Here is a 72,089-nt window from a genome sequence, read left to right as displayed (position 1 = left end):
TAAATAATTTAGAAATTCACTTATTACCTTGTTACAGCTTGTAAGGACGCATATGGTCAATGTAGGCATAATGGTGAAAGAATGCCATACTATCATTTGGACCAACTGTATAAAAATTGTTTGTGTACAGTCACGGGGATAACCACCAGGTATCAATGCACAGGTCTGTATTCATTTCTTGTAATCACAAGCATGATACTTGATAATGATAATATGACAACAAAAAAATATGTTTGGCCACACTTAAAAATATTTTGGTTTGCCCAAACCCTACCCAAAGGTTGAGACAGTGGGTAGGTAGGTAGGCATTTTCTTTTTTTTTTTTCAAAAAAAGAAATTGAAGTATCAGATGTTTATCAGTCTTCATGCCTATTTGATTAAAAACAAACTTCTTCAAATCAGGACAATAAAAGAATTTGAGTAGGCAGCTTTTTTCTGGGTAGGTAGCGTTTGGGCAAACAAACCTATTATTTATTATGGCCTAGTTTCTTTTCCAATTGATTAGTTACATGGTGTGTTAGTGACCTAAACCGATGTATACATTATCTGAAAAATTCGCACGGGATGAAAGCAAAGTATTAGCATACTGTGTAATGAATTTATCTTTCTGACTATCTTAACATGTGTTATTTCGACTAGTGACCTATCAAACGGATACATTATTCATTTGTAAGAACCTACCACCATTGGTCTATACAAAACAAATGGCAACAATAACAACGTGTTAGCTTTAACTGTTTCATATAGACTTTTTTTTATTTTTTTTTCATATAGATTTATTTCAATCGTTCATCATCATTTTTTTCATCTGTTAAACCTTTCAGATATTTTCTCAATACAATATTGTTTTACAAAGGCACGCAATACCAAGTCTATCTGCGTATTGAAATAATTCACGCCTACTAACCCTGTCAATCGAATTCAAAACCGATCGCTCATCGCTCCCGTTTTCTGATAAACTGATATATGTTCAACTGAATATCAAATAACACGTGGCATTACAGTATTTAAATATAAGTATTCAGAGATAAAGATCAAAGTCAATTTAAGTAAATGAATTCGTGCTTAATTTGAGATATTGAGATAAGACGTGGCACGGTACTTGTCTATCCCAAATTCATGTATTTGGTTTTCATGTTACATTTGTTATTCTCGTGGTGTTTTGTCTGATGATTGGTCTGTTTCTGTGTGTGTTGCGTTTCGATGTTGTGTCGTTGTTCTCCTCTTATATTTAATGCGTTTCGCTCGGTTTTGGTTTGTTACCCCGATTTTGTTTTTTGTCCATGGATTTATGAGTTTTGAACAGCGGTATACTACTGTTGCCTTTATTTAACCGACACTATAAGCTGCAATAATCAACGTACAGACTGAGTGAATATCTAAAGAATTGTGACAACTTAGCCATTTCATCACATTTTATTTCATTTGTTCTATATATTCATATATGAATACTGTGAAGGAGACTTTCTGTAGGTATCATACGAAATTCTTACAAACAAAACATGATAGTAACTTGATAACAGTGTTAATGCAGCACAGCATTGTAAATGGATGCCCTATTTGTAATTTCTTATTCAGATTCCTGAGTTTGATGAAAAACTACTTGTAAGACGAGTCTGTTTGACTCTTTATTTTTTACCTTTTACTGAATAAAACTTTTTACATGCCTTCTGTTCTTTGTCAACTTACACTGGTTTATGTTTTCGGGTTATAATATGAAAAAAAAGAAGTTCAAAGAATACCGTAAATTTAGAAATTTTGACGTCGGGATATTTTGGGGTTTTCACTCAAAAGACGTGTGTTTTATTTTGGTGTGTGTAATTTTGGTGCTTCGCCCAATTAATGTGTTTAATTTTGGAACAACACATGTGTGCGATCTCATTCGTCTTTGCCCTCATTTACCCGATTATAAATATTAACAAAATATCAATGTCCTACACAAACATGACAAACCAGAAACACAACTAAGATAAATAAATGAAGGAATTTGATACGAATGCAATTGCAAATAATTCGGTATCTCGGGGATTGAACGCGTTAAGAAAAATGATTTTAAATAGATTATTATTTTTTTTTACAAAATTCATATGTAATAAATTTTAATTAATATCTCTATCTCTAATTACCAATAACGGTGTCTTATCAGCAATTGCCGGTCATATTAATGACATATATGAATACAAATTCATATTGTGTTTTCTTAACAATTTTAGAAAATTGACTATTCAATAAAATATATAAAGTGTTGTTATCAGATTATACCCGATATTTATTTCCAGATTTGGCTTAGTCCAAATAAATACTACGTCTTGAAAGGCTATTATAATTTTCTTTGACGCCTTACTTCGACGTCATAATGCTGAAGCCGCCATTTTCGGTTGGACTTTGAGAGCATATTTTGCTCTCAACTTTGAGACCCAATTTAGCCATTAAATTTTCTAGAAAGCTAAAAATATTGCATGTATAAAAATTCTTACCTTTTATGTGTTTGTTCGTGCAAAATATTTCTAATTAATCCCTACAGAAATAATGATACAAGTAACAATTCCATCCGAGGTGGGAACATGTCGACTGCATTTTTTAAAACGTTTATCTGATTTCTTTTTAGGAGATTATAAAATAATTTTTACACCAAAATCGGTAAATTTGACAGACCCAAATTTCCGGAACCTTCGTTTTACATTATCCGGAAATTCAGGTCCGTCAAAATGTACTAAGTTTGGTTCAAAAATATATTTTATACTCCTAAAATGAAGCATCTTGAGGAGAAATCAGCTAAACGTTTTAATAAAGCAGTAAATTCCCTCTCAAAGTCCAACTGAAAATATGAGTTTGACGTTATGACGTCGAAGTAAGGCGTCAAAGAAAAAAAAATATAATAGCCTTTCAAGACGTCATAATTATTTAGACTAAATTTGGCTATGCATAGAATTATAGAAAATATATATAAGACATGATAACATAAGATATTTCCCCGAACAATTAACATTGCGATATCGTCGTACAGGTCCTCGTTTCGGCTTTTCAATATCTAGTGTTTGCTTTATTTTAGTGTGTTTAATTTTAGCACTTTCATATGAGGCACCAAATAAACCAAAGTAAAACTACAACTATGTCATTTTTTTCATTTCACTTTTAGGTAATTCTAACGTTGTACCAGTGCCTATACAATGTAAGGGATGCAAAGTGAACGGTGTGTGTCATAACCAAGGTTCAAGATGGGAAGATGACTGCAATACGTACGAATGTCAACGAATTGGCAACTATTGGACGATGGCAAAGGCTGTTAGCAGAAGTGAGCAAATTTGAATGTTCTTTCTCGTTAAAATATATTAAAGAGATGTGGTATAATTCCTAATGAGAACACTAACAAAATAATTACAATAAAGCAAAGTAAAGCACTTATAGGTACATAGTAACCGTATTACCTTCAGCAATAGGCAAAATCCATACTGTAATTAGATATAGGAAGATGTTGTGTGAGTGTGTAATGTCAGATATAGAATACATATAAAATATTTCAAAAATATACAGTAGCCTACTTAATGACAGCTCAATAAATAAAACAAAAAATATGACAACCACTAAACTACAGATTGAAAACGAGCGTATCAATGTTGGATAGGGACAGACATGTAGCCTATTAACCACACACAGAGTTGATGCACGCGTGTTTTGTATATATGCTAATTAATCATAATTATTATCATACAGACAAAGATATATATAGAACATTTGAAAGAGAAGCGAAAGACCTCATACAGATTTGTATACAAGTCAAAAACCAACTGTCAATGTCATGACAAGACAACAGATACATAACAGTACATAAAACACAAAATAGAAAACTAAACACTTAGCAAAACGAACCCCTCCAAAAGTCGGGGTGATCTCATGTGCCATGTTAAGCAACCTAAGATGTTCTGCAAGTGGCAAGAAAGTAAGCATAGTCACCTTATATGTTATGTTCAGGATTTAGAAAAAAAACATTTCTTGTTTTAAAAGATTCAGTACTGAAAGCATTTATATCTTAAAGGTAATCTTTACTACATTTGTATTTCAGAATGTAAGGATGCATATGGTAACTGCAGAAACCATAATGAATACATGACTGCATCGTACAATGGGCTGATATTTGACCGTTGTCTTTGTCAGATCAATGGACTTGATGCAAGTTATCACTGTAATTACTCTGTCGGAAAATAAATAGTTTGAATGCAGAGTAACAGTTGAATTGTTATCAATGGTGGTTACTCTTTACTTATGTTTAATTGTAAAGATCAAAGTAATTGTATTTGATAACCTATATATTACAACACACGTAACATAAGTATATAATGCCAATGTTTCTGACAATGTACGATTTCAATTATGCATGAAATTGGTTAATTTATTATTCAATAACAATGTCTAATACAATTTAATATAAATAAATTTGTAGTTTCTTTTATATAAAGTCATGTCCAAATTTCAAAAAAACTATTCAACATTCAGTACTACAACATGCTCATATAAACATGTAGCTTGTTTATTATATGTTTAACCAAATTAACCAAAAAGTCGTTCAACAATGAGAAAAACTCATATCGTATGGTCTGCTATCTATGGTTCCGACATGAAAATATATAAAACAATTCAATTAGAAAACTAGCGGCCTAATTGTATAACAAAACAATTTACGAAAAACTACTACAAAATGTTTGAAAACATGAACCATATATTTGGCTACATTTTCTGCTCAAGATATATTTTACCTTTATATTAATCGAACTAAACGATCTCAGCTCTTTAAATACTAGTACATGATTAATAGTATCATTATATCGTGTTTTTTTAATCTTGCGTTTTTGTTCTTTATATGAATTTATTTAGTCTTTTTAAATTATTTCTTTAATTTTTTGTTCATTGCATTTTTTTGAAAAAGAAAGCCGCTTTTTGAACACACGATTTGAATCAAATTTTGATTAAAAAAATAGTTTCCAAATTCCAAATAAAATATTTAATGTAGGTTTTACTATAATACAGGTTACTATCTACCATGTGACTATCCAAATACCTCAGAACGTTACTTTGTAGAGCTTTTTTGTTTCGCTGTGTTTAAAATTTAAAGTTAATTCTTGAATAGGGTGACCACTAATGGAGCAGGAATTACCTACCGATCATAATTAGATCATGAGTTTTTGATGTACATTTGTAGTTGCTTTGTCTTCGACGCAGTGTTTATGAACTGTTGTTTGCCTCATTTCTGTCTCTTACATATTTTAAATATGGTTTTATCTGTGTTTTTTCGACTTAACGTTTTTACAGTGTCTCTGTATCTTCTCTTTTAAGTTATGTAGCTACATCTAGTATTTGTATGTCTTGGCTTTTGAATTTTACAATGATTTTTTGAAAGTGAAACTTTACAGAAAAATTCGGTACACAGTGCCTATAACATAAATAAACGCCAAGCTGTTCAGAAGGTGTGATTCAGGTAGGACGGCAACAAACAGCCAGTCTGAATCTTATCATGCAGATAAACGACTCAAAGAAAGACAACGAGTCAAAAACATTTTGAATATACCTTGATTGCATAGCACATACCGACCTCCGAAATGTATTCAAACACCGCGTTTTTAATTACTGGTAAGATTTAGTCGTGTAGTATTGAACTGGTATTAACTTAGGACAGAAAAAGAAAAAATAGTAAGCATAATTGTATTTTTTCTGTCTGTTTTCTTTCATTCTAATATAAGGAACTGTTGAAATATAATGTACATTACTTTCTTTTCCTAGTGGGAATTGTAGACATTTTAAAAGCTTTGTCATGAAAATGAGTGCATAGGGGGAAACAATCCATAAATTTCAAAATTTACTACTGAAAAAGCACTTTCTATAAAACCTCTTTTAATCTGACCTTCTCGACAATTGAACGATTTCTGTAGTGTTATTGTCTTACAGGGTCTTTAAATAAATTAGATAAATTTCGTGTCTTCCTAGATCTGATACCCTTTCTCCATGGAAAGAGATTAGCCCAATGTGATTTATACCACTGACTGGTATAAAGAGAATTCTATAATTAATGGGATACATTCGAATAAAGTCCTTTATGTATTGTAATAGATTGAATTGTTTTCTTTGACACATTTAGCTTAAGCTCATATTATTTATCTTAATATGTGCATGCTAAAATGCAATTGATTACAATGGTCGGAACTGATGTGAAAAGATTAACGTTTGTCTTCCAAAATGCCCAGAAATAAATAAAATTAAATAATCATTGAACCCTTAACTACAGTATACACATGTCCACATATTTCTCAGAAAAGCCCATTATCCTCAATTTGGTCTCATAAATGTGCGACTACCAAATTTATCTGGCATAAAATAATTCATTGCTGTAACCTAATCCGATTAAAACATTTGATATGGTATTTCCATGCATGACAAATGGTCATATTTGATTTAATCTGAAGTTTATAGGGTTTTGGCATAGCCTGATTGACGTAATAGTTCCATTGCAAAGTTTTGTGTCTTCTTTATGCATAATTAATTTAAGGATTGGTTTTAAGTTCGTTGATAATGATTGAACCATAATAAATAAGCTGCAAGCTCATACCAAATGAATTGGGAAATGTATATCCCATATGCAGTTGAAGTTGGTGCATTGCTGCTAATGTGAGGAAAATTGATCATTTCAAAATTAAAATCGTCTCGTTTGTCATAGATAACCGCTTGTGTCAAATTTGAAGAATAAGTCTGAAAATTAGGCAGAGGAAACAGTGGCTGTGGCTTTTTTAAATTTCTAGTTCTGGAGGATATATAAATGAAACCCAATCAGAAAAGTTTGGATTGATTATCATTGCTTATGGAAAGAAAATCATCAATACATATGGATGTGAAATTAAATGATCTGGGTACTCTGATCTTCTTGTTTTTAACAAGTATCTGAAGGAACTCTAACTTACATGAAAATAAAAAGAGCCTGAGGTCGGCAAGGATAGGCGCGCACAATTCGTCTAAAATGTGATTTTCACTTTGCTGATGTCGCTTGACTAATACATGTTAACAAAAATCAGTCCTGCCGTACAATATTATAGGCCTGCATGATATCTCTGAAATTTTATCAGCACGTTAGCTAACTAACAGTTTTCTAGTCGTTCTTAGATTTGCCATACACTTTTTAACCCTTCATCATGCTTTGTCAATAAAAATTGTGAACGTATAAATTAAAATAATTATATTGCGTCTTTTTTCATATTTTTTCCCTTGTTTATTAGTACTATCAAGATATAAAGAGTAGGCTTGCGAATGGTCAAAACTAGCCGGAAGATTTCTTTTAATGAGGCTTTTCAAAACATATTTTATTATACGCTGCAGACAAAGTTTTTCCGTGTCTATAAAAGACACAAAATCACTTTGTTTTTACAATATCTCTCAAACGAGCTGCTTTGGGTGTCTTTTATGTACTTTTGCAAATAAATTTGTTTCACATAGCTTTAAAATTTTGAAAAATACGAACGCCACCAAAGACAGATGGTTAACTCAGGTTAATTCGGGTGCTCCGGAGTAGTGAGCAGTTTCTACTCAACATATGATAACATATTGCACCCGTGGTGTTCATCATGTAAAAACAAGTGTTACCCATTCATTAATAAAACTTTAAATTTTTTTTTTTTTTTATCTCATTCCGAATTGTAGCGTGTAAATGATTTTGTCTGTATAATTGTTTAAATCAACATTCGGACAATGTATAAGAGGGATTAACAACGCTACATTGGAACTTTAATGAAAAATGATTATTACATTGTAAATGCTTCATGATTATTTCCATTAGTATACAAATATCAAAATGCAGACTTCAAGTTCACTTGAACGATAACACCACACACGCTAAAAGTTAAAAAAAAATATCCATGAAAGTTTGGAATTTCATTTTATCAAGTAATTATTATTAGTTTTACTTGATAAAATGAAATTCCAAACCGTTTTGATTCTTTTGGATCGGTGCACTTAGTATGAAGGTGTTTAGTCCATGAATAAACAGTTAATCAGTTTGAGGACACGATAGTTTAGTGATAAATGATTTTTGTGTTTTTACACATAACAAAATCATCCTGTACGTATTTGGATAAAAAGTAAAGCAATACTGATTTAATTGATGCTCAATACAAAGTCACAATAAGTCAGTACATGTATGCATAGTTTCTAATATCCCTAAATGAGACAGCTATCAAACGAACAAAAACAACAAGAAATCATCAATATGGAAACGTAAGCTAAAGAACACATTTAATAAAAGCCTGCTATATTGTATCTCTTTTGTTTCCAATTTCTGTTTGTTGCGGTAGCCGTTTTTTTAAACGAAGGTACTTTCTTGTTTCATCACAACTAGTTTTTATACTTTCAACATTTTTTTCCCCATATTTTATTTAATAAACCCTTTTGGATCACCTGTAGTTTTTATTAAAATTAAATTCAGTCAGTTATGTTATATTTCTAAAAATTTACCGTTAAGTTGCTGTTGTATTGGCTGATGCTCAGTTTAATCACTGAACCCTTAATTAATAACTTGACTATATGTCAACAGATGGCAATTATACGAAAAACTGGCATCCAACATATTTTGCCATGAAACATTCACCCAAAAATATCGAGTAAATAACACAAAGCTTTACATTTCCGATCAAATCCGATTGAAATAAACGCAATCGTAATTGATTTTCATTTTGAGGAGCTTGGTATCAATTAAGAACGGAACCGTCTAAATAAACATGACATTTGAAAGTGAAACAGACGATAAATCAACACTTAAAAGAAACATATGACACGATTTGTTCTCATCAAATGCAAACAAGAAGAAATATACAATTAGTGAAGAGGTAAATTAAAAGTCAGATACACATGTATCAGGAAATCTAGGATGTTAATTTAGCATGAAATAAAATTGTTAAGCACGTACGTTGCATCATTCATCAACATTCTTTTCCATCATTTCATTTTGGTTAGATGATGCTTTATAATTATATTGGTTTTTTTTTCAACTTTACGAAATAAAAATAAGAACTGCACCTTTATGTTAACTAGAACTTCTCATCTCAGCTAATATAGTTCTAGGTTTTCTCAATTGTCAGCACTAATAAACTATTGTCGACGCTTAATTGTCATACGATTTTATTACCAAACTTTTAAAAATGACTATGCGGTATGGGTTTTGCTCATTGCCGAAGGTTGAACGGTTATTTAGTATAATTGTTTACCTCTATATCATTTGGTTTCTGGTAGCTATATGGAATTGTTTCACTAGGAATTATACCTCGTCTTCTTCTTTAAAAATAGATTTAATCATACCATTTTCTCTGTATCACGTGCATTACTATGACAATTAACATTTCACTTTGTCGCTAGTTTTCTTACAAGTCTGTTTTTCGGCACTTCACATATTCTAATCTAGTATGATTATGCAATTATCTTATCTTGGTGTGCTGTTGTGAAATCTAGTACAATGTATATGTGTATGCATGCTCTGTTATCTGTTGTTTCCGTGCGTCGTGTTGGTTGTTGGCTGTCCAGTAGTTTTTTTTTGACAAATTGTTCTGTCCGAAAAGATTGTGGCTTCCACAAATTAACTTTATTTCTAACTATGGTAAATTGTGTTTTTTCTATGAACGAAGGTATCATCGTGATCATTGCTTGATCTATATTAATTATTGACAAATTATTATAAAGAGCCTCAGGATTGTAAAGGCTGAACAACTTCATTGAGTCCATAAGTCTATATTCCGCCATAATTCGTCATATATTTATATTTGAATGTCGCATTTCATTTAAATAATTAGTAAATATGTAGTTTTTCAATATTCAAATATCGTAAATCCACTGAAAGTATGCCAGAGATATAGAAGGTGGCGTGGGGTGAGGTAGAGATCGCCCCGAAAAAGTTTAACCCTGCCGCATTTTTGTGTAGGTGCAAGTAGAAGTTCGCCACCGAGTGCGGGATTCTATCGCTGTGTTGAAACCCATTGGCGGCTTTCGGTTGTTTTTTTTTATTGTTTTGTCGGGTGGTTGTCTCTTTGACACATGCCCCATTTCCATTCTCAATTTTAAATTAAAATAAATAAAAAAAAAAAACCCATGGAAACTCCAAAGCGAGACCGAACGGGCTTTCAGTAATCATTGTACATGTAAAGCAGTCGGTATAATGTTAATATGCGCGCACAAAACGCAGCAATTGATGATAATTAGTATCGCACCTTAGGAAAGTAAATGACGATTTGATTTTTTTAATACCGTTATTATGGACATTGCGCAAATATATGTTCGTGTTTCAATATCTTTATTCTCATAACCATTGCAGATAAATAAATACAGAGAGTGTGCAAAATATGTACAGGAATATGCTTAAGGAATGACTGTAATATTTTTTCTGTCTATGAAGAAATAACAAAAAAAATGTGGTGCACAGTGAATAACGCGCGTAGCGGGTTATTTAACAGTGAGCACCACATTTTTTTTATGTTACTTTGAATAGACTGAAAAAATATTATTATTTAAAGTTATTTCTTATAATTTAATTTCTAAATTCCAATGAAACCGGTGTAAATCATGAAAAAACGTTGATGACGTCATGGTCATATGAAAAATTGTGTCTATGATATGATAAACAAAGACGTCAGCCAATCAGAAGACGTGTTACATCCAAAACTAAATTATAAACATTTATATACAATTTATATAATGTTTTCAAAATCGTATACATTTTACCCACGTATTTGCCTACAGTGTAAAAACACACTTTATAAACTTCCATAATCTTCTTACCTCTGACTTTTTGTTTAATTTGCTCATCAAATTTTCAAACTATATGGCATTGCCAAGGGCCTAATAGCATTTTTCAAGGTATAATTTTCTACTGTCTTTCAAAAATGGACATTCTAGCAGATAATGAAATGCATCTCTTATGTTACCAAGATTATAAAGATGACATAAATCAAAGTGTCATCAATTCAGCAAACGATCTACTAGTACATTCTATGCTAGTGGCATCAAGCCTCATTACCGTATATCTGCACTATAAAGACAAAAATAATAAAAGTTATAATGGAAGTTAGTAAATTTGTACTTTTATCTATTATATATAAATAATCCATCAAAACAATCCGAACCCATTATCGATCGATATGACTATAAAGCATGCCCTCTTTACTTGCTGTTCTTGTTTTTTTTCCCAGTTTGACAGCAAACAATTTTCAAAGCTAAAGAAATATATCAAAAATCAAAAGTGGTTTGAACATTATTTTAAAACTATACACATCTCTTTTATATTGTGAAATTCAATAATGGAATCAGATTCTGATTTAACTTTTTCTGATTATGCAGCGGAACGAATCTGATACGACTATTTGTAGAGTATTAAAATCGAAATATATCATTTTGTGTTTCATTTATTAGATTAAAATATTGACAATATGAAATTATTCCTGAAGCGATGACTTCATGAGTGAATTGAAATTTTATTAGGTTCGTTAACTGTTACATCATACGTCATTTCAGCTTGAAATCATTATTACCGGTGTCGAGTAATAGCATAGTAATGACAGCTGTATTAAAATCTGGTAATAATGGTTTCAGAAATCAAATATTCCACGTCAATGGTTATATAAGGATGATAACTGGCCTGATTTACAACAGAAGACAGTTGTTATTTAGTTGGGGAAATTTTAAATTAAATGCCAAAACTGAGTCTAGTTTGATTTAAATTGAATATTATCGTAGATAATGATATGCTTTGAAATAAGATACGAAAATTTTAGAATGTCTTTTCAAATAAACCTAGACAATCATGACTTTATTTTATTTGATACTTAGTTTCAAGTTTACTGGATATTTGTTTAGTTCTCGTGTGCATCAAAGTAGATTTTAAATGTTCTTTTAAAACTTATTTTGTAAAAAAAGAAAAGTTATGTCCATCTAAATTTGTGACTGATGTCTTTATTTTTATAAAGTGTTCATTAATTTTGCTTATTGCTTTAAAGAAAAATAAAGCAAGAAAAAAACCAGCAGAACAATACAAATATTTATACCAAGGATAGTTGCTTAGTTGACGTCGAAACAATACAGTCGATGAACACAGAATTATCTCCCTTGTTTTTTTGTAACAGTTTCACCTTGCACAACAGGCTCTACCTTGTCGTATAATTCATTTTGATTTTCATAGGAATTAAAAGGAAATAGTGTGCTCCCGTTTTATTTAACAACAGATTTTAAAATAGTTTTACAAAACTGACTTTTGTCGCCTAATATTCTGTCTATTGTCTTTTTTTCACGTCAATTTCACCTCAAATCAGTTTTTGTGAGTTTCATATGAATCTAATGTGAAACTCATGTGAATTTCACATGAAAATCACGTAAAAAAAATTCATGTGAAATTCACATGAATTTTCAATATAAAGTATTTCAAATGTGAATTTCATGTGAGATTCATGTGAAATTCATGTGCGCGAATTTTGCCTGTGTAATGTTGTTCTTGGGTTTCGTCTTTTAAATCGCATGTATTATATTTTGATTTTAATTTTTTGGGGGGAGGTGGGGATGGGCGATTGCAGATCTTTAAAAATCTGATTTAAGGGTATTCGGAACTATTCTGGACTCAAGGCGAACTCTTCTCTTTATTCATATCTACACACCAAAAGTGATGGGGATAAATTCAACGCGAAATCAGTGGAATAGCCGAACTAGATACCTTAATTAATTGAAAGAAGAATGGGACTTCAATACTGATGGACCTAAATTGATGAAAGCTATCAATTCGGAAAACACCATCAATAAAGTTCTATTTACCCCGTTCTTCGAGACGGCGTTGTCTGTTTTATCAAGCAAAAAGAAATAAAACATATTGTACTTGGGTTCTATGTCTGGTTATAATCTTATTTTTAATCAGAAAAGAATACTTTTAATCTAATACCAAACAGACAAAAAAAGATGATTGTATTGGCTGTTATCTCGACGTATATCAATGTCAAGAACTAAAATTGGCAAGATAATTTATTTATTCAGCTGATCATTTTAACTTGTTTATTAATCTTAATTTAACAAAAGTAATTACACATTAATTTATTAACAACGTAACAAAATTTATAATGATTTACAAAATTATAAACGAATGAGTTTATGCATGTAACACTAAAATCATGTCACATTTTGAATGTTCTTAGAACTGCCCTAATTATGCTTCGATTACGCCAGACGTTCTCTAATTTCCATTTTGTTTTATTACTGTGAATATCAATATTTGTAGGAAAACAATAATAGTCGATTCGTGGTAAGCGGAAATTACGATTTTAAAACTATAACATACAAATTATTGTTTTCTTTAACTGAACCAAATAAAGCAACGTAACATCATTATATAAACCACGCAAAAAGATACCAACGAAAATAAAAGGATCGTCATGCAGTTACTCATGACTGCGATGGTACAATGTGTAATGAATGAATTCCATTTTTTTAACGTTATCAATAATTTATACAGTTGTTTCTTTATTCCGTATCTATCAAATTTTATTTATAAAATCTAGTTAAGTTTCGCCACATATTCCATTGCCTTTCGAATGAATCAGTAGTTGTCATAATATGTCATATCCTCATACTCGTATTGTTAAAGACAAATCTTTTTGATTGTTTATGTTTGGTTTATTTTTCTTCTTCTTGGACTGGTACATACAATAAGGCTTCACAAATTTTATAAACAGGTGTCACTGATAAGTCAGTATTCACCTATTATTCGGAGTATGTGAACACACCCTTGTTCTGTTCTAAAGGGCTTGGTGTTGCTTTTGCCTCAGTTCTCCTTTTCATAATGTATTACTTGATGTATTAAGCATGTTTTACATTCCCTGGCTGCCAGTGCACTCAGTTCATATCGGTTAAATGTAGGGATCGTGTTGCTTAATGTTTAGTTGTCTGTCTATTATAATGTTTACTGTTCAGTCTTCCAACTAAGCCCTTCAGAGTGAAAATTTCATATCCTCCCTCAATTATAAAATGATTAAGTAGAGATATTAATATGTCATCCACTTCTGATTAGGGTACAGATGATATAACATAAAACAGAACTGCGTGGGTTTTTTTTTTAATTTTTGATAAACCCTCAAGTTAAGAAATTACAAAAGTAAAAAGTAAATATTCTGATTTAGTTTTACATCTACACATTACCTCATCAGATATTAAAAAGAAGAAGCACGAGTTTTGAATAATGTATTATTTTTCATAGTTTTATATGTTATATTTAAGCTTTAAATCTTTAATATGGTAAATTTCGGTAAATTTCAACAGCTTAGATCCTGTTCTGTTTCAACATTTATTTTGATTTTTTGGGCACCAATTAAGTTCATTACATATACATTAATTTGTTGTTACTAAAATACTATGAGAGCTCAACCACACCCTCTTATTGCATGTATTGATAGATTGTCAAAAGATGTTAAGAAGGAAAAAAAAGAAAAGAATATAGTAAGAACAATTAGATCTTTTCTCATCTAGGGGATAGATCCCATTGATACTAAATGATACCTTAATATTTTTATGGTAGGGGTGTGCCATTCTGGCCTAAAAAATGTACCAATTTTAATGTACATGTAACATAACGTTCAGCACCTATAATCAGGAGCAGATCCAGAACTTTTTGTAAGGGGGGGGGGGCTAACTGACCTAATAGGGGGCCGCTCTAGTCATCAGTGATTCCCTAAATAATCAACCAAAGTGTTTCCATGAACAAGGAGGGGAGGCATTTGGAATTTATTTTGAGGGTGAACTTTCATATTAATTCATATGTTAGTTTAATTTAGTATAATAACATTGACTATTTATAATTTAAGATTCTGAATAGCATATTCATATATGAAATGAAGATCATACATACCCCAAATAAATATATAGTTATCAAACATAAATGCATTTTTATATAGTATGCTATAAAAAGGAGGGTAATTTTTATATAAAACCTCTCAAAAAGGGGGAGGCAGTGCTGTGTATTTACTATTAATCCATTTATGCAACAATTACCACTTGTGGATCAGAATAAAATAACATGTGCTTCCTGTCATCTAACAAATTTTAATTGGATTGACAGTTTAATTTGAAATTATGTTTTTTTTTTAAGTGGTGCAGATGATAAGCCCAACATCATTTTGATGTGATTTCTCGGGCTTAGTTGCAAGACTGTGCTGTGGTTTGTTGTTGTTGTTGTTTTTCGTTGTAGCCATGCTATTAAAATTGACGGTATTTGATTGTCCTCTTGGTATATAAGTTTTCCCTCTCTTAACCTTTTTATTGATTCCTCTATAAATACAGTACAATTGTCTATATTACTAGTAAGTTTCCTTTAATCCATCTAATTCATGAGTCCATTGCATTATCTTATAAGCATCTTCTAGTTTTTGTAAGAACACTATTGTTGAACCATTAACTTAAACAAAACAAAGCAAATGCAAAATACTCCAGAACAAGAATGTGTCCTCAGTACACGAATGCCCCACTCGCACTATCATTTTCCATGTTCAGTGGACCGTGAAATTAGGGTAAAAACTCTAATTTGGCATTAAAATTAGAAAGATCATATCATAGGGGACATGTGTACTAAGTTTGAAGTCGATTGGACTTAAACTTCATCAAAAACTACCTTGACCAAAAACTTTAACCTGAAGCGGGACAGACGGACGGACGAACGAACGGACAGACGGACGAACGAACGGACAGACGGACGGACGGATGCACAGACCAGAAAACATAATGCCCCTCTACTATCGTAGGTGGGGCATAAAAATATTGAAACAAACTGGCTTCGTCAGATTTATATTATAAGTTATATGGTTCACCACTGACCCTCATAGGGACCCATAGATGGTTGGTAAAATACACACGGTTTAAGGCCGAAGTTTGAATCTCCAATGGACTGTATTCACCCTCTATGGTTCGGCGGGGGTCAGTAGTGAACCGTATAACGAATGTATCGCACCAGGGACTTTTCTGCTGCGTCTGGTAAAAAAAACCAGTTACAACATTAATAGATGATGCCACCATTAGCATTAACAGTAGACGTGACGTCATTAACCCGTATTAAATTTTCTCTACAGATCCATTGGGGGTAACCAAGTGACGGCCTTCAACTAATCACGACGTGATAATTTACCCGCGGTGCGATAATGGCACCGAAAACATGCATAAAATTAACCAGCTTTTTTTTTAAATTTCTGACAAAGCATTTCTTCTTAAACTATTTGTAAAATGTATTTTTATATTTTGCTGGTTTTAATGTGCTTTTTGTTGTTATTTTTTATTGGTATACAAGCACTAAAATAATGTTATTAGAATAGTATATAGCTTAGTACAAAAGTCATGACTGAAGATGGTTTGTAATTGTGATTAATACACACTGTATATGGCTGTACTTTGTGGTGAAATAGGCACTTGACTTTGACCTATAATGGTTTACTTTTTAAATTGTTATTTGTATGGAGAGTTGTCTCATTGGCACTCACACCACATCTTCCTATATCTACTTTATGCATTGTTATAGACTACTTTTGTGATGAAACAAGCATATTGTGCATTGATGTGCTTTGTGGTGATACGTTGTTTTTAAGGGTTGTAATCCTTTGCGTGATATTTTGTACACTCCCTTACTTTTATTGTAATGTATATATTATGATCGCTATTTTACGAAATTATCCTTTGATCTTTATGACTGATAATTTTCTTTCTCAGCGGAGTCGAGTGAAATTTTTTTTCGCTAGAAACTAAGGGTGCACTTGCCCGTTGTCAATGAAATTAACAACGTCGTCATCGGTAAAATAGCTATAAACAGATAATCATTGGTCATCTCAACTCTAGTGCTTTTCTCACTTTCACCGTATAGTACTAGTACCGGCTCAAACGAAAATAATCAATCATGTTGAGATAACGAACGAGGATCTATAACTAGACTGTGCTTATCTAGAGATGCATTATGCAAGGCTGCGCGTTTATGGTGATATATTGCACAAATTATCATACAGTACTTTTGTGGTGATATATTGTACATGGCTGTCCTTATGTGGTGATATATTGTACACAGCTGTCCTTTTGTGCTGATATATTGTACACGGCTGTCCTTTGTGCTGTCCTTTTGTGCTGATCGTTTAAATCCGGCTGTATTTTTGTGGTCATATATTGTACACAACTGTCCTTATGTAGTGATATATTCTACACGACTGTCCTTTTGTGGTGATAAATTGTACACAGCTGTTCTTATGTGGTGATATTTTGTACACGGCTGTCCATTTGTGGTGATAAATTGTACACGACTGTCCATATGTGGTGATATATTGTACACTGCTGTCCTTTTGTGGTGATATATTGTACACAGCTGTCCTTTTGTGTTGATATATTGCACACGGCTGTCCTTTGTGGTGATATCTTGTACACAGCTGTCCTTTTGTGGTGATATGTTGTACACGACTATCATTTGTGGTGATATATTGTACACATCTGTCCTTATGTGGTGATATATGTTACACGGCTGTCCTTATGTGGTGATTTATTGTACACGGCTGTCCTACTGTGGTGATAAATTGTACACGACTGTCCTTTCGTGGTGATATATTGTACACAGCTGTCCTTATGTGGTGATATATTCTACACGGCTGTCCATATGTGGTAATATATTGTACACTGCTGTCCTTTTGTGGTGATATATTGTACACATTTGTCCTTTTGTTGTTATATATTGTACACGGCTGTCCTTTTGTGGTGATATATTGTACACATCTGTCCTTTTGTGGTGATATATTGTACACGACTATCCTTTTGTGGTGATGTATTGTACACGGCTGTTCTCATGGGGTGATATATTGTACACATTTGTCCTTTTTTGGTGATATATTGTACATTGCTGTTCGTTTGTGATATATTGTACACAGCTGTCCTTTTGTGGTGATATATTGTACACGGCTGTCTTTTTGTGATGATATATTTTTCACTGCTGTCCTTTTGGGGTGATATATTGTACAAAGCTATCCTTTTGTGGTGATATATTGTACACCGCTGTCCTTTTGTGGTGATATATTGTACACATTTGTCCTTTTGTTGTTATATATTGTACACGGCTGTCCTTTTGTGGTGATATATTGTACACATCTGTCCTTTTGTGGTGATATATTGTACACGACTATCCTTTTGTGGTGATGTATTGTACACGGCTGTTCTCATGGGGTGATATATTGTACACGACTGTCCTTTTGTGGTGATATTTTGTACACGACTATCCTTTTGTGGTGATATATTGTACACATCTGTCCTGTGTGGTGATATATTGTACACGACTGTCCTTTTGTGGTGATATATTGTACATGACTATCCTTTTGTGGTGATATATTGTACACAGCTGTCCTTTTGTGGTGATATATTGTACACGGCTTTCCTTTTGTGGTGATATATTGTACACATCTCTCCTTTTAAGGTGATATATTGAACACTGCTGTTCTTTTGTGGTGATATATTGTACACATTTGTCCTTTTTTGATGATATATTGTATATTGCTGTTCGTTTGTGATATATTGTACACAGCTGTCCTTTTGTGGTGATATATTGTACACGACTGTCTTTTTGTGATGATATATTTTACACTGCTGTCAATTTGTAGTGATATATTGTACAAAGCTATCCTTTTGTGGTGATATACTGTACACGGCTGTCCTTTAGTGGTGATATATTGTACACGGCGGTCCTTTCGTGGTGATATATTGTACACAGCTGTACTTATGTGGTGACATATTGTACACGGCTGTCCTTTTGAGGTGATATATTGTACACGACTGTCCTATTGAGGTGATATATTATACATGGCTGTCCTTTTGTAGTGATATATTGTAAACTGCTGTCCTTTTGTGGTGATATATTGTACTCATCTCTCCTTTTGTGGTGATATATTGTACACTGCTGTTCTTTTGTGGTGATATATTGTACACGGTTGTCCTAATGTGGTGATATATTGTACACATTTGTCCTTTTTTTGGTGATATATTGTACATTGCTGTTCGTTTGTGATATATTGTACACAGCTGTCCTTTTGTGGTGATATATTGTACACGGCTGTCTTTTTGTGATGATATATTTTTCACTGCTGTCCTTTTGGGGTGATATATTGTACAAAGCTATCCTTTTGTGGTGATATATTGTACACCGCTGTCCTTTAGTGGTGATATATTGTACACGGCTGTCCTTTCGTGGTGATATATTGTACACAGCTGTACTTATGTGGTGATATATTGTACACGGCTGTCTTTTTGAGGTGATATATTGTACACGACTGTCCTATTGAGGTGATATATTATACACGGCTGTCCTTTTGTGGTGATATATTGTACACGGCTGTCCTTATGTGGTGATATAATGTTCACAGCTGTCTTTTTGTGGTGATATATTTTACATTGCTGTCCTTATGTGGTGATATATTATACACAGCTGTTCGTTTGTGGTTATATATTGTACACGGCTGTCCTTTTGTGGTGATATATTATACACTGCTGTCCATTTGTGATGAAATATTGTACACAGCTGTCCTTTTATGGTAATATATTTTGTACACGGCTCTCCTTTTGTGGTGATATATTGTAAATGGCTGTCCTTTTGTTGTGATATGTTTTACACAGCTGTCCTTTTGTGGTGATATATTGTACACTGCTCTCCTTTTGTGGTGATATATTGTACATGGTTGTCCTTTTGTGCTGTCCAATATATGTGTCCATTTATTACTTCCTAATAAAGGCAGGAATATGGTGAATTAAAAATTGGTCTTGTAAAAGAATTATCTAACAAAAAATTACAGAAACAACAATTAAAACAGCAGAAATCAATTCATTTTGTATACTTTTCAGGCTTTATTATGTCTTAGAATCTACGAAAATAGTTGTTAAACGTATTGTTATAAAAACGCATTTACTTTCAAGAAGTTGCAGTAATGATTCCGATCTACAGAAGTTACACAAAACAGAAATTTATAAACGATCTTGTAATCTCAAAAAACAAATGTACAAACAATAGAAATAGCAGTCTGATGGTGATCTTTGACATTCGATGTTATAACATGAATATGCACTTTTAAACCATACTGACTTTCAAGTTTCAATTTATCATGAAAATTTAAAAAATAATCTTACACATAGTTGATAACTTTCATTTTTAACTTGCATATCATTTCAAATTCACCTATTGCTTAGTTTCAGATTTTTTTTTGAACTTGTTATTAAAAGTACAAATATCATTTATTTTATATACACATGACTTACCATATAAAGAAACGCCCACTTTAACTAATGTGCATCACTTCTAAGATGCATCTGGAATAATAGTGTTTCATTTTTAACTCGTATTTGTTCTTTAATCCTTCGATTGTACAAATAAATCTTTCTTCAAAGGACCAGTGATGAAAAAGATAAAAGGCATATCATCAGCTGTGAATGATTTAAAACAAAACAAAAAACGAAACTGTTAGACAGATAACAAATCTATAAAAAAAAAAGATAAGTTAACAATATAATAGCCTGTCAATCGATCATGGAAACCAATGCACATATTTTTATGATCAATATATAGAAAATCGCTCTGCTAAATAATTTGAAATTTATTCCGAAATTTCATAATCATAAATAATAAATCATTAACATTTCAATATCGGAATTAACATAAATAAAAATGTTTAGCATCATACAATGTGAAAATGGTATTCAGGATTGATTTTCATGGCGGTAAATTGCACTTATTTTTTAATTAGCCAATATTCTACGAGAGATCTTTGATTCAGTCATTTACAAGACATAATCCAATCTAAAGACGGACTTTTATGAATTTGAAATATTATAGCAGCAATTATGTGTGTAACGATTGTGATGGGATTTATGATTTTATCAATAGTTTAGTCGGTATGGTATCTTTGGTAGTAATGTTATATGCAATCTTATTAAACCAGAATTTTGTCAAGTAAAAGAAACTAGATTTTTTGTTGAGTATAAAATACCAGATTTTTGTCAAGTAAGACAGACGTTTAACGGTGATTCTTATTAAGAAAAAGAACAGTATGAAGTTGATATTCCAAGATGTTGGATTTCTATGGCTTATTGTATGTGAAAGTCTGCAATGGTGTACAATCTTTGGTAAGTATATTTTATATACGTTTAATAATTATATTCTAAATTTTCTTTTAAAAGGAAAAGTATTCAGTAGAATTTACGTAAAATTGGTATACAAAATGTATTTAGAGTATATTTTTTCTTTTTAAATGTCTTGAAGTTATTCGAATACTTTTTATTTGATGTCATTCATAAAAAGTGAAGAAAGGACGATATAATATATATTATACATGATTTTTTTTTTACAAAAACATGGATTACATCACTAGGAATATTATGTTTATTGAGAGGGGGTGTCCAGTTGAAACTTATATATATATATTTACTACAATGGTATTATCGTATCTTTAAATCTAAGTGTTTGTGTATGAATGATACACGAAGAAATTTAGATTTATGTCAGCACATTTAATCTATATTTTTCTTTGTGATATTTGTTTATACGTATTGATTATAAATGGATTAAGGTTATGTACTTAAACTTGTTGATATTAAATACGATTAAAACAGAATTGAGCATTATAAAAAAACATTTAAAGATGTGTTTAACGTATATACAACCAAGGTATACACATTTGTTCAAACAACTACAGTGTATTCCAATAAAAACATATTTTTAAGAAACAGGCCATCGTGATCAATACACAGATTGGTCTGCGTAATTAAAAAATAAGAAACCAAATTTAATTTTCTTAAAAAATGTTTTGTTAAAAAAAAATCTATTATAAAAATAATTCCTCTTGAATTCAATATCATATTCGCTACATTTCGTTAATGTTTTTTTAAATAGTCAGTCTTCACACGTATTAAAACTTACTTTTTGCACGTATTGTCCTTTAATTTCAATTATTTAAGCTCTTGATTTTGTTTAAGCTCTTGATTTTGTTTAAGCTCTTGATTGTGTCACTTGATAAGGATTCATATCTAGAAATTGACTATGAGGGTCGGCTGAAAACAAAACTTTACGTTAAAAGAGATGATTTTAGTTTCCCAATAGTGAAGCATTATGAAGCTGAAATCATCACTTCGTAAATTGTACGAACGCCATCACGAGAAGGTTGACCGTTATGAAATATCTGTTATATGCTAGATGATATCGGATGTGTTCATTGTGTCGTAACTGCAGCCCCGTTCCCTTTTCACGAATGTGACCTACCAAATTAGTCATTTAAGACTGTTTACCTTTTAATTGTGACATTTTTACCTATTATGTCTGTTTGTTTTGTTCACGCATCGTTATCAATATTATTAAATTAGATGCAATCGTCGTACAAGTGAGAAGTTTAGCTATAAAACCAGGTTCAATCCACCATTTTCTACATTTGAGAGTGCCTGTACCAAGTGAGAAATATGATAGTTGTTGTCCATTCGATTTTGATGTGTTTTGTCATTTGATTTTGCCATGTGATTAGTGACTTTCCGATTGTTTGTTGAATTTTCCTCGGATTTCAGTATTTTTGTGATTTTACTTTTTAGAAAGACATCACATATGCACATTTGCAGAGATATGTAGATTCTTACAGTGACTTGACTGTTAGTGTTGCTCTCCTCCAATTGCAACTTATTAAAACATTCTGACCAAATTGCAATAGTTTTTATAAAATCAAATTGTTCATTGGTCACAAATTTGAACTAACTGCTGTAGAAAACCACAGCCAAGTCATGAAAGTGCAAGGTGCTAAAATAAAACATACTTATCATCCTTTAAGACTTTAAGTCCACTTTAATGATGTTGTGACAAAATCAGTCCATCAGTTTGTATAGGTATATTATAGTAATTTCCATGCTGAAGGAACTGTTATTATTTTGAATTGCTATAAAAATGTCCAAACTAAGCTTTCATATAGTTTTTCTTTCGAAAAGTATTCTATATTCATAAGAATCACACATTATGTGAATTAAAACATTTCATATTTAGTAAAATATATGTGTAAAATTGCAATATGTTTGTACGAAGTTTCCATGGGGAGATAATCATTTTTTTCTTTCAAAAAGTCTTTATTCAAAAGAATAATATTTTAGTTATCTCCCCATGGAAACTTATCATTAGCATATTGTTATTTCACACATATTTTACTGAATTTATGATGTTTTTTTTAAAATGATATTTGATTCTTATAAATATAGAATACTTTTAGAAAGAAAAACTATATAAAAGCTAAGTTTGGACATTTTTATAGCAATTCAAAATAATAACAGTTCCTTCAGCATGGGAATGACTGGTTTTCTACATATTTTGAAAGTGACATTGATGCATAGGAAATATTTATTCGTGTTAAATGTACTTCTTTCTGAAATGTGCCGAATGACCGTGGCTGATTTAGGCCGTGTTCACATTGACCTAAACTCGGTGTTGTGTAAGTGTAACTCACACGTAAACTAAACATAATTACATTCCCATTGATAAAATTCAATGTTTACATGTAGTGTAAAACATGTTTTATCTACATGCAGTCGATCCTCGATGTAGGCCTTGTGTAGATTAAGTGTACACAAAACTAGGCATTTAAAACATTAGTTTCACCATAGATATAGGAAGATGTGGTGTGAGTGCCAATGAGACAACTCTCCATACAAATAACAATTTAAAAAGTAAACCTTTATAGGTTAAAGTACGGCCTTCAACACGGAGCCTTGGCTCACACCGAACAACAAGCTATAAAGGGCCCCAAAATTACTAGTCTAAAACCATTCAAACGGGAAAACCAACGGTCTAATCTATATAAACAAAACGAGAAACGAGAAACACGTATATATTACATAAACAAACGACAACTACTGTATATTTACTGTATATGCATATTTAAGGAAGAAACAATTTTTGAATTAAATTGATATTTATAACAATTATTAATAAAGTTCGTTACAGAAATATTTGTCTAAACTTGATATATTTTTATTTTTTTTTAAACTTAACGTAGCTTTATTAAGCCCTTATCAAGACTCAAAGCAGCATCATTGCCGAACACATAATTCATTTGAAAAATAAGGTATTTCCGAATCGACTTAACTTGCACAGAAATGTTTGCCACTGGTCTTTACTAAAAAAAAACGATTCACTCATAAATGCATTACTTAAAAAGTGTGAGGTAAATGTATTGTTTGTCTAGTATATGTATCTCGGATCCGTTAAATTACCCTTAAAACTAGAAAAAAAACATTACCCCCTCCCTTTGCCAAATACTCCTTGGAGAAGAAATACCATTTGAAACAAACAGAAAAGATAGGAATAAAGTGATCCCTAATATATCATTCCTTCTTCTCCTTCAATCTCTGTACCGATGTAATGCATTGGCTTTATGAGAATAAAAATATTTATTCTTCGCCTGTAAGCACGCTGCTGCAGCCTACGTTTTCTAATGCTTAATCGCGACATCTTTATTATTGTTAAACTACTGCAAATCGTCAAAATGGCTTTCACAAAGAAGCAACCACTTAACTTAAAAAGGGGGGATGGGTATTTTGTTAATTTATCTGAGCCAGAATTTTTTCCGAGCAAACGTTTTATTCCGGTTTTTTTTTCAACATTTAACACTATAATGTATGGGGAAACGTTTGATTTAGAATATTTTTGTATCATCTGTAGGACCTTTTTTTTTTATCCAATTGGGGTTCGAAATATTTCCATCGAGACCCACACCCCCGTTTGAAGTCAAATGGTCGTTCCCTTACTGCTAGAAAAGTTGTCCGAAAACTTTGCATTCGGTTCTACGTAATGAACATTTAAATGACATAAAGTTTACAAGTGTGAACAAATCTTATGTACAGGTAATTAAACAAGGTGTATAGATGTGAACAAATTTAATGTGAAACCAATGTCCAGTACATTAAACTAATTGTAAACAAGTTTAGTGTACATGGCGTTTGGTGTGAACACGGCCTTAGTAGTGTATGTTCTTCCTTTATTTATATTGGTATTGATGAATCTTTTTATTATTTAATTTAGCTTTCTTCTTATTTTTTAAAATTTCTAAGCAACCTCGTTTTCTGACCTTGCAGTTCAGGTTTTAAATACGTCGTAGCATTTCCAAACCAATTTTGTCGTTCTGCTGACCATCAAATAAAATTTGAAAGGATGTTGATATCATGTTTATGAAGTGCAGTGCCTGTCATTTACAATAATTGACATCCAAGGGGTTAATTTACTTGTCCTTTTTTGCTTGTCAGTTGTTTTATGTTTTTTTTCTTTGGTTTAACGACATTATCACCGTGGAAAACGAGATTATTTTTTTTTTACAATTTTGTATAACATTTTTCATATTTATAAAGAATTTTATGTATATGTTCTTCTTTTTAATTTTTGTCTAGCAATACAGTATTTCTCCGCTAGAACATAAGAGTGAAAAGGTTTGATCTAAATATGGATAAAGAACACAATTAACGAACACTCATACGTTCCATTTAAATCATCTTACACATGATTGCGGTAACGTTTGGTTTGCATCTCAAGATTTAAAAACTTCAAAGTATCGATAATTTAGCAGAATTTCACATTATTTTGTTTCGAAATAAGTAACATCCCAAAAATACTGAACTCTGAGAAAAATTCAAAACAGAAAGTCCATAAACAAATGGTAAACTCAAATGCTCAAACACATTAAACGAATGGATAACAACTGTCATACTCCTAACTAGGTACAGGCATTATCTTATGTTCAAAATTGACATTTGTCATCGATGTTTAACTGTGTCTTTAAGTTAATGTTGTCTGCTTTTTCGATAAAAAAATTAAGAATATGATTTTGTCTTCATTATACCTTAAAACTACTAAAGACGCAATTGTCAAGACAACATGATTACTCTCAAATAAATTAAATATTTCAACTAAATGTAGCTTTATGTTGGGTAAATAATTTGTTAAGCTTTGTGCTTTGAAGCATATATGGTTTGAACGTAGGTATAAACATAACTAAAAAATCTACATTTTGTTATAATGACTTAAAAATAAAACTCCACCCTGACACTAACTGTCTGCCGTTCTTCTCTGCTTCGATTTTAATAATAGTACAAATACTCAACAATAAACTAGTACTAAACAACTTCTTGTTTATCAAATGAGTTTTACTGTTACTGTTTCAGATAGATAGTTTATTTAAAATACGAAAGATATGTTTCACTTTTAATTTGAAGCCTTAACACGCGAAATCAATCCAATTCCGTTTAATACCCCCATTAATATTTAATGTTTTTTCTTAACAATATGTAACGAGAAGAATCGACAAACACCATTGTTATATGATGATACATCATCTTTGTTTTTGGGTTGATATTGTTGCTTCAAGGTCAAAAGAATGATTCCGATTAAAACCTTACAAATTCAAATTATATTGAAAAGAAGTAAAACGATTTTTACTCTACCAAGAACTTTTTTTCATTACTGTATAATTTCAACTTTGTTTTCAATTTTTTTATAGAGATTTTCGATTTGCTATTTATATATTTTCATATCTTTTCGTAGATGAATTTTGACATAAAATAGATGGCAAAAACATGAAGAAATACCGTATAAAAAGGTCTTATTCATTGCTTTTAAATATATTTATTAGCATTATATAATGATATATAGATGTAAATTTAAAAAAAAAATAGTCACAGAAATACAACTCATCTCTGTATAAATTTAATTTCTTTTTGTATAGAATGAAATATTCGTCTTGCGAACATACTGGCTAAAAAAAGGCAACAGTAGTATATGGTTGTTCAAAAGTGATAAATCGATTGAGAGAAATAAATCCGTTAACAATCTAAAACCGAAGGGAACACGTCAACTATAAAAGGAAATCACAGAAATAAAACAGAAGTGCAAAAAAAAAAAAAAAAACAACAACAATGCAACATTCATAAAAACGAACTATCGGATTATATAGAGTAGATTTTGTCACTTGAGTTGAAAACACTGCTTACAATCATGGTCCTGCTGTAAATAAATTGACACATCCTTGTGTTGAAACCCAGTAGATGTTATCAAAAAATGTGGAATGTATAGGTACTTTAGATAAAATACAAAAAGAAAGTCTTCCCCTGTTAGAAGAACAAAAAATATTGTTTTTGAAATTGTGCAATGTTGTGCGTACCATTTGTTAACAAATCTGGTTGTTCATATCCATGCATAAAGGTAAAAACTCCAAGTACTTATTTGGACAGTGACGTGGACAGGTAAACGTTGAGTAATGTAAACAGTAATTTAAAGATAACTGATTGCACATGATATGGACACCAATAAAATAAAGATAAATCTTTACCAAACGAATATTTCTATAGTTAAAGCTCGACTTTTCTGTATGGAACATAATTTGAAAGAGGAGTCTATCTAAGCATGTGGTGAAGTCTTCAATAATTAGTATTACGGACCTACTTACATTGATTTGTACAAAAACAAATGCCAACAATGAAAACGTGTTAGTTTTAAAAGTGTGACTTTTTAAATTCATTTCATTCGTTCATTATCAATTTTTCGTCTCTTGAAACGTTTCAGATTTTTGAATAGCACCGTGTTGTGTTTAAAAAGGGACGTTACACCACTTATCGTGTATTGAAATAAGCCCCAAGACTCCAAAGCTGATTTATTTTAAAATATATAGATGAAATAACAGTCTATAATACTACTAAACATTTTGACAATAGTCGTTGTGTACCCGATCTATCAGTATATATTCGAAGAACACAGAAACAGAAACTATTGCATTTGGTGCTTGAAGCCAAAATTTATTTGACCAGCTACTTTAATTAAATAGAAGGGCCATTAAACCATATATAGCATAACAATAGTGTAAAGGAAAGCCAGTACAGTTTAAGATATTTGACATATATCTTTTTATAAAAACATTTTTTGATTTTTGATAAAGATTATTTTTACTTAAAAGTCTGGATGGCTGGAAGATGTCTTGTATTATCCTAAGTAGGTGTGTTATTAGGCGGATTTGAATTGAAGTGTTCTTATACGTGTATTTAATAAATCCGGTGCAAATTTTGTCTTAATTTCATCGACTTGTACTCATTGAGGGAAGTAATGTTACGATAGATTGACTACGATGTGGAGGATATCACTAGGAAATAACTGTAAGAAACCCTTTCCTGGAATTCGATTAAAACGTTGACAGGTGAATTGTTTGTAAAATTAACTAAGTGTGCGCAAGTTTAAAGCTTTGTACACGCATCTAACACTAAAAAATTTATATCAAAAGATTATGATTTTACCTAATTCCTTTCAATATACAATTTATCTAACTTATGAGGTCTTACGAAATTCAATTTTTAACGTTTTTAACCAACTTGACATTATTGTTATTATTTGTTTACCATTTCAGCCATATATGCTAGAAAATATTAAGTTTGATCACGTTGCTCGCCCATTTATATCAATACCCCGGAGATATAAACACAATTACGGTAAAAAATAATGAGGGATTTATTTTATCTCACTCTGATTGTTTTGGTGTTAATGACTTATTTGAGAAAATTGTAATAAAGCCATTAGGTGATCGAATAGAATATTGACTAGGTAAAACGTCTACAGCAAATCTGAGGACTTACCTTGTTTTATTGAACACATCAGCTTCATAAATTCCATAAATACAACGGGGCATTGTCGGATCATCTGCATATTTTTTTTAAATAAAGAGTTTTTCATTAGATTGACAAACCTTCTGTCCGCAGTGAAAGAGGGTATTCAGAAATACCACTATTCCCCGTGTAAAATTACAAAAAATAATAAAAAAATAATTCATAATGTTTTTCAATATAAAAATGGTAGCATACGCTATAAAAGATTTATAATAGGATATATAATACGACATACATTTTGTACGGCATATTTTGTTAAAAGTGAACAAAAAAGCAAAAATTTGCTACACAGAGGAACAATTGATCAATATGCTGAAGTTTCTTATTTGTTGAATTTAGAGGTAGACATTTTAAGCAAATCATCGGAATTCCTATGAGAACGAATTGTGCCTCTCCTTATCAACCTTTTCTTATTTTCATATTAGTCGGAGTTTTTTTAAAAAACAGGAGTATCAGAGAGCGAGATAATTTTATTTCACATTTAGATATATTGATAATGTTCTTTCCAATAACAATCCAAATTTCATAAGATTGGTTTCCATTAATATATCCAAAGAAGTCGGCACGAAAGAAACAACAGATACGGGTTCATTTGTAGACTTCATAACTGACATAAAAGGTCTTCTCAATGATATATGACAAACGAGACGATTTTGATTTTGAAATTATTAATTTCCGTAACCTTTGTAGCACCTCAGTAGCATTCACTACTTCACTATATGGGATATACATTTAACAACTCATTTAGTATTCCAAAGCGTATAGACGCTACTCAGACTTTATAAAACGTCAAATAGTCTGCACAGTTGACCAACCAGGTTAGGTCAAATAATGTTTCGTGGTTTTGTTAAAAAAAGGTTCATCTGATGATACTGTTGCCTTTATTAGATTGTAACAATATATTGACGCTGTCTGTATTCGAGGATTCTAACATTGGCGTTGCCTGAATTTACCACCACTGGATAGGAATATCTACTGGAGGACGTTTTGTCCCCGGGGAATCTATTAGTTCGGTAGCATAACAGCATTAATACAAGTAGAATCTATTCATGACTTTTGAACAGCGGTATATTACTGTTTCCTTTATTAGATTATGACATATTTTTTACCGCTTTACCCCTTTATTGACATTGTTACCTATTATGCCTGTTTGTTTTGTTCACACAATTTTGTCCATACAATGACATTTAATGGGATTGTCATACAAGTCCTAGTTTTAGGTAGGTATAAACCAGGTTTAATCTATCATTTTCTACACACGGAAATGCCTTTACTTAGTTAGGAATTTGACAGTTGTTTTCGATTCGTTTGAAGTGCTTGAGCTTGATTTTTTCATTTGATGAGAGACTTTTTCTTGGAATTAGGTATTATTGTTATTTTACTTTCTATTCATTTATTGCTAAAATGCTCTTTAACTTCGTAATTTATTTTCCCTTTTGATATTTTTTTCAAGCGTCAGTGGTCAGTCTTTTGCAGACAAAACGCGCGTCTGGCGTAGACAATTTGAATCCTGCTATCTTTGATCATTTAATCAATGAAAACTGCAAGAATGTTTGTTTTATATAAAAGTGTTTGATAAATGTGAACTGCTTGACCGGAACAATTATCCTCCATTTGTTAAGCTTTATCACGAAAATATCTAAATTAGAATAACATAAAGTTTAATTATTTGATATATGATTGATATGCTATCGTCTTTGGTAATCTTCTTAACCTGGCAAATTGTACCACTTTTTGCTGATCGAAATTGTTTCAGGATAAACTGCCCTTGGAAATTCATATATAAACTACCGAATAAAATGTAAACGTTGTCATACTAACGGCACTAATGCAGATTCGTTTTTGGACACAATTTGTGACCAAAATTGCCTTTTAAGCTCATTCCCCGTCTCTTAGAACCTTTAAGAGTTTTTACGGTCTATATAATATATATTAAAGTACAATTTCTCTATTGAGTTAAAAAAAAAAAAGACACCGATGAAACAAAAATCCAGATTTATGCAAATTTGAAAATTATTAATCAATTTGGACACTTCCTTATTTAAGTGCGCATCGTTGCATTTAAAGCAAACTTCTTTGCTGTGTACATTTTTGCCGTCTTTCTTTATGTTTTTCTCGAGAAAAAAAGGGAATCTAGTTTTGATAAAATTGACGATCGTTTTCACAGTTTCTATATTTGTCACAGATTTGTGACATTTATTATATTTGGTTTTGTTTTCTTTTTTATGTTTGTTGTGGCTGAGACAAAATTGGAGATTTTGTTATAGGAACAATAACTTCAGAAATTTTATATTTGATTTGGACATTCTCTATTAAATAAGTACAATTATTGGACAGTTCTTGACGTCAATGATCTAGGTAATTATTTTTTCGGGGACACTGTTGTCATTTAAAGATCCAAATTGATGATATCGAAAGGTATGAAATAATGAGGATTAATGAAAAAAGACCACAAATATCCATGATGATGACTGTATACGTTAACCCAGTTTGCATTTATTTCAAACCTCCTAGAATCCGTACTATCTTGGCTTTTTACTACTTGATTTAAGAGCAACTTATGCATGTTATGAGTGAACACAATGACAGCCTACATTTCACCTAGCTGTTCTAATATTTGCATATCTGTTATTGTTTGGTTTGTCCTACATTTCTGTATGAAAAAGGAGATGTAAATATACATGATATATGTCAATGAATACCAAAATAACTGAAAACATACAAATCAATACTAATTTTTGAATGACAGACAGATATCCATACAATATTATCAGATTATTACATGGCATTTTTCATATCGCATGTATTATCAGCCCTAGGTTCAATATCAGCCCAAGAGCCGCATGGCTCGAGGGCAGATATTGACCGAGGGCTGATAATACATGCGATATGAAAAATGACATGTTATGATCTTTTTATCATATGCTTCAACAATGGAGAAAAATAACAGATTCATATATTGATCCTTTTACGTGGTTCCAAAATAGAAGTTCAAAGATTGAAAAGTTCACGGACGTCGGACCCAAATTTAGTACATTCGATATTTTGCAAATCTTTCTACCATATGCCTCAACAGAGGAGGAAACATTTTTAATGTGGACGACTCGACAAACCCAAAAAACAACAATATACATAATGAACACTGTTTGGAAAAGTCAACCTTTTCAAGGTAACTTTCTAAATTATGTTTGAAACTTATAAAGAATGCATTTATTTAATAGTTTGTTTGTTTTTTTTATCTTTATTTATGTTTTTTTTGTTTTGTTATTATTTTACACAATATACTTTTCAGTATCTAAATAATTGTTTTGTACACTATTTCGTAATAATTTTCACTGAAAACGTAGCATTGAGGTGTATTTTCCGGAATTTGCCGAGTATCACCGGAATGCCATGTGATAACGTTACGGAAAGGCATGTGATAACAATCGAAGCATGTGATAAACTTTTCATATCAGCCCGCTAAGCACCAATTCGAAAAATATGGAATTTACGTTTTAATTTAATGCTATTATCATACAGTAAAAATCATATGTTATTTAGTCTAAGTATATGATAAGTTAAAATATTTATAGTTTTGAGTTTATGATATTAAAGAATATATTTAAATGGAAAATATGAAAAAAATAATACTGGAAAATTACTTATATAAAGACGGTTCCATGATGTCTGTAATTCTCTATTGAGATATGAAATGGTGCTAGTAAAACTGCATTGAACTCAGTTTATTCGGTTAGATGACAACTCAACATTGTTTAAATACAGTAATAAGCAATGATTTTATGTTTGTAGATTAGAAAAAAAAACGTCTTTAAGCCTAACTTCTATTTGAAAAGAAAAACAACGGGAAAATGACATTTACATGCAGAGAATTACCAGGTGCATGACTTTATTCTGCACTCAAACTATTATTTATAACCTTCAATTGATTTACCATTGCCAATTGTTCTTTAATTTGCTAAGATTGTTCATTAATGAGGCGAAATAGTGATATATGTGACTTATCTTTTGATTTGTATTTACGATAGTTAATGCAGTGTGGACGTCTTATTAAGAATCTGCAGGCAAAGTCTATATATCACGTCATCTATGCGCGAGTTAAGACATATTTTCATTTGAACTTTTCAAGTGAGAGAAATGTTCACTTCAACATAAATGCCTTTGCTTTGTTATCATTTCGTAATTTTTTAAACTGATCTGTCGAGTAGTTTTAAATTCATAATCTTCTTTAACAGTACAGATATTGATTCTCAATTATAAAATGTTGACTTTTAACTCGGATCTAATACCTTCTTATAAAACATTAGAGTCACTTCATAGATTACATTAGCGCAGTATTAGTTGTGCGTTAATAAAATCAGCTTTGAAAATCCTTCCGGCAGCTGTCAAGATGTAAAAACAAAACATCTTCCGTTCCTTTGATATTCTCTGAGAATCTAATCTGCAATATTGATTCGTACAGGTTGATTCAATTACCAATGTTTGATCAAGGTCCATGTTTATATTGCTTGGAGAATTCGGGTGTTGCTGGTTGATTTGCTGTGTTGTAATTATCGGTAATTTTGACAATTCATATTATTGTTTTCATGTATTACGATAATAAATATAGAATCATATAACTTCTTTTTCCTTGAATTTGGTGATAATATTTCTTTTAATTGTGAAATAATTTATGTTTCCTGGTTAATATTCTTTTGAAGTTTTAGCCATAATGTGTTTTATTTAGACACAAACTGTTAATTCTGTTGTCAGCATTGTAGCAGTTTGTTAGATAAGGTTAATCATTATGTAATGACGTTGATGCTGCTGAAAATTCTCAACTTTGGAACGTAGGCTGCAGTTTTTTCACCATTTTTTTTCTTCATTAAATTTCACTTTACAATAAAGAAGTTTTGTCCGTGTTGTAGAGTTTGAACACCATACATTGTTGTATGCGTTTATTTTCTTATATTTAGAATAGGTCTTCGGGTGTCAAATGCTTTATAAGTACAGTGCGTCTGAAACGCTTTTCAAGATACATTCATCACGAATAGTCAATCAAACACATTTCAAAATCAGAGATGTGTAAGTTCAAATAAAGATAATAATTAGAGGTATATATCTAAGTGTTCACTTTCTGCTGAAATATGCACTGTATATATTCCCCTTCAAGACAGAAGTAAATGGCTTCGGTATGTTTCTTTAAAGCAGAAGTACATGGCTTAGATATTTTTTTTAAGGGCATACGATATGCTATGACTTATCGGGAAAAGATTCAGTTTTCTACTGAATTTTATCATTCAAACTTATCTAAATTGAAATCGAGTTCATGGACCCCTCTTTTTTAAAATGTCATTTGGTTTGATTACGTAAAAAGATTATGTCTGCCAATTTTTATGAAAACGTAAGTAGTACAATTTTTTTAATTTGATAAATATACAGGAAAAAATGACATTTTATTTTTACATTCGTGAACATTTGATAAATATGATTTATTTGAAAAACAAAATGCACAAATTTAAAGGAAATTTATATAGATAGACTTTACAAATAATTTAACAAAAACAGTTTGTGTTTATCAAAACTGTATCGTATGCCCATAAGCAGACGTATATGGCTTAGATATTTCTATCGTTAACTTTTGCTTTTGTCTACTATTAGTTTTTCTTACGGCTTATAGGAGTTAAACATTCAAATGCACGACTATTGTAAATTTAGGCATTCTCTCTTTATCTCATTGACAAATTAGCTGTGCATCAATGATATCTTAATATAGAAATATATAAAACAAAACTCCTGTATTGCATTTACGACTTTTAAAAAGTAATGACTAAAAACCGAGATGAAATATAAGACCATCTGACTATTTTGAGATTGCCTTGTTTCAGGATACAGCGTTTTGATAACACATTATTTACAGTCTGTATCAAAAGGTGTAACCTTATCTGATTTGAACCAATAATGCGGTATTTTGATTCATTTCAACTTTAAACCGACAAAAAAGATTTTTTTACATGACGTGCTATATCATCGATGATTCAATTTTCTCTAATCCATCTGTGACTATATATAGCTATTAAATGTAAAAATCATTCAAAACACTTAAATTCTTCTACATCAGGGAATAGCTATTCTTATCCGCATTTGGTACTGTTTCAGGACTTTTTTTAGCTTTGAATTTAGTATAATGTCTTTATTGATTTGGCTTGCATACTTTTATGATTAAAGCGTCATTGGTAAGGCTTGTGACGTTATTATAAGATTTGTATCTGTAATTGGTTTAAACACTTCGAGGTATATACCCAGGTAAGTAGACGATCAGTCCCCATTAGTCTTCATTTTGCTTATTTTCTTTTGTTACCTATTCTGACATCCGACTCTGACTTTTTAAACTGAGTTTTACAATGCGTATTTGTGTGCGTTTGTTGTTTCTACATTGTCTAGAGGTGTGGCTATGAATGCTTGTTTACATCTCAAAAAGTGAACCTGAAATTAAGGATACAACTACACGACGAAGATCTGTGTGTATCTGGATTTGTTAGGGTTTCGAAATTGACAAAGAGAACGACTTTAAAATAAAACTACGACACAAAGAGATCATTTAAATGTTCCCATTGTAAATTAAACTTCCCATTCGAAAAGAGTAATAAGAAAAATCGACTAACATCGACACTACACAAATTTTACAGTCATCATCACAAATTATTGGTCTTATTTCTTAGATACTAGTTATATCTGTATTTTATTTTGCCAAGGGTGACCTATTCCGACTGAGTGTCGATTAACATAGTGGGTTGTGCATATATAGCAAGAGACGTTTGTCTTGTCGGCGAACATCTTTGACTTCGTGTTAATATATCCATTCTGGTTTGTTTGTTTGTTGCCTAGATTTGTCTCTTCTAAACAGATTTTCGAGATTGAACATCAGTATACTACTGCCGCTTTAACCTAACTTTGAAACTCTACAACTGTTATGTCTTTGATTTTTTAAACTGGTAGTCTGGACGTATATAAGTTTTCAATAAACCCTAATTGATTTTATGAAAACATAAGGTCGTATCTAACACTTTTTTAATAAACATATCCATTATCTATAGACATTTCTGTCAGCCAATTTGTATGGTTGGGTCTAGCAGTTTTCCACATGCTTCAAGAGTAAAATGCATTTACGTTATTAAAAAAATGCAGATATTAAAACATTAGATGTGATGCTTGACTGATCAACAATAAATATTATGAACCATATATCATTTAATAAATGTAATCAAAAGCATGGAACTTTGTTTATCCTTTAGAATATACATACTGCATAGATAACTGATTACAGAACACGTTCTTGTTTTTACTCCACACCCGTGTTGATATTACAAGATTCTTTGAGCTCGATAAATTGTAAGTGATAGATCAAGGCCATTTAGTGATGTATCTGACTTTGAGTTTAAAGCGGATTTGCATTTTTAGTCATCATTTGTGTTACATTTACCCAATGCATGCTGACTATGCTTTCATCTTATCCATACTGATCAAGTTCTAATTGAACACGTTGTAAAAAAAATAAATAATGTAATCTAAAATTCAATATATTACCAGTTGTAATATCTGAATAATTTCATTTCAAATATTCTTTCATCAGAAAAAGCTAAAGATATAGTGTGTGATGGTTTGCTTTGAATTATTCTTTTTCTGAATTAAAAGACAAGTCGTCTTTGACTACATATAAGGATGACATATTAATACAAACTGTTTATATAAATTCGTCGTCGAATTTATCCAAGGGCTTGTACAGGAAGGAGAAAAGAAATTAGCCCAGTCTTTTAATTTCACCTTTCGGTATATTGATGATGTACTGTATCTTAATGATAATATATTCAGTGATCACTTACATTTAATATATCCAAGTAAACTTGAAATTAAAGATACTACCGACACAGATAAATTTGCTTCATATTTAGACCTTTTTCTCTAAATGACTACTGATGGTAGGTTGAATATCAAAATTTATGACAAACGCGATGATTTTAATTTTCCTATAGTCAACTTTCCATTTCTGTGTAGCAAAATCCCAGCGGCACCAGCATATAGAGTATATGTGTATCAACTGATACGTTCCTCTAGAGCTAGCTCAAAGTACGTTGATTTTGTTAAACGAGGAATACTGCTTTCTTAAAAGTTACTAAGACAGGGCTATGAATCAATCAAATTAAGGGCATCACTCAAGAAATTTTACGGTTGTCATCATAAGCTGAATGGTCATTATGAAAAAAGTGTGTTATAAATCATATCTGATATTCTTTCTCAGTCATAATAACCTTCCATCATTACCGAACTGAACAAAGAAATAACACGACGGGTGTCGTATACGGTGCATGAAACGCTTACTCTTCCGGGGCACCTGATTTCACTCCCGGTTTTTAATGGAGTTCGTGTTGCTTCTTATTTATTATTTATAACTGTTGATGTAAATGTCTTTTGTTTTTTTGAGTCTTTCTTTACTCCTTGGTTTTGATTGTTATTGTCTAAAGGTATTTTCAATTGAAAAATTCAACTAAATCTTACACGACTTTGTATATATTGTAAATAGTTATTGTTGTTAGCTCTGTACTGATGTAATGCATTGGCTTTATGAGAATAAAGATATATACAAAAACAACGTACAAGCGTGTCAATAAACTTAAACCGGTGGTTCAATAGTTACGTCTTGCAAAAAACATATATTATGGTCAATGGCAAATATGAACTTAATGAAATAAACACTATTATTTATTCTCCTCCATTTTTTTTATTTAGTATTTATTAACACAATAACCGGTTGTGTACGTACAACCATTTTTACTACTACGTATGAGTTGCATAACGACATCGAATATCCATAAGGGTCTCGCACATACAATGACCATGGTTTTCGCCTTTTTTTTTTAATGAGATTGAAAACAAAGATATAAAAATATGTCGATAAATAAAATAATAAAATTCAGATAGAATCTTAACTTTTTTAAGTTATAATTAATAATTAGGTCTTATTTGAGGTAGAAAATAACAAGATATGGAATAGAAATTACGGACACATTTTTCTAATGACAATCACAATGTATTTAGAACTCTATAATACGTTATAATAGCTCAGCTAGAATATCAGATATATTGCAAGTTATCGATGGCATTTGTGTTGCTGGAAGGTTTCGTGTACTTTTTTTTCTATGCTTAAGAAATAATATAAATATATATTATGTGCTTCAAATATTGTAAAAAATTTTGTTCTATTTTATAGTTCGTTTCTATGTATGTTTCCTTGTTATTTGTTGCACGTCTGTGTTCTGTTATTTCGTTGTTTTCCTTTTATAGTTGATGTATTTATTTACTATAAAAAATCATAACGTTGGTTTAGTATGCAACCCCATTTTAATTGTTGTGGTATAAATGCAGATTTAAAAAACAATGAAACGAATATGCATTAGAAAATCAAGGATATTTTAAGTGTCTTTTACTCGTTACACAGTAAAAAGCAAACTTAATTATCAAAACAAAATTTAAGATTCGAAATTGTTTTGATAGCTGGGTATTTATGTGAAATACGATTACAAAACTACTACTAATATATTCAACAAAATTATGGCAAATTCAGTTCTCTGATTGTCTGCTTAATGGATTTTGTTTAGGCTTTGATATTATGAATTTTAATGTGCCGATTAATAGTACCACTTTCTTTAGAGTATTGAAATAAATCCTAGACTATTTGTGAGTTTTCAATTCTCTGTTTGTCTAACTGTTGGAGGTGTTTTTTTCCTATTTATTAAAACAATCTATAATGTTGTATAATGGTTATCAATCATACATGCTTTAATTTCTAATAATATTGATTTTATATAGTTACAGTTCTATTGTTAGTTTGTGTATGGTCACAAGCCAAATATTTGTTACTTAATTAGAGAGATCAGAATGATAGATCGTATTATTTCATCAATCGAAACTCACTAAAAGGGTAAATGAAGTTAAACTCAACTAATGATTGTATTGCTTGCATGTAAATAAATACGAATTAACACGTAACGTTTATTTTCAAACTCTGTACATAACAAGACTCAAAAGGTTTACAAAATTATATTCAAACAAGTCTTAGAGTATATATTGTATACATTGAACAAAACCAAATATCATTTATATGTAAAAAAAAAAAAAAAAAAAAAAAAAAACTTTATGTTTATAATCTTAACAACAAACAATAGATATTCATATTATGTATTTCGTTTTTACACATTCACATTAATTGAATCATTGAGTTGAAGTGAAATTTGAGCACTACCCGTACGTAGTGTGTAGTGTAAAAGATGTGTTGATTACTTATTGTTCCACTATTGACACATGAGAGACAAATATCATTGATACAATAATTCAACGACACAACAATAAAAAAATATCTGAAAAGTATGATAGTATTCAATAAAAGAAAGAAGTCTTTTCAATAAACCTACCTTTTAATCCTTCACGAGTTTTAAGAATTTGCAAATAAATCAAATGGAGCTATAAAAGCCCCTTAATATTAAAATAAAACACGAGACAACCACTTTTTTAAGTTTTGAATTGGTTTTTGGGGTTAAGTTTTGTTTTAGAGTATCAAGCTTTCCTGTTTTTAATTCAAACTTGATATCAACAACTTTTTGTTAATTAATAGAGCAGGTTAAACCCATCATTTTTTTTCTTTTTACGTTACATTTTAGTGTTGTGTTTCCTTTGTGTTGTAGTTCTCCTTTTATGTTTGATGTGTTTCCCTCAGTTTTAGTTTGTAACCCGGATTTGTTTTTTTCTGAATCTATTGATGAATTTCAAACAGCGGTGTACTACAATTGCCTTTATTTATTCTGCAGGCTTTAGTTCGATGTGAAACAGGATTTAAATTTAAGATACATCTCTAATGTTAGTTTGTGTATGGTCACAAGCTAAATGTTAGTTACTTAATAAGAGAGATCAGAATAATGTATCGTATTTTTTTATCAATCGAAACTCTCTAACAGGGTAAATGAAGTTATACCCAACTTATGATTGCTTTTAGATGTACACAAATACGAAACAACACGTAATAGTTCTGTCGTTTATTTAGACACTGTGTACATAAGAAGACTCAAAAGGTTAACAACATATATTCAAACTAAACTTAAAAAATTTATATGAACAAAACCAAAGAGTATTTGTCTTAGAAGGAGCTTTATATTTATCATAGAAAGAGCTCTATATTTATCATTGTTGAACAACAAATAGTTGATTATCAAATCGTGTTTCCTGACGTACAACATATTCACTAACATAACAGAGCAGCACAGTATCAAATAATAGAAAAAGGCATATTCAATATAGCCAACTCTAAATCCTCCACGAGTTTTAAAGATCGGCCAATGTATTAAACAAAGAAATTTGCTTTTGGCTTGATATTTGAATTGGTTTTGGGGTTAAGGTCTCTTTGCGGATACCAACCTTTCCCGTTTGAATTTACATTTGACATAAACAACGTTTTGTTAATTAATAAAGGCTTACGTCTGCAGGCTTTAGTCTGATGTGTTAAGAAACAGGATTTAAATTTGAATAAGCCAGGCCGTATGATTTACATTTGTGATAATGTTCAATCGAACGCAAGAGACAATTATTTTTGTCAGTCACAATACAATATATATTGACAATGTATCAAATGGGATCCAAAATATTAACAGGTTGAACTGAAACAAATAAAGTCATTGAGTGCTTAAAACACAAATTATTGGCTTCTTTAATTCTCCCCTGTAGCCAGGACGGCATTGGTTATTAATTACGTTAGACGTTGTGAACATACGAGCAACATGAATAGGCCGAAACTGAAGATGATATGAATCCTCACGTGTAATGAACAATTAGGAACAGTATGAAGCCATGCATTATATCGTTTGATACTACACCGATTTTAACATCTCCTTTTACGCCTTATTGCTTCCTTCCCATATTACAAAATCAATCAAATAACAATTGCTCCGTAAAGATATGGGCAAAGTTGATGTCAATTGGTGATAGGTATTCAATAATGTGTCCGTTTTAATGCCAGAGCTGTCACGTGTTCTGACACATATCATATCATGACTTGCAGGCATTTGGCTGCGTATTTTTTGAATATATAATGGGGTATTATACTATTGTAAAACGTCTTTGAAGGAAAGGCGTCATATTTTTATTTGTATTGTAATTTGTACTGAATATAAGCTATTCAGGAGCTTTGAAAAGTGCCAGTTGTATCCCAAGAGTAGATTGACATTTACAAATAGTTACAGAGAGAGATATTAGAATAAATTGAAGTATCATTTTCATATAAGTAAGAAGAGATGAAATAAAGTATCATTACGTTGTGTGAAGTATGGCGGTTAAGTCTATGCAGCTATTGTTGTCTTTGATGCAGTCTGGGTTACATGTAAATTTCTAAATAGATAGACATGTTTTTCAATGTTAAGTATTGTAATATTCTTTTATCTGGATTGGGGCGAATAGATTGGCACTGAAAGTCGGTTGTATACTTCACTCTTTTCCAAACGAGTTTACTTCTTTATTCCAATGAGAAATTATAAATTTCTTTTATATATTTTCATCATAGAACCACCTGCATTTTGGCGAATATCTCAACAAGTTGATTAGAAAAGTAGAACATAACTGATATATCATTTTGTATGAAAATTTGTCATTTTAGATGATTACTGATTTGAAAACAAAAGTAGTTAATCAGGGGGTCTTTACCAAAAAGATTGTTCAGACGTTATTATTATTTAGTTTATTTTTATGGAGTTATTTATTTGTCAAAGCTACAATGTCGTCATCGTTTGGCTTCTCCACGCTATAAACCTAACGTTCAACTTAAAACTTAAAAATGTAATTGGATTTTTTGTTGTAGCTAAAGTGTAAGTTTTTCATTATATCAAATCTCTTATAATTAGAAATTATAAGGTAAAAGTGAAAGTTTCAAGAATATTGTTGTATAAATGACATAATTTTAAATACATTTCATAGAGCTTCCTCACGGGAATCGGTCTTAAATAGATTTATTTTTTTACTGATCAAAAATAAATTTCATATAACCTGATGATGTTGTCTTATTTCCGAGTTCAATGAAATTGATAATGAATATTATAGAGCAATACTAAACATCAATTGTTCATTGGCCAGACAAAGCAAATATCATTGTGCTTTTACAATAGACATCATCAGTAATACCTAGGGAAATTCCAATAAAACCTCATCAAATATACCAGGTTTATAATTTTGTACACCAGACACACGTTTCATTAACAAAAGATTTACCAGTGAGGCTAGAATTAATATATATATATATATATGTAGTCCAAATAAAGTATAAAGTTGAAGATCCTTTTTTGGATAAAAATAAAATCCAAAAGACTTTACCAAAAAGGTCATTAAATCAACATGATTATGTTTTTTTTAATACTATATATATCTTTTTCAAAATGTAAAATGAACAAAGATTAATACATTAAAGTATAATGTTTATTTGAAGTATCGTTTAATAAGTTTGATTACGGACTTTTCATTTTAAATTTTCTCCGGAGTTCGGTATTTTTGAAACCATACTTTTTTAGTTAACAGATAGAATGTAAATGTCTTTTTTTGGTTATAGATCGATTGATATATAGCAAGTTTTTATATTTATTCATTTATGTTTCACCAATATCAGTCCTTAAAGAATTGACAATTTTGTCGCATGTAGTGCAGGATCCGTTAACTCAAAACACCTGAGATCATCCGCTTTTTTGCGGGATTTGTGTTGCTCCGTCATATTTTTTTTTATATGAGTGTACACTTTTATTTGTTTTTATCATTTTTCGTTTTTGCCATCAAATTATCAGTTTATTTTCGACTAATGACTTTAAATATCTCTGCATAGAGGTTTTGCTGTCATTGTTAAATAATATCGTAAAAGTTTGCTATCAGTACGAAATGAATCTGTTCTCGTTTTCTGTCAGGACTACGTATTGTAAAACATTAATTTGAAGATTTTGGTTTTGATAGGACTGAATGATTGTAAAAGAAAGGTACTCTTTTGTTTGAAATACCTACAACTTAATGACATCTATTGTGTTGCTTGATATACTTTCTTTGTCGAATTATTGTTAAAGATACTTGTATTCTATTTTTACAAGTGCGTTTTGTTAACATTAGTATTTTTTTATGCAACTAGGTAATTTAAAGACAACAGTAGTATACCGCTGTTCAATAGTCATAAATCGATCAATAATTATCTATTATTGCCTATTATTGAACGTTCTTGCACATGCAGTAAGCCATGAACTTATGGTATATAGTTGTGCAAATATAACCGATGTTTATCATACACAGACTCGACTACGTGATTGTACATTTAGTACAGAAATACCTTTTATAATATTCATTCAACAATTTATTATTCCAGATTTCTTTTAGAAAACAATTACAAACCTGTTTAACGATTCAAAAGCTACATATCGCCTAATTCAACTTCAATTAAAAAATGGAAGCCGTAGATAACGCCCTACAGAAATCTCATTATAAAATTGTCAAACGACAACAGCTGATATAATATAACAAGTTATACAGATTCAGCAGTGCCAAATACCAAAGTTTATCTTTAATCTCGATTGTTTCATCAAATCAACTGCCTTTGTAGTCTCGTGATAGCTTCTTCTGCTCGAGTGTACATTTACCATTGGCGGCCATGATTATACCACGTCTCGTGTAAACCATAAGTTGCGATAAGTATACACGACTAAAAACTAAAACCTAAAACTATGATATGTATTCCATTGGAATGTTTGTTAGTATACACATGATAATCTTTAATATGTTTTTGTAGACTGTAGAGGTACATTTACATGACTTTAGCTATAATCTTTGCCAGTATACATTTAACATTTGCTGCATTATGTGAATTTCAATACATCAATAACTGAATGAACCCATTATCAAGTATTTCAATTCTCAATTTCAGGTAAAAGTGTTTACGTAAACAAAATCTACAAACAGTTCTTAACTGCTATTGTAGTCCATGTTTGACTCAATAATTGGAACAATGGTTTTACAGATGTCTTCATAATAACACTTATATAAAGTTCCTTTTAATGCACCAACATTTTTCAATACAAATTCACCCAAAATTGATACAAAACAAGGAAAATACGAATGTTACAATATATAATATTTCTGTCATTCTTGGTTGTTAGAAATGTAAAGTTTGTTGTATTTCCTGAACAACTTGTATCATTTGTCAGTATATATATATACACCAAATATTTCCACTATATTAATATATTTTACGTATTGGTCACACTGCTTTCTGTAGAGGTTATATGAATTAAACGAATAAAAGGACATATAAGGCTGGAAATCATGTTCATGTTTTCAACAAAGCAGATGGGTCTAACAATATGTTTACTTTGCATCGATGAAGTAATAAAAAGTTGTTCTCCATCTCAAAGTCAGTCACACCGATGACTCAAACGCCGAGGAAGGAAATACTCCAATATCACAAAACATGTTAGACAGTCCTAGCACCGGTTTGTAAGGAATACTTTGCTAGACAAGTCGGTTATTCTTTATCAGATGTAAGACGTTATATGTCTGTTTTGTTGTACTATATTATAAAAACAAATTTAAATGTAGCTGACATCATTGATCATTTAATCTTTGCCGATTGTTTTGGTTTATTTTAGTACAATATTTTGTGGATCAGTATATTTACTCTATTGAACTGTTTCTTTTGGAACTGATGTTTTCTGTCCATTTCCAACTGATACATATTTATAATAATAAATTCAACAGTATATGGTTTTATTTTGCTAATGGTCAAGTTGAATTTAATGCTAGTGTAATTAGCTAGTTTGTTTTGCATGACTGTGTTCAATAGAACAAAATTAATATTGCAATATTTTCATTTTATTCGGAAACAAAGCTCTTGCCCTTTAAATGCAAGAAGACAATAAAGCATTGCTTTAATTTACTCATAAGGTGTTAGATTCCAAATGATTATAGTAAACATGTTTTCATTATTTTTTCAATTAAACATCATGTTAAAGACGCTAGTACACTACAAACAAACAAAAGAACTTGTTTTGGTAAAATAAATTGGCATTTCATATATTGTTATTGGTGAAAAAATCAATGAAACAGAAACAAAATATGAATGATAGCCGTGTTAATTCTTTAATTTATCACTTATATGTCAAGGGAAAGAGTGGTATTAGTTCGACAGAAACATGTTATGATTGATCATCATATATAGTCGGTATCAATTCTCTGCGTGTCCTTCATCTTATGCATAGCATTCGACTGTACGTACGTTACTCGAAAGTATAATGAAAGGATATATCTAAATACCTATAAAATTATGACTATGATGTTTATGTATAGATTATAACATGCCCTTTTCCATATTGGCCCTGGCATCATCCTGAGACTCCCATATCGCCCTCGAGGCTTTAGTCGAGGGCCGCTATGGGTCGAGGGATGATACCAGGGCCAATGTTATGATCTATTTATCACATATTTAAGTTTTGCAGAAAAGAGAAAAAAAGTTCATTTAAACCAATTTGAAGAAACATAACAGGTAAATCTTAAAACATTTTATCACAAATGCAATTAAAAAGTCGTAAAGGACGCAATGACGTCATGTCATTTGGAATTAGGGCACAATAATCAATATACTATGTTTTTGCCCAAGGCAATTTTGAGGTTATTTTATATGCAAAACCCAATGTATTCGTAACAAATATGTGATAAGAGTTTTTATTAACCGATGGTATTCATATTTATAAAACTAGATATATGCATTTGTATGTATGGTCATTTCCAAAAACTGAAATCTGCAAATCTAAAACTGGTTTCCTTTGCAGCAGCAGATCAAAAGAAATATGCCGAATTTTTTTATTGTTTGAACACAAATTGACGAATAGATACAAACATTAATAAAAGATACTTTTTTTGGACACTAGAACTTCAAAGAATTGTACTTTAGTAAATCAATCTTACTATGTCACAATGAACAGGAGAAGCTAGATAAGGACATTGTTCTATCGAAATGTCTTAAGTGCATATCAACAAACAATTATATATTTACAAATATTGGGATAAAGGACTAAGGTCAAATCAATCATACAAATAAATTTTAATTATCAGACATTTTTTACATCAATTTAATGATTAGTCATTAAATCAACACAGTCTTTGCCAACCCTCTAGTTTCAAATGCAAAGATCACTATTTATAGCGGTTGTTTTGAATACAATTAAATGTTAGTTTTTTACTTAGCGTTGGTGTCTTGTTTTCTTTACGTACGCTAATCATTTACTGAACACAAAGTGTTAGGTAAACAATGGATTAAAATACTACAATGAATAACACCATAAAGAAACACAAAAGGTTATTTCGTGTGTCTTAATGTAATACTTTATTCGCGGGGTTAAATCAAAAGTTGTCATCTGCAAAAATGGGAACATTAAAGATTACTTTTGTACATTATATTTTCAAAAGATGTCAAAAATATTTTTCAACCCGGATTAATATAATTTCATTTTTATTCAGGATGAACAGTTTTTTTCATTTTACATTTATTAACATTGGATATTTTGTAAAATCTAGTATCGCAGGACATTTCTAACTAGAAGGTGTAATACCACCAAATCATGGTACGTCACATCAGGTTGTATACGAAAGTACATGTAGGTCTAAAAAATTATTCCCTTGACAGTTGTAGGTAATTAATCCTACATTTTATTGCAGTAAAAACATTTCTGTGTAACAAACATATGTCTTGGGTATTTCAAAACACCATTATTTTTCATTTGGGATTTCTATAGAAAATTTTGTAATCTTGAGGTTACACGGTGACTAAACCTTGTACACAGATAAAATAAGGGGAGACATTTGATTGGTTAACTTCCAATGATGGTTATTTTCTTATATGCAATGAAATGTTATGTGAATTTGTTTCTATAGTACTGGACAGGATAAAACTTTACTCATGCCAAGTATTTCTTTATTTGAAACAAAGATAAATTCTGCACATTTTTTTGAAAAGTGCAAATTTAACAAAGACTGATTGGGGAAAATCAATGGTAGTATTACACTTAGAATAAGTCAGTTCATATTTGAAAAGAAGAAAAAACTTTTCTTCCTAAGAATATTGGTTAAGACTGAATTTCTAAATCATTTGAAATAAATACGAAACATATGACTAAAACTATCATCTTTTAAAGAAGCATTTTTATTTTATCATGTACCTTAAGTCAGGAGCCAGTAGGTCAGAATTCGTTAGTTGTTTGTCACATTAGTTTTTTCTTTTGTTTGTAGGATAAATCCAGTCGTGTCTTTTTCTATGACGTTTGTCTGCTCAATAGCGAAAATAGCATATTCCCATATACCACTCTAATACCAAGTTTTGAATTTGCATTGCTATACGACGTGTTTCGGTATTTTGTACATCCAACATTCATGTATTTATTATTGATGTTTCTGTTATGGTATACTACGCCTGTCTTTATTTATCCTTTTCACATTTCAACATGGAGATTACTTTTATCTAAGTCTACACAATATATCAATCTTATAATTATACATACGAACACCTTATAACTTTAATATCAAATTACTACAATCTTTATTTTTTACAAAATAGGGAATTTTTGCATCATCTAAAATCTAGTCATTATGTAAATCCTACTCTACTGCACAATATATGTCTTGATTATCATTATAATAGGTTTACATGAATTTGTATAGAAAATTCCTCGACGATACTGACCCATTCTTTTTACATTATATCTTTATTCCAAATGATAGAGAGAAACGTATAATTTACTTCTTTCTCAATCAATATTTATTTCTACACGAATCAATATTCAAACTTATTCCTACATACTAGATGTTTTGCGGAATGTTAGCATTTTAAAAACTTTATGGAGCTTAATGTTTTTTTATGAGTTAGTATTATCCTTTTTCAATATAATCATTTACGTTTCCCATGTAATAAAATATTATTTTATGATGTTTCTAACATTGCGGAGGCAACTTGTCTATTTCATTTTAAAAGTGATGCTGTTAGTTCCGTGCTGTACCTAAGAATGTTTACACTATCGGAAATTAATGCTCTTAAATTATCATTGTTCAGACGAATCACTTATAGGTTAATTAAATGGTTGGTATTTGCGAAATGTAGCGTTTAAAAGTCTGATGATATACTGTTAACACACAACAATCTCTAAAGTACATGTACTACTATGCTCAGCTTCTTCCGATTCTTATATATTTTATTGTTTGTTTGTTTTTAGCCTTTGCTAACATAACGTTTAGTTTTATTTTAAAAGTTTGTTCTATAGATTTTTATTGGATGGTTTTTGTACAAGAATTAATGTCTAATCTGGACGAAATGCAATATGTCATGAAAGGCTTTTGTTTTATAGTTTTCCATTGAATTTAAAAACATCTGCTCCTGCGAAGTCAGACGAAAACGTGTTGATTAAAAATGAATTAAAAACCAGTTGACCATGATGACCTAAATACAATATTCTCTCAAGTTGGCTTCAAACTGATAGATTGACTTAAATGCAATATTCTTTCAAAATTGGGTTCACATTGACCATGTAGCTTCAAATGAATAAGCGAAAAGATGAAAAGATAACAGACGACACAGGTTCGAAATAATACAAAGAGATGGCAAAATCTAACATTTGGGGTGTCTAAATTATAATCCATAGAATTTTTTAATAATTTGCTAAAATGTAGTTTTTACATTGTATCATGCTTTTTAAAAACAATAATAAAAAAATATGGGTCACGTGGCTTAGTTTCACGCTACACGGTGTCCAAAATTGACAGATTTTGTATAGATTATACATTATACATGGAAAACCTAATTTTCTGCAATAAAGCGTAAACTACACCATAGAATTTTGAGATAACATATGAGAAGATAGCTTTTATAGTATGCATTCAGTTAAGAAAAAGAAAAAATGGAGTCACCGGACCCGTTTTCTTCCTACATAATAAAATAGGTAAATTCCTAACACATTCTATTGTAAAAGTACCTGTATCAGAATTATCTGCTCTTGTATTTGAGTTGCTTCCCCTTATGTGACAAAGTTGGAAAAATTTAATCAAATAAAATTTTTCTGTTTTTTGTAAAAAGCAACCATAAATATGATACAAAATGTCATTTTCTATATTGAAATGAAAGTTCTTACACATGAATTTCCTACTACTCTCAAAATTTGCACATTCTATTAAAGATCTAGACCTTGTTTTCTTGTATTTCTAAATCCAAGATGGAGGAAGACACCCTATCTACCTTAAGTCGAAAAGTTAAGTAAAAAGGTTAGCATCATTTATTTTTACATGTTATTTACATGTTATAATCATGGTACCTTTGAAAACTATTTGCCTGTTGAATGATTTAAATAAATTTCATTATCGAATGGTTGCCCACGACTAACACATTCAGACAAATTTACAAATCAACTTTAATGTTAAAAGGTTTATAGGCGTCATGTAACATACAGTTTTGACAATAATAAACATGAAAATTATTCACTCACTATACAAATGTATAGATGTATCAAATATTCTTTCAATTTATATGAATACATAAAATGTATGAAATGCTAGTAAGTTTTATTTTTGGTAATCATGTTAAAATTCAACGACAAAATATAGACGAAAATACTGACAATCGATTCATGATACCATTATTGTATATCAATTTATTCAAAAATGATAGTTTTGATACTTTTAGTATCCATAATTCATAGGAAATGTTTATAGTGATTCAAAAGCAAAAAGCAATCTGAGTGCAATTGATATGAAGCAAGTCATTAATAAACTAATGCATTATACTAACTTCTTGCATTAAAGTCCAGAATAGCTATACTTTACAATGTACATGACCCATTGTATACTTTTTGGATAAAGATAAGACAACATTTCATTCTTTGATTGTGCCAATTGAGAAAAAAAAATACAATAATATTTAGTGTACATCTTCACGCAAACGCATCAATGTCTTTTTTATTATACTGAATGATGTGTTGAATTAAAATAAAATAATATATGATCACACATGAATGTGAATGTTTACTCATTTTATTATAACCGTTAGATATTACGCAATGTCAGTCAAGCGTTAAAAATAAGCACTTAGCCAAACAAAAAGGGTATATTTCATCATAAAAATTGTGACACTATATTTTTAAATTTTTGAACTATTTCTTTTTATCGTTCTCTTTTTCAATTGTTTATTACAAAAAAAGTTATTATTTATTCCTATAATTGTTATCATTTTTATCATTATTAGTATTGTTATCATTTTTATCATTATCATTATTAGTATTGTTATCATTTTTATCATTATCATTATTATTATTATTATTCTTTTTATTATTATTCTGTTATCATTACTAATACTATTTCTAATATTATTTTTATTATTATTATTATTATTATTATTATTATTATTATTATTATTATTATCATTATCATTATCATTATCATTATCATTATTATTATTATTATTATTATTATAACTATTATTATTATTATTATTATTATTATTATTATTATTATTATTATTATTATTATTATTATTATTATTATTATTATTATTATTATTATTATTATTATTATTGTTTTTATTATTATTATTATTATTATTATTATTATTATTATTATTATTATTATTATTATTATTATTATTATTATTATTATTATTATCATTATTATTATAGAATATATATATATACATCCTTGACTTTCATTATTTTATTATTTCGGAGCGTTTCTGACTGAGATAATCGTAGAAAAGAGCTTTAGACGCACACCATTTTTAATTGTTCTTCTTCTTTTTGTCCTAATTCTAATAGGAAAGCTTGATATCATTAGAGAGAAGAAGCACGATATGTCATATTACACTTATATCACTTCATCTATTAAAAAAACCATAGGTCGGTCTGAATCCCTGCAGTACAATTCATTCAGTTGTTGAATATGTTTCTCTCGGGAATATTGTCAACTTGATCAGTAGTTCAAGGCTAAGCAGAAAATATCTTATCAATATTTCTAAGAAGCATTACTACTATACTTGCTGATCAAATATAAGAATTGATGATATAATAATGGGTAGAAGAAGAAATTCAAGCTTTTAAGACACCTGTTCCCTAGAGTTTTCAATAGTTTTCAATACATGATTTGCATTAAGCCTTGCATTTAAATACTACAATCGTTATAATACTGCCGTATATATATAAAGTTGATTTGGGAAAAGTATTGGAAAATCACTTAATTTATTAGTATTTTACTGTGATTTGCAATAAATAAAAGCTATTAATTAAGTTTAAGATAATTCATCCGCATTTGAAATCGTCGAGGTTTCATACCTTGATTACGATCAGATGCATTTGATAAATCTGAAGATACCACATTAATGAACTTTAAAGGAGGCAAATTAAAGTTTTGCTTATTTTTTTAGAACTTATTCTAGATAAAGGAATATATCTTTCGCCCTCCTTTTCTCATGCACAGATCGAATTCCTTGTGGAGATTCGGCCATCCTTATTTAATTATGTTTGGTTTACTTGTGTCTTTAACGTTTTTATAGTAATGAGGTTTTTGTAATATTTAGACCTCGGGGATCACTGAAGAGATTTTAACAATAATTGTAAAACACACATCTGGTGCAGTATATTGTAACTGTTATGTTAGACTTAACATGATTTTATATCAATTTGAACATTTTGATGTATTTCTTTCTACGACTTAAGCTTATTAAAAAGATTTTCATGTATTATGTGACTCTGTTTCGTCTACAATTAACTGAAATGCAATGATGTCTTGTAAGGATTCTTGAACATGAAGTTCCGTTTTTAGATACTAGATCTGCATCATATGACAAGATCAAATATTTCTTTTAAAGACACCACAATTAGCAAAATGAATATACACGCAAATGTGTGCGATTATCTACACATGGATTGACATTAGACTAGAGCCATTTAGCTTTAATAAACAATCGCGCTAGAGGGAATCTGATAGGACCCACATGTATACTTAAGTAGCGATTTTAAGTTCTTATAACCAGTCATAGTGACATCTTGAGCTTGAGGTTATTCCGTGGTAAAATTGTCGAAACATTAAATAGTTTTACGTCACAGACTTTTAATTGTCAACAAAAGTTTATATTTCATTTACACTAACGGTGTAGCAATAATACTTTAATGGTTAAATAGTGATAAATCTTGAGTTCACGTGTTCGGAGTTCTCAAACATTATACCTGTTATTCAAGACACATGAACAACTTAAAAATACATATATACGTTTTATACTATATGATGAATTTTAATGAGGCATTTTGACAGAACTATACCTTGTTGGCACCAACAATAGTTTATAAAATTCAAAACTCAAGGCAACAAATAAAACCTGAATGAATCCTATAAACTCAGTAAGGGAGCAAGATCATTTGCGGGGACTTAATGAGCAACTCCTCCTAAGCTTGCACCACCCGCCATTAACAAATTTCGGTGTGAGTCAAGGCTCCCTGTTGAAGACCGTACTTTGACATTAAGTAGTATACTTTTACAAATTATGACTTTCAGAGTTGTCTTATTGACACTCGTACCACATCTTCGTATATCTTTTTATATATTGATTTTGTCAAAATGTTACATTCGGGAATAATACATAATCGTCAAGCTGCCATTTTTGGTATCTAAAAGATTGAAGACCACAAACACATTTCGATAGGGCGCTTGAAAGTTAGGAACAAACACATCGTGTTGGTTGACCATTTGTGATGTTGACCGTAAAATTTATGCAGTGTCGATTCAGTCATTATTCTTAATTATTCTTTTAAGCAGTATATGTATCAGAAGCACATTCTCGTTAATGAAGTCAGAATAGTGTGAATTAGCACTAGTGCAATGTATTAATTGAGAATTTTAACGAACTACTATGAAAAAGAGGATTGAATGCGCATCTGGTGCAGAACAATTGATATCGTTGAGGGTATGACAGCTGAGAAATGGGAAGTTGACAATTATAAAAATTAAAATCATCCCGTTTTATGTAGATTATATCGTGAAGTCTATTGCATGTTTCAATATCTATTTCATGAATACAAAACGTAGAAGACCTTGACGAAACAAAAGAATATAACAGTTCAAGGAAAACATGTTTTTTTTATGTTGAAGGTTAATCCTTGATTGCATCTGTTTAATTTATTCAGTACTTATAGAATTAGGGGCAATTCAGAGGTTTTTATATTGTATAGATGTTTGAATGATGAAGACGATATTTTGATCTGTGATATAGATGCGTTTTACTTTCTTTGTAATTTATATTTGCTGTCTGGTTTACGTTGACCGATTTCCTATAAATTGCTGACAGTTATAATATCATTATATGTATATTCCCTTCTCAATTTTATATGACTGAAATGATGTTAGGCTATTCACGTTATCCAGTGTGTTTCGCTATAAATCTATCAGAACGTGTTTAACATTTATGTAATGTTTCCATTTGAAGCCAAAAATAGTCTTTTGTTACTTTTTTGGCACAAACGATGAAAACATTAATAACGAAACGGAAGCTAAAAAGGAAATAACGGATATTTATATATGTTGCATACATTTATGTATAAATATTTTATATTCAGTTCTGCAGCTTTATTTCATTGACGTGTATTAATATCGACATCTGAAAATTAAGGAACTTAGCTTAAAGTAGCATGACTAATACAAAGTATAATAAAAACGAACAAAAAACATCCTCACTACGATTGTGCTTAGAATAATTGCTGATATACTGTCGTTGTCGTTACTTTATTCCTCATTTCTTGACATTTTTACCTATTATGTCTTTTTATTTTTCTCACACATTGGGGATAACATAATGAAACTATACCCGACTGTCAAACAGGTGAAATGTTTAGTTAGCTATAAAACCAGATTAATGCACCATTTTGTACATAAGAAAATACCTGTATAAAGTCAGGATTATGGAACTTTCCATTCGTTTAATTTGTTTAAACTTTTAATTTTGCCATTTATGAAATGACTTTTCGTTTAAGAATTTCGTTTGAGTTCGATATTTTATTTTACTCTTTTACTTTAAAGAAAGGAATCTTGCAAATAGGTATACAATATGCGTAACGTGATGCCAGATTTAGTTGATTTTTTCAATTAAAAATCCTATTAGATGCGACAGTGAATTTATATCAATAATTTGTATTAATGTCATCCTAAGAAATCAAATACGACTCTGTCTTTTAAATTTCAAAAAGAATATTTCAAAGCAAACCAGCATACTCTATATCTTTAGCTGTTTCAGATCAAGGAATATAATATTTGAAATGAAATTATTCATATATTACAACTGGTAAAATGTTAAATTTTCGATTTCATTTATTATAATAAAATTGAGAAAGGAAATGGTGAATATGTCAAAGCGACAACCACCCGACCATCGAGCAAACAACAGCCGAAGGCAACCAATGGGTCTTCAATGTAGCGAGAATTCCCGCACCCGTAGGTGTCCTTCAGCTGGCCCCTAAAATATGCATAATAGTACAGTGATAATGGACGTCATACTAAACTCCGAATTATACACAAGAAACTAAAATTTAAAATCATACAAGACTAACAAAGGCCAGAGGCTCCTGACTTGGGACAGGCGCAAAATTGCGGCGGGGTTAAACATGTTTATGAGATCTCAACCCTCCCCCTATACCTCTAGCCAATGTAGAAAAGTAAAAGAATAACAATACGCACATTAAAATTCAGTTCAAGAGAAGTCCGAGTCCGATGTCAAAAGATGTAACAAAAGAAAATAAATAAAATGACAATAATACATAAATAACAACAGACTACTAGCAGTTAACTGACATGCCAGCTCCAGACCTCAATTAAACTGATTGAAAGATTATGTCTTCATCATATGAATATAAATTTGTTTAACAACGTGTTCAATTATAACTCGCTCAGTATTGGTAAGATGAAAGCATAATCAGCATGTATACGATTAATATAACACAAGTGATGTTTAAAAAGGCACATCCGCTTTACACACAAGAAAGATAGATACATCACTAAGTGGCCATGATTTCTCACGTACATTTTATCAGAATATAACAGCTTTTTGTTATTGACGCTTGGAAATTGGGAAAAGGCAATGGTTAAATCATAACGTGCCATAGAATATGTTCTTACAAAAAATGAAATAGGTTATACATTCTGTTGTTTTCCTTTCCTAAATAAACCCCTTTTCATAAAGGAAAAAGAGCTGACTGTTAGTGTGGTTTCAAAGTGTTCTCGTTTCTCGTTATCATATATAGATTAGACCGTTGGTTCGTTATCATATATAGATTAGACCGTTGGTTCGTTATCATATATAGATTAGACTGTTGGTTGTCCTGTTTGAATGGTTTAACACTAGCCATATCTTTGGGCCCTTTATAGCTTGCTGTTCAATGTGAGACAATGCTCCGTGATTCAGGTAGTACTTTGACCTATAGCTATAACGGTTTTCTTTTGTAAATTGTGATTTAATTGGAGAGTTTTCTCATTGGCAATCATACCACATCTTCTGATGTCTATTTACTACAAGTTGAAATTCATGTCATAAAACATCACTCAAAATATCTAGGAAATAAAGAGATTAGTCCGATGCATGTTAAACAGATGACACTTTATAAACTAAAGAGGAAATAAACACACACATATGAGTTCATTCTTACGTCGTGCAATACCTGTACAAAATGAATATATACATATCGACGTTAAAAAGGGACGTCGTATAAAAAGATTTCAATGTTAAATGAAATAAGTTAAATGCAGATTTTTTTATCAATATATCTAGCAATATCAAGTTTTTTTTTGTTGTTGATGTTTCGTAATCTATTTCTATTGCTAAAAAAATAAAGATAAACATATATATCTTTATAACATATAAAACACACAAAATTACAAATATAAAATGTAGACTTTGACACTTGACAAACCTCTTTAAATAATATATTAAATAAAAAAGCTACGTACTAAACTAGTACTTATAACTAGCTTTTAACATCAGAATCTGACTGACGAAGGATATCTGTTATCCGAAATATTTCTAAATAATTACATTTATAGTTACCTTTTTTTATATTTGGAGTTGTTGTGTACACTTTTTAGGCGTTTATATATATATATTATTACTGATTTTCGATCCTGAAACGCAAAGTTTGATTTAAATTGTACCAAGATGAATGTATATGCAAGGAAACATGTAGTTCTTTATAGAACGTTGCTACGTACATATGGAATGTTCATAATGGTATAATTTACAGAAAGCTATGTCTTTCGTCAACTATTCTAATTTGAAACAGAAAAAGACTTGTTCTGTTAAATTTGAGGTATTTTGAAGACCTTACAATGACAATTACAATTGTTATTAAGATTGCATTTGTGATAGATACAATGTACGTCAATGTATCTATCGATACATATAGAATAATGGGTAGTTTCGTTTTTGATACTGACTATATCATGTGGAATATCTAGACGAGCCCATTAAGGCGAGTTAAGATATTCCACATGATATAGTCAGTATCAAAAACGAAACTACCTATCATTCTGTTTATCGATAATTATGACGTCACACAATGTATTGCCTAATATTTTCAGTGATACAGCCAGTACGTTGATACTCGAAAATATTAGGCAGTAAGATCAAAGGGAAAATATACGAATTACCGATAATACAGAATAGTCGTAACAAATATGTATATATAATGCTTAATCTTATCTTATATATCACATTCAAGTGACATTATTAAATTCTTGGATTGAGTATTTTCTTCACATTATAAATTTTCAATCTTCAAAATTTAACTTGTTTGCCTTATTTTCATCAATTCAGTTATGAAAGATGTTCGACTTGTATGGGTATTTTTCCAGATTTCAAAAATGCGAATAAATATTTTCATAAGAATTAGATAATGGGACTAGAAATAAAGAGCAACATTTTATTGACAAACTTAATTATGTATTGTCGTAGGATCACCTCCGCGTTAAGACTGAAAAACTAATTTTACAATATTCTTACGTAATTCCTGTCGTTCATATAGATATGTAGATTAGGAAAGTGGTGGCAGACAGTTGCAAACAAAGGGATTTGAAAATCGGTTTTTTATTACCAGAACCATAAAAAGATAAAAGACAATATGTATTTTCTCGTAATTTTTTTCATATTTTAAAACAAAATGACTTACATAATTAACGCTGCGATAATATTAGATAACATATCATGTTCCAGTTTTTGTTGTTGTAGTTTTCTTCTTTCTTACTATCTGAAACTAGAATTTGTTTTTGATGCCTGCTTGCTGTCAATATAAATTGATTTAATGATGTCTACTGTCGATGAAAAGCAATCATGAATTGTGGAAAATTATACTTAAAATATGGACATAATTTAAGTCATCTTTGCTTCTTGTTGTTCTTTTTTATAACAATTAGCTTTAAATGAAAAACATCGAATATATGTAATGTAATATTTCCCCTCGTCGTCGAAAAACAAATGCTATGCTTTTGATTATTTTAAAATTGATATAAACCATTTACAAAGAACTGTTTCATCTCGTCTTATCTTGTCTCATCTTTCATCTAAAAAATAATTTGATATAAGTATTACTTTCATGTATAAGGAAAAACAAATTATTGACGTTTTACAAATGCACTGCCTCAAAAGTAAAGATTATTTTCACACAAAAAAAACATATTTTAACGGTTTTCCCTCATTGTATTTTTCAGATTATAGTTATATAAACCTGTATGTTATCTAGATCTGTTGAGAAGATATCAGATTATCCATATTAAAAGAAAAAAAGCAATTTTCTTATAAGTTACAATGTAAACAGAGTATTTCTATTGAGGTCAAGTTAATCATAATAAAATCTTAGTACACTTATATTTTCTATTTCAACAGCTGATGACATGTACGCCAATAGCTACTTTTTAAAACAGAACCAGATAGCACCCGAGGATATGACCGAAGAACAAAGATTATTATATAGACTTCTACGTAATTACGACCGATCATCACGGCCCGTGTACCAGGCTACAACACCAGTTATCATTAGATTAGGCATATCACTAACACAAGTCTTAGATGTTGTAAGTTAAACTTATCTATATGTACACATAGTTGGATAAATGTATCTTTAAAATAAACAAAACAGAAGTGTGACGCTTACAAATGAAACTAATACCCATTACTAACAAAGAACAAGAAAATTAACAATAATACACTCCCTACCACCTTCAAGTTCTTCGAGTAAATGCATTTTTAGCTCTCCTTTTCATCCTTTGGAGTTACTAGAATTAACTTGTTTTAATTGTTTGTATTATTTGTAAAAAAAAATGAATAATTTTATGAGGCGTAAACAAGTGAAAAGCTCTTTGAATGAATCGAATAAATTATGCGCTTGTGATGACTGTTTGACCTTCTTCACTGCACTCATACACAATTATTTAATAAAATATTGTCTAATAAATAAATAGATCAAATGGTCTTTGGAAAAATCGTATTGCATATTGATGTGATGCAACTCTAAAAAATCTTTCTTTAATGAAAAGGGTAAACATTCTTCAATGCTTATTTGAAGTTTGATGAGATGATCACATCGGCAAGCAGTTGAAATACCTACTACCAAGTCGATAGTATTTGATGTCATACCTTACATAAAAATGTTGTCCTGGAGTAAGTTAACAGTTTTATATAACCCCATCACAGTTCTAGAATTCTTGCAAATCTTTCTTTTCATTACAAACCCAGACTTGCTTAAATATTATAACCTGGTTTGATAGAAGTTTATAAGAGTGTAGTGTAGAGTGGATAGAAAGTCAAAAGAACACCACCTAAATTGAATGAACCATTAAATAAATTGATATAAAATATCAGATGAGATTTTACGCTCAGAAAAGTAATCATTCTATTATTTCTATGTTGTATTACAAAATTCCACAGGACGTTCCTTGATAGTAGTCAAGATACTAAAACAGTTTAAATCCTGAATTAGATTTGAAAATAAAAAATACTCATGGAATAGTTTTATAAACAAATCAGTCAATTTAAAACTTATATAATTAGAAATATTCTGCGGGTAAATGTACAATTTCCAAATGATCCTAATTACTGCAAAACATTGATATAAGAATCAATTGTTTGTCGATAAATAACAGCTGTCTTTTGTGAGTCTGTAATATACGTCAGGAAAAATATGTGTCGTCTGCAAACTTACTTATCTATGTTACATAATGATATTATGTTCTCACTTGCAATTATTTTAATGTGAAATGTAAATTTACTGTTCATTTGATTTAGAGAGTTTCCGGAAACATTTGCGTTATTAAAGGCTAATTATGTTGTCATGTTCCGGTTCATGGCTAATGAACGCCATTTGTATATTTATTTTGTTCACTGAGTAATTACCCATAAACAAAGTGAAAAAGCATTCATCAAAGTATATTCTGTTTTTTGATTCTGATTAATTATATTGAAGAAAAAGGTTTTATTTTGATAAGCCCCTGACTTTTGTTAGTCTTGCATTTTTTTAAAATTTTAGTTCATTCATATGTTTTGGAGTTAATTGTGATGCACATTTTTATTAAAGTCATGATTGTTTTTTGTTTATGGCCAGCTGAGGCCCGCGTTCAGGTGCAGGATCGTCCTGCTGACAAATATTGTAAAGTCCCGTATTTCCCGTATCTTTTTTTAGTCACGGCGCTATCAGTTTAGTTCGATCTATGACTATGTGTTTTAGTGTCACTCTGGTATCTTTCGCCCCTGGACAAATAAAAGTAATGTGTAACTATCTACATATACATGTTCCGTAGGTTTGAAAAACAAATATCCGTGGCTAACTTTATGATTATATCAATACCTGTTGGTAAAGTTTATGTATTCTGGCAGGCCTTATCTTTAAAAGTGTCCAAACATTATATAATACACAGGTTATATAAGATAACGACATTGACTTGTTGTACATATAACACCCAGTCAGACCATCTGCAAGAACAGAAAGCTTAACTACCCGGCTTCCTTCTCTTCAATAAACATTTTTTCCGACATATACGATTTTCCAATGCCATGGTTTGTCGGTTAATCATCTTGAGGCAGTAATACTGTTTTTTCTCTAAATAACAATGTTGTGTACCAGATACATTTTCTCGGCGTTTTAGTTTTTTTTTTTATTGCATATATTCCCTCTTGCTTGTCATTGAGCTAAAAATCCAGGTTTAATCCGCGATTTCCTACACCATAAAATGCCTTTACTAAGTCAGAAAAATAGCAATTGATATCTATTCGTTTGATACATAACCAGGTTCAACCCACCATTTTTTCCTTTAAAAATGTCCCGTACCAAGTCAGGAATATGGCCATTGTTATATTATTGTTCGTTTCTGTGTGTGTTACATTTTAACGTTGCGTCGTTTGTTTTCTCTTATTTTTTAGAGTAATTTCACATTGCGATAAGATGTGTCACGGTACTTGTCTATCCCAAATTCATGTATTTGGCATTGGTGTTATATTTGTTATTCTCGTGGGATTTTGTCTGATGCTTTGTCCGTTTCTTTGTGTGTTACATTTTAGTGGTGTGTCGTTGTTATCCTCATATATTTAATGCGTTTCCCTCGGTTTCAGTTTTTACCCCGATTTTGTTTTTTGTCCATGGATTTATGAGTTTTGAACAGCGGTATACTACTGTTGCCTTTATTTAACTTTTGATTACGCCATTTGATTAGGTACTTTTCGTTTTGAATTTTTCGCGAAGTTTTTGTTATTTTGCTTTTACAATATTCTGTCCCCAGACGACATAAATAGACACACTGGTGCCGAACTAAATTGAATCGTAAGGCGGTACAAATAAAATATTAAGACTATTTTCTTACTTTAGAGGTTTATGAATATGCCAAAGAAAAATATACTATGTTAGACCATACGTATATTTACATTTTATAAAATATTATGCCCTGTGCACTAAGGAACAACATCGCAAGTTTACCTATCTAAGATGAATCTCAAACACATATAAAGGTTTAAACTATGTCTTAGACTAAGGCCAATAGTAGAACAACTTCAAAAGAGAGTTTTGTTTTGTTTCCAATAGTAATTCTTCTGAAATTATATAGAATTAGGTTTTGAAGCAGCTGGTCTCGACACAGGACAGGAAACTAAGTATACCCTCTAGTTGATAAAGAATACCACCAGAAGGGTTTGGTGGTTTGATTATTAGAGACTAAATAACAATAATGACAGGTTGTATGGTCACTAATGTTCAAATCCACTCATTGTCAGACAGTAATGAAGGGTAGTTTAGAGTTCACAGTATTAATTTAGTTCTATAAGTATGGAGATTTCAGAAATGCGATATTTGTATTAATAGCATGCTGTCTGTTGTTTAACGTTGTTGATATCATGTTCAAGGAAAGGTCATAAATAAACTGGGCACCACTAGATATCTATCGTCTGTTATATAAAAATAAACTGAAAACCAAGGATTTATATCGTTTGAAGCTGTTTAGTTTTTATATCATGTATTTGAATTTCAATTCGACTTTGTAGGCATATAAATATATATTTATCCAGAATTATGTACATAAGAAAATGTCTGTACCATGTAAGGAATATGATAGTTGTTATTTATTCTTTTGATGCGTTTGGGCTTTTTATTTTGCCATTTGATAGGGGATTTCCGTTTTTAATTTGCGACGGAGATTTTTATTTTTTTTATTTTACTTGTTCATGCTATTATTTTTATTTATTTTCAGGATGAAAAGAATCAAGTACTTACAACAAATATTTGGCTTGATCAGGTACGAAAATTCTGTAAACCAACTGACTTTTCACTCAACTCATTTTCGAAACTTTCACGTTTAGAAAAATAACTTAAAATATAAATCGTCTAGTGTATATCAAACATTGACCTTGCCTATAGAAGTCCACCACAGCAGATAAAAATAACCTTATATAATAATACACAAAATAAATCGTCTTACAAATATTCAAATCTCATTAGTCCATAAAGACAAAACAAACTAAGTTGAATAAAAACAAGCACTGTAGGAATCGCATTATTTCCAAAAAGGGATGAGATCTCTGAGTCGACTGGGTAAGTAAGTATTTTCTACAAAAAACAATCATGATATATTTTTTTAATGAATATGTAGACAATTATAAGTAATATGACCATTGGAGTAAATACATGGTATACATGCTTATTCTAGGGATTCAATATCCATATATATTGGAAATCTATTTAAATGGCATGTATATTTTTAAATTAATGTTGCAGGTTGATAAAATCAAGTTGAACGACTCAGAAGACCTTCTATAGAAAACTTTCAAATGATTTTTCTTCAAATATGCTAAAGTGGTTTTTCATTTAAAGTTTACAGATAAAAAAGCTGTTACTATGGAAGTGGTTATATTATTTTGTAGTCGCTGTTCTCTGAATTTTTTTCGATAAAAATTTTCATTGTTTCAACTTTTAAATAACATCCTTTCAGCTTCTTAACTTTGAATGCAAACATGTAGCAGAATGCACTTACGTTACTGATTTCGTATATGACTTCTAAGATATATTGATATTGTAATATTCTTTTGAAAAGGGATTTTTATACTGATGCTATATGCTTATTTCTACTTGATGATTTCTCTATGAATGGGGTGTTTTGATATTAATGATGCATATTTCATTGTAATTCGAAGTTTTTATGTTCAATTTTTAGTACAAATTATAACAAGAATACCGAACTTCATTGAAAATTCGAAAAGGAGAAGTTCATAAAAACCGAAAATATCAAACGCATTCAATCAACGGAACAAGGTAAAACAACTGCCATATACATATTTCTGATTTGGTGCAGGCATTGTCAGGGGGAAAATGATGCATTAAAGACATAATAGGTTTATGTGAAAATAATTTGGATTCAGCAGACTAAATTGTGTGAACATACATCTTAGAAATGGTACCCGTCAAATGTTTCTGATTTTCTTAACATACATTGTTTTGCATTTATATTACAACGAAACTAAAACGGTGTAATAATGACTGAAGATTTTGTTTAAAATCAACTATAAAAGATGAGTCATGTAAAAAACGAGCAACACAGATTTCACTACAAATACATGTAAGGGATGATCATGGGTGATGCGGTAGGGTAAGCAGATAATTTTCCGCCCGTGGCACACATGACGTTGCTAATTGAATAGTAATTCTATTAGTCTGATTTGGTGGGTCACATTCCAGGTTTATTCAACGGGACATACAAGAATGATACAATCATGTATAAAAAACGGTGATTTTCCATGTACCTGAAGTTATAGATATATAATTACTAATCTGAAAAAGACCAAAAAAAAAGACAAACACTTTAATTCCTCATAAATATAGACACAAATTTTGTGTCTTCCTTCTCTCTTGAGATCACCCCAGTTGTTGGTGGGGTCACTTTATAGCTATGGCTAAGTTTTCTATTTAGTGTTGTTGTTGAATTTTCGTCGTCTTCATAAGTTTTAAAGTTCCTTTGTTTATTCATGAAACAACGACAGAGAAAAAAACTAATTAGCAGCAAATGAAAAATGGCGGAAACTTGCATATATTATCATGATTGTCTCAAATCGAATGTCTAAATAAATATTGCCAGCTAATATATTGAGTTCCAGGTTAAGATTAACTAGCATTACATTACATCCTCATGTGTCTACAGAACTTTTCAAATAAATCACAGTAAGCCTGATACCAGTCTCTAGTCTGCATAACAAGTACCAAACAAATCATTCTTCGTGTCAGCCCTATTGATTAATACAATGGAAGACAAGAGCGACTTTAAACAGCAAAGTCATCTTATTAGAATGAGTAAAAAATGACTACAGAAATAGTATGAGGCAGGCATTACCTGTAAGTGGGGACGAAGTCTGTATGAATTTTGTTTTGTAACTTACATATTTGTTAAAAAAAAAAAAAAAAAACGGAAATACCGTAACGTTTCCGATTTTGGTTCTGTTGTTAGGGATTTTACTTGTGACGTTATTTAAGTTATTACGTCATGTTCAATGTAAATAAAGAAACGCAATGCATCAGGTAACGTTAATTCATATCAAAGGCAAAGAATTATTTAAAATGAAATATTGTTATTGTGTTCCTCGAGTTCCTATATTTTATTAGACTACTAAAAGTATCACGACAACGAGACCGGAAGAAGGAAGTAGATTTCTGCGTTCTACGCAAATGCGGGAATAATAAAAGCGACAAAAAAAAAATTGAACGATTTTAAGTTCATTAGTACAATGCAATTTATTTTTGATTTTTCTATTGTAATAGGGGACTTCGTCCCCATAAGATGAGGCAGGTATTACCTGTGAATGGGAACGAAGTTTGTATGAATTATGTTTTTCAAATTCAAACATGTTTTAAAAAAGAAGAAACGTTTCCGATTTTGGTTCTGTTGTTATGGATTTAGTTGTGACGTTATTTAAGTTATGACGTCATAATCAATGTAAACAAAGAAACGCTTTCATCATCAGTCAGGGGCGTTACTTAAACAAGTTAGTTTTTTTAGTTACTTATATAGGTAATTTTTGTTTTTAAAAATTATAAAATTACTCAATAGAGTTATTTTAAATTTCAATAGAAGCATGGACTTAATGTAGTTTTCATGAATATTTACATAATTTTATATCATAAAATTAAGAATTTATTAAATTTGAGAGGAGTATAGAGGTAAAGGGTTACTTTAAGAATAACGACAAAAATATTACTTGAATACGTTATTTTATACATCTTTGAAATAATCAGTAATAACACTTATTTAAGGAGCATATGTAATTGTTTTGGGTTACAAATTATAAATAACTTTAAGTCTTATTTAAATCACAAGTTTCTATCTATTTATATATGTCTAATTTCAAGATTTTCAAGGAAAACGGTATTTTAAAAGTCCCAAGAGACCAATCTTTGACCCAGAAGCATCGATATGAAAGATAAGTGCGTCAGAAAGGCAATTAGTGTTTCAGAAGGATTAGATATTGTATTTCATGGGTAAAATAACCAGATGACTGTGAAAATTTGTTAAAGCTAGTTAAATCTGTATAATTGGATACCTATAAAAATAATATTTAGAAAAATTACTTAAATAAGTAATATTTAAAATAGCCTCGTTTTCAACATTACTTGTATAGGTAATTTTAAAAGTTACTTGTTTAAGTAATGCCCCTGACTGATCATGTAACGTTTTAATCATATCAAACAATTATTAGAAATGAATTGGTATTGAGTGGCAATCCCATATTTTACTAGACTGATAAATATATATTTTATTTAAGCTCTTATCCAAACAAGACCGGAAAAGGAAGTACATTTTCTGCGCAAATGCGGGGATTTAAAAAAGTATGAAAAAAAAGTTTGAACGATTTTCAGTTCATTAGTATATTGAAAAATTTGGGAAATTTTCCCGATTTTTTTTTTTTTTTTTATTTTTCTACCATAATAGGGGACTTCGTCCCCATATACATGATATATAGGCGGGAATAATATACTTATATTTTTTTTAATGTTCTTGTATTTATTTAAGGAATGGTTGGACCATAAACTTAGATGGGATAACGATACTGAATTTAAACACATCAAAATACTGAGAATACCATGTGACTTAATATGGCTCCCTGATATCATTTTGTACAACAGGTGAGTTTCTGGTTATTTCATCCCACCTATTGGTGAATTGTACTTGTTGTCGATTAGGACTTGTAAATGAATAAACATCTTAACTTGACATCAGAATGGTTTTCAGCTTTGTTGTTTTGATATTGTAACAGAGTGATCCCAATATGAATAAACACATGCAAATTTAACGTATTTATTTTGTTTTGGTCAGAGATTTATACATGTAATTAAACTAGTTTGTTTAAACAATAAGTTAAGATTAAATCAGAGAAAATTGCTAGACACTCAATGAGTAGTCTAAATGATACGTAAGCGTCAATTGATGTGCATGTATCGCCATCCATGTTTAATCTTAATTGTTGCAATTTGGAATAAGACACATGGTTAAAATACAGATTGGACTTAAATACTGGTTTCTGGAGATCTAAGACCACAAACATGTCTAGCTAGTGAATTTAGCCATAGACATATGGTCACAGTCATGTAATTCAACAATTCCTATGTGTAAGATGTCTGTAAATGTTATATAGTAGTGATTCAGTCGTTTTCAATTGAAGCAGTTTAAATGTACAGAGCAAACAATCAAAACTGCAATTTTGTATCAATAATTGTTCTGCATTCTATTCGCTATTTTATGTTCAGTATTAATACTTAAGTTTTATTTCATTATTGCAATATTTCAAATTTTATGAACATCTATAATGCCCGCGTCACACTGTCCCGATTTTTATATACGATGGACACCCGAATGCGAAAATTGTAAGTTCGTACGAAGTTGGTCCCGATCTCGTTAAAATACCAACAAGTGACCGAAGCAAGTACGATGAATAACGAAGTCTATACGATGGTGCCGAAATTATATACGATAGCAAAAGATGGACATACGAAGGTTAACCGAAGACGGGTATTTAAGCTTCATATCTCAGCCGAAGCCTTAACGATGGATCACGAAGGCTAAACGATGGATTACGAAGGCTAAACGATGAATTACGATGATGGTGCGATGGTCATACGATGTCTAAAAGATACGAACAGAATTTCGACAACATATCGTATGTACAAGTCTGCCATGCATGGCGGGAAATCGATCTTTTTGTCTAATTCTTATAAAACTTAGTTTATTATCCCCTCGGCTTCTACGTGTAAGTTGCGTGTAGATGAAATTGTTATGGACACTCTAGAACCAAAATGATCAAAACTTTGTATGGTGTTTCTCGTTAAGAATATCTTAAGCGCTATTGACTTTAAAGTTCATAGGTCAAGGTCACAGTGGCAGTTGTAATACAAGGCAATATCACCCTTGTGGACACTCTAAAACCAATATGCTTCAAAAGATTTTAACCACATTTGGTATATGTTCCTCCTTGTAATGATCTGACATTTTTTACGTTCAAGGCCAAAGGTCAAGGTCATGCAGATGGACTTGTTTTTTCTCCTTGAAATAGCATAATACACAGGAAATTGGTTGCTCATTTTTTTACCTGCTGGTTCTAAAGACAATATTAAAGGTATTTCCAGTTACTGAATGTTTTGGTTGATTTCTAAAAAAATAGTTTATAAATATATGCATATTCAATTTACCATTTTCTGCATGTGTCATATACAAATATAGTGCACGGTCCATATTTGTCCCCAATATGTTACATACGAGGGGATGCCACGCTCGACATTGCCTTGTTTGAACTGTAAAATGTGTGCACTAGTCTGAATAATCACCCATAATTATGCCCATGTTTACTGATCTATACACATGGAAAAAAGTATTGCAACACCAAAATGAAATTAAAAAAAAACACTCTTTATTTTTTTGTGATATAATTTGGTAAAATAGAACTAGTTAAACATTATTTAAGTATCACCTGAGTTTAATCAATAAATATCGACTCGATAAGTTTTTATTTGCACATGCAGCTACTGTACCCGTAAACAGCAAAACAGATGTTTTTACCCTCATTGTTTTCAACACTTTAAATAACCAAGTTTTTAAAGTTATGTGATTGACACCTTGTAATGGGTCCCTGACAACTCTTAACTGCAGCAAGATGGCAGATTATCAGCATAAGAGAAGCAGGGATGTCGCTGTAACAACTGCACGTATTGTTGGTCATCACCATTCCACTATAAGTCGTTTTGAGAATAAAAATCAGGCTATAAACGCGGTTAAAGACCTTCCGAGATAATGAAGACCCCCTATACCATTTGCTAGAGAAAATCAAGCATAATGAAGGTTGGTCAGAAGGAAACCCATTGCATACAAGACAATCCTAAAAAGAGAGTGGTGGCCATACAGGAGCCTTTTAACAAGAACTGTTCGAGATCAACTCATCGCTACTGGTTATCGTGCGATAAGACCATTTCGGAGACCTCTGCTAACGAACAGACACACAGTTTTCCGTATCTAATGTAGTGCAGAGCCCGCCAAAGTTGGAAATTAGCATCGTGGAGGAAGATCCAATGTTCAAATGGAATTTGGTTCATCTTCTTTGGCCCGATCGTAGCCCGACTTTGAACCATATCGAGCATATATGGGACACTATTGGGCGGAAAGTGCGCGAAAGGATACCCCAGTTCAAACACATCATGAAATAAACAATGCCCTTCATCAGAAATGGTTGCTGCTACCTTAGCAACAAATTAGTCGATTTATGGCAGGAATCAGAAGACGTTAAGATGCGGTTATCCGTTTGAATGGAGGCTTCGCACAAAGTACTAATTTTTTGGCATATAACGATCAACCATGATGTGAACAGTCATCTGAAGATTAATTTTGAAATGTCTGACATTGTAAAGTTCGACTACAGTAAAAGTTGTAAAATGAATTTTTTGTACAAAAAACACTTCATTTTGTTATTAAAATTGTGGTTATATAAATCATTTTTTTTCAAACATTTTTGTTCGTTTCAATGCCAATGTTATCATAAACTATGTTTCAATAATATTATACACATATTTTATTATATTTCATCCAAAAAAAGAGGCTGATTTTTCAAGTTTTAACAAATCAAGGTGTTGCAATACTTTTTTCCATGTGTATATCTTAAAGGTAATAATGGGTTCGTTGATCCCTTTTATTCAAAAAGAGCTCTTTCCAGGAGAATATCATAATAATATAGACAAAAGGAAGGATGTGGGGAAAGCAACAAATGCGGCAAAATATGACATATAGAAAACAAAATGGTTATAGAGTACATTCGTGTGACAACAACTCAGACGATACCTAAAAAATTAGAATAATGAAGAAAAAGTTGGTTTCCCTATATACGTGTACCTGCAGTGTTGGTGTACGAGGCGCGTTTATGATTTTCATTATGTTACTTAATATGAAAAATTGACAAAAAATAATATTTTTCTTGTAAAAGTAAATCCTGAGCCTGTAATAGCTGCTCTTCTTGTTCCATTTGAATTAATAGAAACAACGCTGTCGCCTTTCTTGTTCTCATAGAATCATATGATATGAGCTCCATGTTTTGTGAACGTCTTTCTTTACTGTCGTATTAGACTGACCAGTGCATATCGCGCATGGCACTTTAAATGTATTTTAGCGCGAAAATTAACTTACATTTAGCTGGATTTATTGCCGTCGTAGTTCCATCTTGTCGCCTTCGTACTTTTATTCGATGGCAACACGACTGGATTACGAGGTCTTCACGAAGTCGTGTTGCCATCGTAAGACCTTCGGGTATCTTCGTGATTCATTCGTGTAGACATCGTAATGTCAAAACTGCCCGATGGAAACGATGGAAACACGAATGCAATACGATGTGCAAAGATGCATTCCCGGTGACATTACGATGGTGAGGATGGTGAACCGAACTCAATACGAACCCTCAACATCGGACGCACCTTCGGGGATTTTTTAACATGTTAAAAAAATTAGAACTCTTCCCGAAGTTTTCCCCGAAGGCTAGAAAAAGTGGCCGATGGTAAAAGATGGTTAAAGATGGCACTACGAATAGCCCGATCTGGATACGATCAGTCCCGATTTTGAAAATTTCCATTATCGTGGTGTCCTCGGCGTAAAAATTGGGACAGTGTGACGCGGGCATAAACAAAACACCAACTCAAACGAATCCAAAAACTACGCAAAGCTTTGACAAACGGTTACATATTCTGTTATATTGTATAGTATTAACAAACAAAAACCAGTACAAAGAAATGTAACGAATGATTGTTTGATTCACATTTGTGATATCAATTCGTTTGATGTGGGACTTTTCAATTCAATTTTCTTCGGTACTTTTGTTATTTTACAATTTGCAAGTGAAAACACGTTGATCACTTACCGTAGTTAATGCATAATAGATAGTTAAACATTTATGCAACATGTTATATTTTTCAGTGTTGACAGTCATAGCAAAGGTTATATGAAAAGTTTAGCAATGGTTGGAAGTAATGGCAATGTTTTCTGGCCACCAATTGTACGCATGCGTAGTTCATGTAAAATGGATATAACGTATTTTCCTTTTGATGACCAGATATGCACATTAAAACTTGGTTCATGGGCCTATGATGGATTTCAAGTAGATGTTACTAATCGGACTTTAGACGTAGATCTTTCTAATTATGTTGACAATGGCGAATGGACATTAATAGATACTAAAGCAGTACGGAATGTAAAAGTATATCCGTGTTGTCCGGAACCATTTCCTGATGTTACATTTTATCTACACCTACGTAGACGTGTATTATACTATGCTTTTAATGTTATTATTCCATGTGTGTTGTTGTCACTGTTAACATTAACAGGTTTTCTGCTTCCTCCCGAATCAGGGGAAAAGGTTACCCTAGGATTGACTGTACTATTGGCGTTTTCCGTCTTCATGCTTTTAATTGCGGAAAATATGCCACCTACGTCCGAATATATACCGCTAATAGGTAAGCAAGGTTTGTGTGTGTGGTTCTGTTAGAATAAATCAACCAGTACTAATACATGCGGTCGGTACTTTTAAATGTGTGCGAGTCGTTTCAAATATCTAAACTCATCATGTCATGGTAGAAATTTTAATATATTTCAGTGTAAATGATTTCAAATTTTTAGAATTAATTCAGAAATTTTTATGAATAATTTCATTGCTATTAATATAATACAATAAATACTTAATTATATTTAAAAGAGATATACACAAAAGTTTACAAATATCAACCAATCAAGAACTTGCACTTTTAGTTAAAGGGTCGACATTACACAATGAAAATAGACAATAATACAACTTAAATGATGTAACACCACCTGTTATGATATACTGGTTTTGGCTAAAACTATAAGTTTGATGCTGGAGCTTATTCTTATTGTCTAAATCAACCAACCATTATCTTGATTTGTTTTCCAGGAATATACCTGACTGTGATAATGTCAATGAGTGGATTATCAGTTGTATTCTCTGTGTTTGTATTAAATATTCATCATCGAGGAGCACTTGCCAAAGGTCCACCTTCTGTAATCAAGACATTTGCGAGGCTTACTGCTAAAATACTTTGTATGAATATCCGTTTGGACAATCAAATGAATTTTAGTCATGCAACAAACTATACTCCAGAACGTAACTTTATGTACCCATCACATGAAAGCGATGCTTTAATCCAAAATGACATTGGTCGCCATGGGCACACAAATATAAATCACGTGGATTTAAATGACGTCACCAACGAAACATTAACAGACGTCATGAATCAGAATGTGAATATAAATAACACTAATGTTTATAAATCTACCTTTGATAAAGAACTTCTGACATACTTTAAACAAGTCATGCATATTCATGATAATTCAATAAATGAAAGAAGAGCTATCCATGAATGGCAGGAAGTAGCGAGAGTAGTAGACAGATTAAGTTTTTGTGTTTTTCTTGCCATCACCGGAACATCGACCATTGTCTTACTTGTTATAAGTCCAATGACAAAAAATATTCAATTGTAACACCAGCTGTACATTGGACCGTCTTTACTGTAATAAATGTATTTGTAACAAATATTGTTTTTTATAATTTTCATCTCTAACCGTCTCAAGTTTAAACTGATCATACATGTGGTAGACAAATAATCATGAAAACTTTTTTTTTGCGATTTTTTTTTTTGGCTATTTATTTGTTAATCTTCAATAAATGCTAACGTACACTGGTGATTTTTTTCTATGCAATTGACAATATCGTCGTTCCTGTTATGCATTTATTGAGCGACATTCCAATGCTTTTGTCGAATAATTGGTCGAGACAATTTGTCATTGTTCGGCTGACAAAATGCTTGTTAATGAAGGCAATTCCCAGGTTGTTAAGCACTAGTTAACGCTACACAAAAAAAAAGATTCTTGATAATGAGCCAATTAGTTTACAATTATATTCAAAATAACAATAGAAACTAAATTGAAAACGGTAATAATCGTAATCTTACAATCTATGCAGATATTAATCGAATATGAAGAAAATAAGGTGTTCATCGACTTTTAACGAGGTGTAGGTTTATATTCTGACATAATGAACGAAATGTATATTACAAAAAACCTTTTATGCAACAGTTCCAGTTTCCTTCTTTGGTCAGGCTAACTAAAAGAGAGGCGAAAGGGTGAAAGATACCAGAGGGACATTTGAACTCATAAGTCGAAATTAAATTTACAAAAGAAAATTACCAACATACATTTGTACAAACAATAATACTAAAATCACAATA

General features: G+C 30.8%; 2 protein-coding genes across 2 annotated transcripts in view; both read left to right on the top strand.

Moving 5' to 3' along the window:
- LOC139519125 (uncharacterized) overlaps positions 1–4,434 on the top strand; it is a 9,257-nt gene extending 4,823 nt beyond the window's left edge. Inside the window, exons 6-8 of the mRNA XM_071310941.1 lie at positions 38–163; positions 3,140–3,295; positions 4,064–4,434. Coding sequence (XP_071167042.1) covers positions 38–163; positions 3,140–3,295; positions 4,064–4,206 — 425 coding nt within the window. The 3' untranslated portion in view covers positions 4,207–4,434. The remainder of the gene's footprint in view (positions 1–37; positions 164–3,139; positions 3,296–4,063) is intronic.
- Positions 4,435–20,556: 16,122 nt separating this feature from the next.
- On the top strand, positions 20,557–71,395 carry LOC139519124 (acetylcholine receptor subunit alpha-type acr-16-like). Its single transcript, XM_071310940.1, has 6 exons — positions 20,557–21,168; positions 57,686–57,873; positions 61,531–61,575; positions 65,335–65,447; positions 69,766–70,301; positions 70,757–71,395. The coding sequence occupies exons 1-6, from the start codon at positions 21,093–21,095 to the stop codon at positions 71,341–71,343; spliced, it is 1,545 nt and encodes a 514-aa protein (XP_071167041.1). The 5' UTR covers positions 20,557–21,092; the 3' UTR covers positions 71,344–71,395.
- The last annotated feature ends 694 nt before the right edge of the window (positions 71,396–72,089 follow it).

Source organism: Mytilus edulis, chromosome 4, assembly GCF_963676685.1.
Source record: "Mytilus edulis chromosome 4, xbMytEdul2.2, whole genome shotgun sequence".
NCBI classification, from domain to species: domain Eukaryota; kingdom Metazoa; phylum Mollusca; class Bivalvia; order Mytilida; family Mytilidae; genus Mytilus; species Mytilus edulis.
This window is presented reverse-complemented; position numbering and strand designations above follow the sequence as displayed.

What these genes read in the sequence shown, in the direction of transcription:
- LOC139519124 (XM_071310940.1), top strand. Translation starts at nt 21,093, where the DNA reads ATGAAGTTGATATTCCAAGATGTTGGATTTCTATGGCTTATTGTATGT. An exon ending in GCAATGGTGTACAATCTTTG is followed by an intron (nt 21,169 to 57,685) that starts GTAAGTATATTT and finishes CTATTTCAACAG; the next exon opens with CTGATGACATGTACGCCAAT. An exon ending in CAAATATTTGGCTTGATCAG is followed by an intron (nt 61,576 to 65,334) that starts GTACGAAAATTC and finishes TATTTATTTAAG; the next exon opens with GAATGGTTGGACCATAAACT.